At 56.4% G+C, this 58723-nt stretch overlaps 6 protein-coding genes across 10 annotated transcripts; 4 read left to right on the forward strand and 2 right to left on the reverse strand.

Annotated features, from left to right (window-relative positions):
• Positions 1–3786: 3786 nt before the first annotated feature.
• LOC308235367 (galactoside 2-alpha-L-fucosyltransferase SEC1-like) lies at positions 3787–4803 on the reverse strand (the record flags this gene model as incomplete). Its single annotated transcript, XM_080644132.1, has 1 exon — positions 3787–4803. One exon carries the CDS (start codon positions 4801–4803, stop codon positions 3787–3789), a length of 1017 nt encoding a protein of 338 aa, XP_080500258.1.
• A 9115-nt stretch (positions 4804–13918) lies between these two features.
• Positions 13919–19885, forward strand: NTN5 (netrin 5; the record flags this gene model as incomplete). The annotated part of the gene is made up of 6 exons (XM_080643852.1): positions 13919–14549; positions 17526–17714; positions 17828–17977; positions 18634–18687; positions 18903–18983; positions 19515–19885. The coding sequence occupies 6 exons, from the start codon at positions 13919–13921 to the stop codon at positions 19862–19864; spliced, it is 1455 nt and encodes a 484-aa protein (XP_080499978.1). The 3' UTR covers positions 19865–19885.
• Positions 19886–31515: 11630 nt separating this feature from the next.
• Positions 31516–37099, forward strand: CA11 (carbonic anhydrase 11). 2 transcript variants are annotated; one of them, XM_080645075.1, is made up of 9 exons: positions 31516–32125; positions 32213–32287; positions 33031–33173; positions 34849–35034; positions 35245–35340; positions 35506–35578; positions 35667–35821; positions 36030–36195; positions 36971–37099. In XM_080645075.1, exons 1-9 carry the CDS (start codon positions 32059–32061, stop codon positions 36994–36996), a joined length of 987 nt encoding a protein of 328 aa, XP_080501201.1. In that variant the 5' UTR covers positions 31516–32058; the 3' UTR covers positions 36997–37099. The 2 variants fall into 2 exon arrangements, with proteins under 2 accessions (XP_080501201.1, XP_080501202.1); XM_080645076.1 differs by having other exon boundaries at positions 31532–32125; positions 33061–33173.
• A 484-nt stretch (positions 37100–37583) lies between these two features.
• Positions 37584–43481, forward strand: DBP (D-box binding PAR bZIP transcription factor). The gene is made up of 4 exons (XM_080645077.1): positions 37584–38257; positions 39200–39610; positions 41186–41397; positions 42982–43481. The coding sequence occupies exons 1-4, from the start codon at positions 38119–38121 to the stop codon at positions 43195–43197; spliced, it is 978 nt and encodes a 325-aa protein (XP_080501203.1). The 5' UTR covers positions 37584–38118; the 3' UTR covers positions 43198–43481.
• Positions 43482–43658: 177 nt separating this feature from the next.
• Positions 43659–52973, reverse strand: SPHK2 (sphingosine kinase 2). Of its 4 annotated transcripts, none has more exons than XM_080645080.1 (7): positions 52852–52973; positions 51400–51545; positions 47243–47717; positions 46116–46265; positions 45925–46019; positions 45723–45838; positions 43659–45335 (listed from the first exon to the last, which is right to left on the reverse strand). In XM_080645080.1, exons 2-7 carry the CDS (start codon positions 51430–51432, stop codon positions 44240–44242), a joined length of 1965 nt encoding a protein of 654 aa, XP_080501206.1. In that variant the 5' UTR covers positions 51433–51545; positions 52852–52973; the 3' UTR covers positions 43659–44239. The 4 variants fall into 4 exon arrangements, with proteins under 4 accessions (XP_080501206.1, XP_080501204.1, XP_080501205.1 ...); XM_080645078.1 differs by lacking the exons at positions 51400–51545; positions 52852–52973 and adding exons at positions 48515–48535; positions 49021–49241; XM_080645079.1 differs by lacking the exons at positions 51400–51545; positions 52852–52973 and adding an exon at positions 49021–49243.
• Positions 52974–53185: 212 nt separating this feature from the next.
• On the forward strand, positions 53186–57258 carry RPL18 (ribosomal protein L18). Its single transcript, XM_080645083.1, has 7 exons — positions 53186–53583; positions 54692–54778; positions 55104–55211; positions 55645–55743; positions 56350–56473; positions 56640–56709; positions 57141–57258. Exons 1-7 carry the CDS (start codon positions 53581–53583, stop codon positions 57214–57216), a joined length of 567 nt encoding a protein of 188 aa, XP_080501209.1. The 5' UTR covers positions 53186–53580; the 3' UTR covers positions 57217–57258.
• Positions 57259–58723: the final 1465 nt, after the last annotated feature.

Genomic DNA, 58723 nt, shown 5'->3' on the forward strand with positions numbered 1-58723 from the left:
GCTTAAGTCTCTCTCCAAAAGGGATAATTCGGGGAAAGACTCTGGCTAAGGTCAACCACCCCGAGGAGGAGGGGCTGGAGCTGGGATTGGAGGGAAAAGGAAGGGGAGTGAAGCCAGTTGGATTGCTGGGGGAGGGCTGGGCGTGGAGGTGGGAGCCTGCAGTACCAGCTGTTACAGGCTGAATTGTGTCCTAACCCCCAGGACCTCAGCATGTATAGCACATTTGGGGACAGAGTTTTTATAGGTGTAATTAAATTAAAATGAGGTCAGGCCCTGGTCAGGTAGCTCAGTTGGTTAGAGCATCATCCTGATACGCCAAGGTTGCGGGTTAGATGCCCAGTCGGGTCACATACAAGAATCCACCAATGCCTGGCCAGCGTGACTCAGCGGTTGAGCATCGATCTATGAACCAGGAGGCCACGGTGTGATTCCCAGTCATGGTACATGTCCGGGTTGTGGGCTTGATACCCAGTGTGGGGTGTGCAGGAGGCAGCCGATCAATGATTCTCTCTCACCATTGAGGTTTCTCTCTCTCTCTCGCCCTTCCTCTCTGAAATCAATACAAAGGTATTTTGAAAAAAGAATCAACCAATGAATGCATAAATAAGTGGAACAACAAATTGATATTTTTCTCTCTCCTCTCTCTGAAATAAAAAAAGAAATTTTAAAAATTTCAAGTTTAAATTAAAATGAAGTCATTAGGTGGGTCCTAATCCATTGTGACTGGTGTTCTTATAAGAAGAGGAGATCAGGACACAGGCGTGTACAGGGGGAAGACGTGAAAACAGGGATGACTTGGCATCGATAAGCCAAGGAGAGAGGCCTGGGGCACACCCTCCCGCTTTGCCTCGGAGAAAACCAACCCCGCTGTCACCTTGACCTTGAACTTCCAGCCTCCAGAACTGTGAGAAAATAAATTTCTGTGGTTTAGGCCCTCCCACCTGTGGTACTTGGTTATGGCAGCCCTCAGGGAGTCCCCCAGTCTCCCACACGGCCCTCAGGGACCTTGCTTCTTGGAGTTCACACCCTTGTGCCGTCCCCTCCCTCAGAGGATCGGGCTGCTTGTGTGATCAACAGCAGAAGACGAAGTAACGGTGTGTGACTAGGTGAGGCTCGGTTGCAAAAGGCATCGCAGTTTCTACCTTGGTCTCTTGGGTTTCTGTCTCTGGAGGAACCCAGCGCCATGTTGTGAAGACACTCAAACAGCCCCACGGAGGCTCACACCAAGAGGATGTGACCAAGAGCCACGCGCCAGCACCGACTGCCAGCCCGCAGCAGAAAGGGATCCTGCAGCCCCAGTCAGGCCTTCAGATGCAGCAGCCCTGGCTGGCTGGCGCCTAACGGCAACCTAACTGGGCATCCCAAACAGAATCATCCATCTAAGCCCCTCCCACACTCATGACCCCCAGAAACAATCCTATATAATAAGAGCCTAAGATGCTAAGTGTCCAGCGGGTCGGTTGGCCGTTCAACCAATCAAAGTGTAATATGTTAATGATATGCTAAGCCCACTCAACCACTTGCTATGATGTGCACTGACCACCAGGGGGAAGATGCTCCGATCCTTAGGTAAGGTTGCTGCTGGGGTCTGGCCGATCAGGACTGAGCGAGACAGGCCGGACACGCCCTGGAGCCCTCCTGTGGTCCCTCCCCAGCTGGCCAACCTCCCGTGTCCCTCCCTGGCCACGATCATGCACCGGTGGGGTCCCTCGGCCTGGCCTGCGCCCCCTCGCAATCCAGGACCCCTCGGGGGATGTCATAGAGCTGGTTTTGGCCTGATTCCACAGGCCAGGCCGAGGGACCCCACTGGTGCACAAATTCGTGCACTGGGCCTCTAGTAAGAAATAATAAAGTATTATTGTCATTTTACACTACTGAGTTTGGGGTTCTTTGTTACGCAGTAATAGATAGCTAATACAGGACCCCCTTCTCCACTACCCCTCCCCCTCCTCCACAACCCTTCTCCTGCTTTCTTCATTGTCGGCCCCACACCATGACGACTCCATCAAAGACTCAAGCAAATAGACTGAGGCCCAACATGGCTCTGGGGAGATGCAATATTATTAATCCACAAAAGGATAGGTGCCCATCCTCAGACATAGGCACAAAATGGGGATTCCAATAAATAAGACACTTGAAAAGCACTCAAAACAGGGAAGAGATGTGATCTAAATGCTTTCTAAACCAGGGCACCTGTTTGGTGGAAATTTTAAATGAGTATAAATGATGGTTGTTGAGAGGTTTTTCTTTAATATCCAAAGAGGAGAATTACACCAATAAAAAGACTGGTATCTCCACACTTTAAAACACACTGAACACAGAGAACGAATAATCATTAGATTCCGCTTTGGTCCATATTGGAGTTTCTCCGAGTGGATTAAGCCCTGGGGCACAGCAGGCCCAGGGGGCAGGTCACCTGTACACACGGGCAACAGCTGGCCTGGCCATGGCCTCTTGGCCCAGTGGGTCTCTGTGGCCCTACCCTGAGGGAGGGGATGCCGTCTACCTGGACAACTTCACCTGCCCCATTCCCGCTCCCACATGACAGCCAGGTCCACGGTGTCCCCGCCTGCTGCTTCTGTGATCTGAGGATGCCGGGTGTCTGCTGCTGCAGCCCCAGGCCTGGTGTGGAGCCCTGCCTGGGTCCTGCCATCACTGTGAGGCCTCCCCCCGCTTCCGCCCCCGCCCCCATTTCAGGGGGCTCCCTCGCCACCAAGGGTATCTCCCTGAGTTTCATCCCCTCAAATCCTGTTTTCTCTCATGTCTTTTCATAATAAAAGGGTAATTTGCAAATTCACCAAACAGCAGAACTGGTCGCTATGATGTTCACTGACCACCAGGGGGCATACGCTCAACACAGGAGCTGCCCCTGGTGGTCAGTGCGCTCCCACAGGGGGCATGGGGCTCAGCCACAAGCCGGACTTACGGCTGGCGAGTGCAGCAGCCGCGGGAGCCTCTCCTGCCTCCACGGCAGCTCTAAGGATGTCCCATGGGGAGCGGGCCTAAGCTGTCAGTTGGACATCCCCTGTAGGCTCCCGGACTGCTAAAGGGCGGAGGCTGGGCTGAGGGACCCCCACCCCAAGTGTACGAATGTCGTGCACCAGGCCTCTAGTGTCTTTTCATAAGGCCCCGTTAAACCCGAAGCCTGAATTCTTTTTTTTAAATATATTTTATTGATTTTTTTATAGAGAGTAAGGGAGAGGGATAGAGAGTTAGAAAAATCGATGAGAGAGACACATCAATCAGCTGCCTCCTGCACATCTCATACTGGGGATGTGCCCGCAACCAAGGTACATGCCCCCGACCGGAATGGAACCCGGGGCCCTTCAGTCTGCAGCCTGACGCTCTATCCACTGAGCCAAACTGGCTAGGGCCGAAGCCTGAATTCTTAGCTGCCAAAAACACCCACTCCCCTTTGGTTGAGGGCAGGGATGGCTTCATGGCCAAACCCTCCCAGGAGGCAAGGGCCAAATATCTGGTCTCTGTGCTCCAGAGCTGCGGAGGAGAGAGCAAAACTCCATCCCACCTTCTGGGCCACGAGCACTCACCGTGTGTCCACGGCTCTAAATGAACCTGAGTTCTGGAGCGGCCGCCGAGGCGAGTTCTGTATTTTGTTCCTTTTCCCAGTGGCACACTAAAGCACAGAGCGGTTAAGTCACTTGTTCGATGTCACCCGGCCGAGAAGCAGAGCAGCCTGGATTCAAACTCGGGGGTCCAATCCTGAGCCCCTGTGCTGACCCCATACACTGCCTGTTCCCCGAGGATGAGGGAGGGACACGTGCGGGGCTAGGAGCTGTTTTCTCTGGCCGGCCCAAGGTTGGCAGCGATGCCCACCCACTCGGGCAGGAAGGCCGCCTGTGGCTTGAAGATCATGCGGAGGCGGGAATGGGGCAGGGTGAAGTTGGCCAGGTAGACGGCGTCCCCCCCTGCCAGGTAGGCGGCCCAGACCCCAAAGGTGCCCACGGTGAAGACGGTGTGGTTGCACTGCGTGAGCAGCGCGAAGTCCTTGGCGGGGGAGCCCTGGCGACCGTTGCCGGCGAACACCACGTCCCCGAGGGAGCTGTTGATGTTCCGCCGGCACCAGGACATGTCATCGCTGGTGACCACGAAGATGGGGGAGGGGTGGCGGGCCCGGAACCAGTCCAGGGCCCGCTGCAGGTACCCGCGGTCGGCCACCACGCCCTTCCACACCCGCGGCATGACGTGGACGTAGTCCCCGCGCCGCACGTGGACCCCCACGAAGGTCAGCTGCGGGGCTCGTGTGGCCTGCAGGGTCTGGAGGAACCGCTGCGCCCCCTCCCGCACGTGGTCGTGCAGAGTGAACTCCCGCAGGATCTCGGGGCGCAGGTGGTGGTAGAAGGTCCAGGAGCAGGGGTAGCCCGTGAGGCGCACGTACTCCCCGGGGATGTGGCGGTACCGCTCCTCCATCCAGTCGTTGAGGTGGTAGTTCCGCCACGGGACGCTGCGGGCCGCGGCGCCGTGCAGCACCGGGAGGGAGATCCTGAAGATGGGGGCCAGCGCGCTGTGCATCTCGGCGGGGATGAAGGCGGGCCGCCCGTTCAGCTTGGCCAGGGCGTACAGCGTGGCGTACTGGCCCATCTGGTTGCCCAGGCGGCCGATGGCGTTGATGGTGAACATGCCCCCCTGGGGGAGGTGCCTGGGGACCAGGACCACGAGGCCCCGGGAGGCCCAGGGGGCGGGCACCAGGGCCAGGCGCTGGTGGCAGTGGAAGATGACGGACACCACAAAGATGATGAGGAAGAAGATGGTGGAGAAGGAAGGGCAAGTGGTCCAGATTCCCATGATGGCTGCAGGGAGGAGAAAGGACTAAGTCAGGAGGGATGGCTGGACATTCCTCTGCTGTCTCACTGCCCCGCTCCCCACCCAGGTCAGACATGTATTCACTCACTCAACTCCTCCTCGGGGGAGCTTCAGGCCTGGGTCTGAGTCCCAGCTCCAGCCCTCACTGGCGCCGTGTGACTTAGTCAAGTCACTTCACCTGTCTGAGTTCCAGTCTCCTCACCCGTTGAACAAGGATGATGAGCCCGAACCATCTGAAAGTGCCCGTTTTTGACCTTACACCATTGCATATGGTCCGACCTAACCCCGCCTTACTAGGTTTGCGTGAGGATTGAACAAGTGGCATTGTCCTTTGTAGGAAGTGCCTAGCATGTAGGAAGTGCTAAGAGTTGTAGAACAAGTACTGCCAGGCTGCTTCCCAGTGAAGCGGTGTTCTGCGATGTTCACAGGCCAAGAAGGCAGCACCATAGGAGTTCAGGAGCACAGATGCTGAGGCCAGACGGCCCAGGTTCAGGTGTGGGCTCTGCCTCCCGCTGGCTGGGCAACCCTGAGCACGTTACTTAACTCCCCAGGCCTCAGTCTTCCCCTCCGTGCCATGGGGTCACGCACAGCACCTCCAGGAACAGCGCTCCAGAGCCACTGCCATGGTCAGGGCTTCCTGTTGCTGCTGGAGGGTGTGGTGGATTCATGCCCTTCCCTTGAATCCGGGCGGGCCTGCCACTGCCTCGGCCAATCAAACATGGCGAAAGTGAGGTTGTGCCTTTTCTGGGCCGGGACTCGAGGGACCAGCAGTTCCCACTTCCTGCTTCTGTAATGTTCTCTCTGCATTGCTTTAGTATTAAGGTCTGTGATGAGACCTTTTTATTTTTTGGGTAACGACTTTATTAAGACGATATTCAAACATCATGCAATTCACTCGTCAACAGTGTGCAGCCCTGGCCCGTGGCTCAGTGGTTAGAGCATCAGCCTGCGGACTGAAGGGCCGTGGGTTCAATTCCCAGTCAAGGGCACAGCCTCAGTTGTAGGTTCAATCCCTGCCCTGGTTAGGGTGCTTTCGAGAGGCAACCCATCGATTTGTCTCTCATGTCAATGTTTCTCTCTCTCTCTCTCTCTCCCTCCCTCCCCTCCATTCTCTCTAAAACTCAATGGAAAAAAATACCCTCAGGTGAGGATTTTTTTAAAAGCGTGCAATTTAATGGCCTTTTAGTATATTCAGAGTCGTGCAACCATTATAATTTTTAGAAAAATTTTACCACCCTAAAAAGAAACCCTGTGGTCCTTAGTCATCGCCCCAATCTTCCACCCTGTCCCTGCCTCCATGCTTTAGCTACTCTATATAATTCATATAAACGAAATAATTCAGTATGTGGTTCTTTGTGACTGGCTTCTTTCACTTAATATCATATTCTCTTTTTTAATTGATTTTTAAAGAGAGGAAGGGAGAGGGAGAGAGAGGAACACTGATGCGAGAGCAAGACATCAATCCGGCTGCCTCTTGCACACCCCGTATTGGGGATCGAGTCCACAGCCTGGGTATGTGCCCTGACTGGGAATTGAACCGGTGACCTTTAGGTGCCCAGGACAACGCCCTACCAACCGAGCTACACTGGCCAGGGCTAGTATCGTTCTCAAGGCTCATCCGTCCTGTAGCCTGAGCTGGCACTTCATTGATTTCTTTTTCTAGCTAATATTCCAGTGCATGGCTATATCTCATTTTGTTTATCAACTCATCAATCGATAGACATTTGGGTTGTTCCCACTTTTTGGCTCTTACGAATAGTGCTGCCGTAAACACGTGTGTACAAACCTCTGTGTGGACCGACGCTTTCACCTCCCCCGGGGACTTACCGAGGAGTGGAATTGCTGGGTCACGTGCTAACTGCTGAATAGTTTCAGGAGCTGCCGGCTGTTTTCCACAGCAGCTGCCATTCCACTCCCACCAGCCGCGTGTGAGGGGCTGATTTCTCCACACGCGCTCCGGCGCTCGCTAACGCCTGTCCATTTGCTCACGGGAAGTGTGCTGTGCTCTCTCCTGGGGGACCCTGCACGGTGGAGCCACACCCAGCTCCCCTCCGGCGCCCTCCGGACTCCCCTGGGCTCGGCTTGGGCTCCGGGGGCTGGGTTTCCTGTCCTCGTAATGGGATGACTTACCCCTTCTTCAGGAGTTGCTTCTTTTTCTGTTTTGTTAATCCTCACCTGAAGATCAGGTTTCCCCTTGTTTTTCAGAGAGAATGGAAGGGAGGGAGCGGGGGGGAGAGAGAGAGAAACACTGATGTGAGAGAGACACATTGCCTGGTTGCCTCCCACGCTCGCCCCCACCAGCGGCAGGGCTCGAACTGCAGCCGAGGTACATGTCCTTGACCAGGAACCGAACCCATGACCCTTTGGTGTGGGGGCCGACCCTCTAGCCACTGAGAACACTGGCCAAGGCAGGAGTTGCTTCTTTCTGAGTCGGGCTCTCCTGCAGCTCTCACATGGGCTCTCAAACAGGGTCCTTTCACCCCAGTGCGTCCTGATCCGCTTTCTCCACCCCCCCCGCCCCCCGCCTCTCCTCTGTGCGCCCCTCCTCCACAGTCATTCCAGTGGCTACAGCTCAGGAGTCCCCCAAACCCCTGCAGAAGCTCTGGACTACGCGGCCTCCACTCTCGGTCACCCGGCTCCACCTCATCATCGCTGCTTCCACTGGCTCCCTTGAATGCTGGGGCTCTGTGGGCTTGCCTCGGTTCTCCGCCCATAACCCAGGGCTCCTCCCTTCATTAATCTGACCACTTAGGGACATGGGACCATCCAGGGCCTCCCTGAATGAAGCCGACGTGGCATGGGTTCCCAGCGAGGTCAGCTGGCTCTCACCACATTTCCGAATTACAATTCTTCGGCTTCACCGGGTACAAAAGCAATACCCCCAGTGGAAACCATGCTTCCAATTGTGAATCTTCACCTTTCCCCTGCCTAGCGATACGCGGTAGGGTGCTCTCTCAGGATGCAGGGAGCAGCAGTGAGGTGATTTTGCCCAACTGCAGGCTAAGGTAAGGCTGGCTAGGCTGAGCTATGAAGTTTGATAGTTTAAGTTATTTTTTAATATTATTTTTATTGATTTTAGAGAGGGAGAGAGATAGAAACATCCATGATGAGAGGGAATCATTGATGGGCTGCCTCCTGCATGCTCCCTACTGGGGATGGAGTCTGCAACCCCGGCACTGAACCCTGACTGGGCATTGAACCCTGACCTCCTGGTTCATAGGGCAATGTTCAACCACTGAGCCACGCCTGGCAGCGCTGGTGGTTTAATTAAGTCTATTAAATGCACTTTCAACTTATGATATCTTGAATTTTATCGGACGTAACCCCATTGTAAGTCCAGTAGCATCGGAGCAAGGAACATCTTGCTGCTTTAGTTTCCAAAACAGCGAATGAAACCTGCCCCAATGAGAGCCCCTCTTCTCACTGGGACAACCCTGTCCCGACCTTTCTCACACCGCCCGCCTCAGCTCCTGCCGGGTCCCTGGGGGAAGGCTTCAGCCTCTAGCCAGCTCCCTGGCCCTGGGCTCTTGGGGCGGAGGAACCAGCTCAGGACAAAGGAACCACCGCCCGGGCCACCTCCACGGTGTGTGATCCGTGCAGTCACACAGGCCCTGATGGCAAACGGGCCCTGTGTTTGGTTTAATGCTCTGCTCTCAGCCTCTAGAAATTCTCGGTAAGTTTGAACAAGGCCCCCACGTTTTCATTTGGCACAGGGCTCTGCAGATGGGGCGGCCAGACCCGCTGCCGCGCTCAAGAGCTCCCTCTCCTGGCTGCGCATCGGCTGAACAACTGAAAGGCCGAGAAAGCGGGGAATGGAGGCTGAGGCGCCTGGGGTCCCGCCACGCGCCAGGCGCTGGTCTCAGCGCTTACCACCCTGGGCTACAGTTCCTTACAGCCATTTCCCTAAGATGGGTGGCAAACCCCCACCCGAAATGAACTCATTAGGGGACAAAATCTGGCCCGAACCCATGTGTGGCCATTTGTAGGCGTCTCTCAGTGTGAATGACCGTGTGTTTTGCTGCAGAAACAATAACGTTTGCTGAGGGATACTGTCCAGACCAGGGGTCCTCAAACTTTTTAAACAGGGGGCCAGTTCACTGTCCCTCAGACCGTTGGAGGGCCGGACTATAGTTTTAAAAAAAACTATGAACAAATTCCTATGCGCACTGCGGGCCCGGGACGAGTCGGCTGCTAAGCAGGACAGGCAGCGGCACCCGGCGGGCCGGATAAATGTCCTTGGCGGGCCGCATGTGGCCCGCGGGCCGTAGTTTGAGGACGCCTGGTCCAGACCCTGCCAGTGGCGCTATGTGGCACGCTGCCCGTGCACCCCACGGCGCCAAAACACAGCTTCTAAGGGGTCTGGCCCAAAGTTTCAGATACGAGACTGCAGGCCTTGGCCTGTCTTTGCTCATTCAGTCCTCACCACGGCCCAGGAGGAAGGTGCATTTTTATGCCCGTTTAACAGATGAGGAAACTGAGGCACAGAGAGGTTAAGAAACGTGCTTGAAGTCACACAGCTGGGAAAGAGGCGGAGCCTGGACTGGAACCCAGGCCATGTGTTTTAGGAGACTGTCCCGGATTTCTCGAGCATGTCCTGAGGGTGAACACACGCTCCCTTGGGTTACACGGAGGGTCTGACCTGCCCTGACTCACGGGGCCTCTGCTGGTTCTGGGTCGGGTCCCAGCCTGCTGGGCCACCTCGGAGCTGTGCCCTGGGGGGCCTCTCTCCGTTCTGGGGCGCTGTGAGAGTGAAGGTGCCCGATACTTGGGGAAACCTCCCACCCAAAGTCTCCTTTCCAACTTGGGGGGAATGGTTCCCTCCCCCTCTGGCTGCCTCTGCCCCTTCCTCCCCCCCCCCCCCAGGCACCTTTGTGGGTACTAATCCCCTCAGGCCTCTCAGGCTACTGAGAACAGGAGCCCTGGCCGGTGTGGCTCAGTAGTTAGAGCGGGGGCCGTGCACCCAAGGGTCATGGGTTCAATTCCCAGCCAAGCGCATGTACTGAGTTGTGGGTTCACTCCCAACCCTGGTCAGGGGTCAGGGGTCAGGGCACGTGCTGGAGGCAACCAGTGAGACATCAGTGTTTCTCTCTCTCTCTCCCCCCATTCCTCCCTCCTTCTGAAAAAGCAATGGGAAAAGTATCCTCAGGTGAGGATTAACAACAACAAAAAGGAACAAAAGGGAGGACAGGAATCGCTCCCTCCAGAGGACATTCGCCTAAGGAACCTCTATCCCTAGGGGAGGGGGAAACGAGAGTGAGACCTGATCCTTATCCTTGAATTTTCTCTGGCAGCAAAATCAGCCCCTGCACCACCCGCTGTTCCCCCGCCTGGGCTGCTCCTGCCCTGATGCCACGCTGATGCCCAATGCCCTCCAGGTCACAGTCCAAATGTCCCCTCCGGACCCCTGACCTCCGCAACCACTTCCTCCCTTGCTTTTGCTCCAAAGGACTTGCCACCTTCCACCGTGTTCTAGAACGAGTGGCTTACTCCTTTCCAGTCTCGACCTCTCCTCGCTTGAGACCGTGAGCCCAACACGGACAGGCTCTGGGTGTGGCCACGTGTGCTCACCTGTGCTCAGTGTCTGCACAGGGAGGGCCTGCTGAACGGGTGAGTGTGTGAATCCTGCACCTCCTTATCCTGTCACTCACACCCCCACTCTCAGGTCCCACGTCCCCTGATTTCAGGGTGCCTCAGCCCCCAATCCCTTTCTCTTGCAGCTAACTCCTCCTTACAGTTTACTTTCAAATCTGAAGTCCCACCCTCACTGGTTTAGCTCAGTGGATAGAGCGGCAGCCTGCGGACTGAAGGGTCCTGGGTTCAATTCCAGTCAAGGGCACATGCTCGGGTTGCGGGCTTGATTTCAGAGAGGAAGGGAGAGGGAGAGAGAGAGAGAAATATCAATGAGAGAGAATCACTGATGGGCTGCCTCCTGCACGCCCCACAACCCAGCCATGTGCCCTTGACCAGAATCGAACCTGGGACCATTCAGTCTGCAGGCCGACGCTCTATCCACTGAGCCAAACTGGCTAGGGCTGAAAAATATATATATTTTTTTAAAATCCGAAGTCCCTGTCCTGGCTCCCACGGGCCGGCCCCTCCCCGGAACCAGAAGAGCGGACTGCTCGGCTGTGGCCTCCCGCCCCCAAGGCAGGCTCTGGACAGAGGTCCGGCTCCCTGTCGGGTCGGGCCCATGCGGTGCCACAGTCAATGCCAAGGCCCTGGAGGCCGCAGCGGCACAAACCTGTGCCTCATCCTCCGAGGCCCTAGCTTTTCTCAGCGGAGGTGACGGAAACGGTATTTTTCTAGTCAAAACCACTCAGTAGGGAATGGAGTTGACAGCGGCATTTGCATGACAATTTCACGACTGGAGCGCCCAGGCCTCGCTGGAAACTGGCCCTGGGGGAGGCTGGCTTTGAGCTCTGTCCTCCTCGGGGTTCCCCACTTTCGGCTGCTAGAGCCACTGAGGCCCAAAGCAGTCCCGTCCCACCCCCATCCCCACCTCAGAAAGCCGCTCACGGCTTCGGGTTTCCCAGCGGCCGCTCTGAGCCTTCCAAGAGCACCGCGTTTTAGGGCTTGAAAGCCACTGACCTGGACGCGCAGTTAACCCACAGCTGACAGAAGGTTCCAGAGGGAGGAGGGGCTGGCTTGGGGGTACGGCCCACCTCGGTGTGAGGGGCCCTGACCCACAGCACCGCACGGGGGGGGGGGGGGCTGAGCCGCCGGCTGTTCCAGGGGGCGAGTGTGAGTGCAGCGGGGACCCCAGACCCGGGAAGCCATCTGGCCCCGGGCCCGGCCCATCCTACCTGCCTGGAGCCCCCTCCTCGGCCAGCCCGCTCACTCGGGGCGTCCAGCTTCGGTCCCCCTGGGGCACAGCTCTCAGGTCCCACGCGGCCAGGCGGGTGGCGCGGCTGGCAGGGGTCCCTGCGGGGAGAGGGAGGCTGCGGTTGGTGAGGGGATTGGGGCAGGGGGGGCGGCAGTGGTGTTGGATTCTGCAGCTCAGCTCTGCGCTCCCGCCCAGAACCCCCACTAGCCGGGGGCCTGAGAACAGCCACTCAGCACTCACTCCCGAGGGCCCACCCGGCGGCCACGCTGCTGCTGCGGGAAGACTGGTGAGGAGGACGCTCTCTTCCTGGGCGCAGGTTTGACCCGCGTCAGGGGTGAAGGGCGGGGTGCTTGCAAAACAGCAGGGGGGTTGGGGGTGGGGGGGAAGGAGCCTGAGGCCCAGATGGACCTCCACGCTGCCCCGGGCACGGGTCCCTGGGTCTGGGTCTGGGTCTGGGTCTGGTGGGAGCACAACCAGATTCTGTTCCTTAAAGGGGTTGGGGGTGCGCTCCAGCTCCCAGAAGGGGTAGGGGCTGGCCATCTGGGTCCCCAGTGGGCAGGGGTGGCTTCCGGGTTCCTCAGGATTATCGGGGGACTCCTGGTCTGGCTGCCCAAGGTGCTAAGGGCCAGAAAGTGGCCCGGCCTGAACCACCCAGGCAGGGGAGGAGAGCCGGGAGGGGTGTGGGGCCCTCATGCACCGGTGCCCAGGGACTCCGGGCAAATGCCAAATGCCGGCCGCCCGAGCGCAAAATGGCGCCAGGCTCCTCTGAAGGGGCGGAGGGTGGTGCCCGTCATGGGGGGGCGGGCAGGGGGCAGTCTCTGCACGCGGCAACAGCACTGGGGACACTGGAGACTGTGCGATCAGGCTGAGGGAGGCTGGAACCCCAGCTGCTCCCCCAGGTGCCCCATAGACTCCCAGCCTGGGTCCCGATTCAGAGCCAGGGCGCTGGGCAGTGGGGCCCAGAAAGGCTCCAAGACCCCCAGACCTGAGTGAGCCTCACTGGGGGCTGCGGCCCTGGAAGTGGGGGGGCGTTCCAGCCCAAGTCCTTCCTAGCTCTGCCATCCTGAGGTCTGGACTTCTGGCCCCTTGGACACCCCGGTCCTGCCCTGCCGCTCTCTCTCCTCCCTCAACACACACCACCCCAACATCTGTTCCCCCATCTGCTCTGGGGACCTTAGGATCAGTGTTGAACGTGGGGGCTCCGATGCCTGGACCCTGAGGCCTAAGACGGCAGACTGCAGGCTGAGCTGATCAGAAAGTCCTCAGACCCCAAGCCCAGGGCCCTCCCACCAGGAGTCCTGGGGGAAGCTACCATCTGCCTTCCCTGCCCCACAGGGCTTTGCACCCGCTTCCCAGCCCCCCCCGCCCCCCCCCCCGTCTGTCCTCCCCCTCAGCATGGTTCTCTGGGCTTTGCACCTAGGGGGGAAAGGGTTAAGGGCCGTGGAGGCTGGGGTGGGTGGCGGGGAGGCCCAGTGGTTTGGCGATAATCCCCTCCGTGCCCCGGGTGTGGAGAACAAGGTTAGGGCACCACGTGGGAAAGGGGCTCACTCTGATCCCTGTGGGCCGGGGCCTGGCCTCCAGCTTCTGATCGCCCGCCCGCCCGCACCTTCCCTCCTCCCCTTCCTACCGCCAGGCCTGCTGGGCTGTCTGTGCTCTTGATCCCAGATGCCTCAGCCGCAGCCTGCCTGCCCGTCTGCCCCAGCCCTTAGGCACCCTGGGCCCTGCCCGACTCCCTGTGGACGCTGGGTGCCCGGCCACCCCGCCCGGGCCTCCCCGCCTCCCCTTGGCCCTTCCCCTGGGCTTGCTCTCCCCTCCTGTCTGTCTCTGCGGCTGTGCCTCTGGCCCGTAGTCTAGCCCTTTGTCTTGGAGCTTCATCCATTTCTAAACGCCCATCCCCTGCCCAGCTCTGACCCACTACCCTGATCTGATGGCCTCCCTCAGGCTCACCACCTGCCCCCACCCCGTGCCCTATCCCCAGACCCCTACCCCCCGACACTGACAGATCTCTCTGGGGTGTTAAGCTACAGATTAGTTCAGGCAAAATTCTCGATTTTGCTTGCGTTCTTTCCCCTTTGGGTTGTGTAAACAGTAATTCTCCCCAGATGGAACTATTTTCCTCGCTTCGAGGCAGCCGGGAGGGGCTCGGGCAGGGCTGGCTGGAATGCTGGGGTCTCGGGGGCCTGAGGGAGCTGGTGGAGGCTGACACTTGAGGACAGCCCCAGGCTCTCAGCCTGGCCCCTCCTGTCCTTCCCAGGTACTTGCCCTGCTGAGACCATGTCCGTGACCTTCGCCCTCTTGCTCCTCCTGAGCCAGGCCACCTCAGACCCATGCTACCACCCGGGGGGCCGGCCCCGCTTCTGCCTCCCACCCGTGACCCAGCTGGCTGGCGTGGCGGCCTCCTGTCCCCAGGCCTGCACCCTCTCCACAGGGGCCGAGGCGGGCAGCAGGGCCACCTGCAATGGCAGTCTGACCCTGGCCCTGGGGGGCTCCTTCCTCCTGGCGTCCGTCAGCCTGCGCTTCTGCACCCCAGGACCCCCAGCCCTGGTCCTGTCGGCCGCCTGGGCCACGGGAGGCCCCTGGAGATCGCTGTGGCGCAGACCCGCCTGGCCTGGCGCCTTGGGGGGCCCCGAAAAAGTGACCTTCCGTGCCCCACCAGGCTCTAAGGCCAGCGTGGTGGCCAGTCACCTCCGAGTGGAGTTTGGGGGCCGGGCAGGGCTGGCAGCAGCTGGAGTGAAAGGACGCTGCCAGTGCCACGGCCACGCCGCCCGCTGCGCCGCCCGTGCCCGGCCCCCCCGCTGCCGCTGCCGCCACCACACCACCGGCCCGGGGTGCGAGAGCTGCCGCCCATCCCACCGAGACTGGCCCTGGCGGCCTGCCACACCCTGGCACCCCCACCCTTGCCTACGTGAGTCCTGGGCCCGCTCTCCCCAACCTCACCCACCACCAGGCCCTCGGTCCCTTGTCCCTAAGGGGCAGGATGCTCTCCCACCCCAGAGCTGCCTGCTCCTTGCTTCTCCCCTCACTGTTCTCCAGCTGGGGCTCCCCTCTTCACCTCCCCCCACAGCCTCCCACTGCCTGCCCTGCTTCTCTGCTGCCCAGACTTCCAGCTGCCTACCTGCCCATTAGGGGGTTCCTGCTCTCCCTCACACTCGTCACAATGATAACGAGAATGACACGAATAACATCTTTTGAGCACCCAGCCCAGGGCCTGGCTTGCTGCAGGGGCTCCGATTACACCGATTGCCAGGTTATAGGAACAGGGCACTGGCCCTTCCCTGACTCATTCATTATGCAGCCATCAATGTGCCAGGCAGGCCCATCTTACAGACGAGGAGACCGAGGCTAGAGTTGGGATGTCCTCTGCGCAAGGACACACAGCCAGTAAGTGGCTGGGCCAGAAGCTGGGCGGGGGCCTTGGCTTGTCCCTGCCAAGCTCCTGTCTGGCGCTGTCACACTCCGTGTCCCGGGCAGCAGACAGGGCTCCCTGCCCAGGCTCGCATTCCAGCTCCTCTGGTGTGATCCTCGCAAGTGACCTAACCTCTCTCTGCCTCCGTTTCCCCAAACCGAGGAAAGCGGGGGCAGTAACAGTATTTCCTTTATGGGCGGCAGTGAAACTTCGATGAGCTCATTAACATACAGGAAGTCCTTAGAGCAGGGGTGGGGAATGTCTGGCCCTCGGGCCATCTAAGGCCTGAGAAATCATTTGGCCTGGCCCTGCCAAGGTATTAGGGGTGAGTTAATTAAATGTTTGACCAACTATAGCAGGCTGATTTTTAAGTTGATAATTTTATATGGCTTGCGAATGATGTTATAAACATCCAAATGGCCCTTGGCAGAAAAAAGGGTCCCCACCCCTGCCTTAGAGTAAAGCCTCATGGGGTACCTGGCACAAAGGAAGAGCTTGTGGGGTCTCTGCCAATGTTGCCATCCCCCAGATACGGAGGCGAGGCCTGGCCCGCATCCATCACGTGCCCTAAGTCTCACTGCCAGCAAGGGCCGCCCCCAGCGCTCCCGTGGCAGGCCCAGGCCGGCCCAAGCTGGCCGCTCAGCGCCTTCTCCCGCCATGGTGCTCCCAGACGGCAGCTCTGAGTCTGGGCCCCTCCCTTCCCTGCAGAACCCCCTCCTCAGAGACAGCCCTCCTGCTCCTCCCACCTCCAGCTGGCAGCCCTTGCTAGCTGGTCTGGGTGTGCTTGTTACCAGGCCTGGGAGGTGACCCCGCTCCACTGAGAGATACACACACAGAGGCTCAGAGACACACACAAACACACACACTCCAGTTCTTTGCCCTTTTCACCCTCTATTTCTTCTCGCAATGACTGACTTACAGACCATCCATTGTTCTCAGCTCCCCACTCTATCCTCATCCTAACTGGGGTCCTGCTTGATCCTCTGCCCCCACCACCTCAGGGCCTCTGTTCAGTTGATCCATTCCCACCAGCCAGATCTGAGGGAGGGAGGGGCGACTAACATGGCCTGGGGGTGCAGCGGGGCTCGTCCTGGGCCTGGGAAGAACCTGGGAGCAGGGGGGAGGCTGTCCCTCTGCGAATCACCCCCCCCCCACACACACACACACACACCAGGCTGAGCTGGGCACCCCCCTCTGAACCTGAGTACGAGATCAACTGCTGTGATGGAGAAGGGTCCAGACAGGATGAGACTAACCCCTGTGGTGAAGCTGCAGGCTTTCAGGAAGTGGCGGCCTGAACCCCTTCCCCTGAGTTCTCCAGAGGGGAGAGAGGTGATGTGATCACTCTCCCGTGAGAAAGAATCCAAAGGTCGTCACTAATTACCTGATCACTGATTGAGATCCCCACGGAACAGGGCGGACACCAAGGCTCAGAGAGACAGAGTCATTTTCCCAAGAACACACCATACCCCAGCTCCCTGATGACCTTCCCACTCTTCCTCTGGCTCTCCGGACTTGCCAGCCCAGCCTCTCAAACCTCTTGGAGTCCACAACTCCTTCGATCTCTCCGAGGAGTGGTCCATGGACCCCCCCCACACACACACACACACATCAGCATCTCACTTTGGGATGCTTGCTAGAAGTACAGATCCCTGGGCCCAGCCGAAGCCCTGGGGGTGGAGTCTGTATTGTTCTTTTTCAACCCCCCCTCCCCCGCCCCGCCCCAGGAATTCTGATAAACAGTAAGATTTGAGAGCGACTGCCTTAGGACACCTGATCAGTGCTCCCGGGACAATGTCCACCGTCCTCACGGAATCCTGTGAAGACGTAAGAGCACAGACTCTGGAGCCCTGAGGCCTGGGTTCCAATCCTGCCTCTGACCGCCCCTTCGCTGAGGTACCTTGGGCAGGTGCCTTCACCTCTCCGTGCCTCAGTGTTCACATCTGTAAAATGGGGGTGATGATGGTGCCGGCCTCACAGAGCTGCCGTGAGAACGCCACACACCAGGCACTCAGCACCGGGCACCTGGCGCGCGGAAGCTCTAAACGGGCAGGTACATGCGGTGTGTCTGGCCCTGCGTTAAGCGCTTTATATCTATTAGGTTTCATTTAAACCGCATGAAGCAGATATTGTGTCATTTCACAGCAAAGGAAGCTGAGCTACAAAAAGGAGAAGTCATAGGCCCAAGGAACATGGACACAGGGGTCTGACTCCGTCGCCCACGCCCAGAGCCACCACTCTTTAAGCCCCCGGGTTTCACACCATTAGGGTTCATCGGTCCCCTTGGGCTTACCCGGCTCCCGTGCCCCCATTTTAAAGACGAGAATAAAGAGGTTCTGAGACCCAGGCTTAACCCGGTACCCCCAGGCCGTCTCTTTCATGTTGTAGCCTCAGTCGATTTCCTGAGGGCAGTGGGAGAAAACTGGGGACAGGGAACAGAAAGCCCGGGTCTGACAGGCCCCATCTCGCTCCCAGCCTGTTCCTGCAACCAGCACGCCCGCCGCTGCAGGTTCAACTCGGAGCTGTTCAGGCTGTCGGGAGGCCGCAGTGGCGGTGTCTGCGAGCGATGCCGCCACCACACAGCTGGGCGGCACTGCCACTACTGCCAGCCAGGGTTCTGGAGGGACCCCAGCCAGCCTATCACCAGCCGTAAGGCCTGTAGGGGTGAGTGCAGACCCAAGTCCCGCCTAGGTGGGTCTGAGGCAGGAGGGGCTGGGGAACGGAGAGGGAGCCTCTGGGGTCCAGACACCCACATCCTAGATCCTCTCTTCACACAGCCTGCCAGTGCCACCCTATTGGGGCGACAGGTGGCACCTGCAACCAGACCAGCGGGCAATGTTCCTGCAAGATAGGGGTCACTGGACTGACGTGCAGCCGCTGTGGCCCTGGCTACCAGCAGAGCCGCTCCCCCAGGATGCCCTGCCAGCGTGAGTCCGGAGGGGCCACCGTCCTGCGTGGGGTTGGAATGAGACATCACAGATCTCCAGTGGACGAGGATGACGAGGGCTGGGTCCTGGGATGGGAGCGAGAGGCAGGCGGCCGGACGCTGGCTTCCAGGGGAAGTGGGGACTGAAAGTCCAGTCTCCTCGGTCTCAGTCTCGGAGAGGAAAAGGCTGGGGGTCTGGACTCCTCCATTGGAGGGAGGCGGGGCTGGGGGTGCAGATTCCTGGGTCTGAAGGAAGAAGGGGCTGGGGCCCTAGCCGGTTTGGCTCAGTGGATAGAGCATCAACCTACAGACTAAATGGTCCCAGGTTCGATTCCGGTCAAGGGCACATGCCCAGGTTGTGGGCCCCGTCCCCAGTGGGAAGTGTGCAGGAGGCAACTAATCAATGATTCTCTCTCCTCATTGATGTTTCTGTCTCTCTCTCTCCCTCTTCCTTCCTCTCTGAAATCAATAAAAAATATATTAAAAAAAAAAAAAAAGAAGGGGCTGGGGACTGGACTCAGGTCTGGAGAGAAGGGCAAAGGGTGCTTGCCCTCTTATGCCTGAAGAGAACAGATGGACAGCTGGATTCCTATGGGGGGGGGCGGGGGAGAAGGGGGGCAGGAACCAAGGTTAAATTTCTCCTCCGGTCTCTCATAGGTATCCCGGAGGCAACAACCACCCTGGCGACAACCTCTAGTGCTTACAGCTCCGGTAAGACGCGCTGGTGTGGGGATCCCCACCAGCAAGAGGGACTGGGGATGGGCTGGTTGGGCTCCCGAATGGGGATACGGGGGTGGCCCACCGAGCTCAGTCCCAGGGTCTGAGCACCCCAGCTATCCATCAAGATGGAGTGAGGGGCTGGGCAGGGACAGAACGCTGTGGTCCCAGCCTCAGGAGCCCACTGCAGACAGCCTGACCCTCCCCAGACCCTCAGTGTCACAACTACTGCAATGTCTCGGACACCAGGGTACACATGAGCCTTCGGAGGTACTGCCAACAGGACTATGGTGAGTGATGGCGAGAAAAGGGCCTGCAGCCGCAGAGGTGCCCGGAGGACATGCCAGCCCCTTCCCTGGCCTTTTTCTCGTCCTCGGTGGGAAGGGTGTTAGACTCTGAAGCGCCCTTCCTGCTATAGGACCTAATGCGACAGAAGACAATTGGGGGGTAGGGGCAGTGGAAAGGAGTGTTCCCTCCCCCACTATGTCTCCTCTTTCCCTCTGTTCTTGGCCTTGTCAAGGTTCACTATCTCCTTCAGCCTGCCACATCTGAGAGAGGGTGGTGGCCTCCTCGGGGGCGAAAGGAGAACGGGGAACTGGTTGAATGGACCGGGCCCTTGCCTTGTCTTGCCTACCTCAGACCCTCTCCGCCTCCCTTCAGGGTCCCCTGTCTGAGCCTCAGCCCCACTCCCACAGAGACTCACCCTTCCAGATGTGATCCCGGAAGCCCACCCTCAGGTCCCAGGCCCTCCCCATCAGAACCGACCCACGGGACCCTGGAGGCTCCCCACCACCCAGGCCTGACATCTCTCCTCCCCTCAGTCCTCCACGCGCAGGTGCTGGCTGCGGAGGCGGCAGGCCAGGCCTGGCAGCGGCTGGCCCTGCACGTGCTGGCCGTGTACAGGCAGCGAGCGCGGGCCGTGCGCCGCGGCGGCCAGGAAGCCTGGGTGCCCGGCGCCGACCTCGCCTGCGGCTGCCTCCGCCTGCAGCCCGGCTCCCACTACCTGGTGCTGGGCAGCGCAGCGGGCGGCCCCGACCCCGCGCGCCTGGTCCTCGACCGTCACGGCCTCGCACTTCCCTGGAGGCCGCGCTGGGCCAGGCCGCTGCGGCGGCTGCAGCGGGAGGAGCGAGCAGGCGGCTGCCGCGCCCTGCCGCCTCCAACCCCGGCCTAGCGCCCGGACGAGGAGGCCTCGAAAGCCAACCAACGCGCTAGGAGGAGCCCACAAGCAGAGCCTTTTACCTCGACGGTGCGTCCCTGAGCCAATCAGACCTCGCGGTGCCCCTGACGTCACTGGCCTGCGCCAGCACCATGCAGGCGGGGAGGCCTGGTAACCAAAGGCAGCAAACTGCAAACGGGACCTTTGGTTCTCTGGCTGGACATTTGGCCCGAGTCCTTTGAAACTAGTCTCCTCAATAAAGTCTTAAGTCTTGAGGGATTTTGGCTACAGACCCCTGATCTGTGCCGGGAGGGTTTCTGAGCGGCAAATGAAGAAGACCTCGAGTAAATCGGCGGAGCCCATAGATGGCTACCGCTCCCTGAGAAAATGGCCAATCCAATGAAAGAGATGATGTGACGTCACTAAGTGCTAGGCAGATTGTGTTGCCCAATGATTGGGTAAAAGCGAGGGGGTGGGGACAGTGGCTGGAAAAGGCGGGAATATGTCTTTTCAGGATAGCAGTGCCAGATTTCCAGAAAGTTCCAGATTTAGGAACTTTCCATTCCAGAAGGATCTCAGGATGATTTCTGAGAAGGGAATAAAAAGACTTTTTGAATAAATATCCGACAGTGGTTCTGAGTGGGGTCCACCTAGTCTGGAAGCATGGCTTAAGGCCTTTCCCGAGAGAATAGCCAATTGCAAGCCACAGAGTAGTATGACATCATTTGGTGCTAAGCAGAATTCCATCCTACCCAACAACTGGGTACCTACAGGCCAGAGGGGTGGAGTTAAAAAGGCTGGACACAGTAGATACGATGGAATGGAAAGTTATCATGACCTAGGATCTTCTTTGCCACCCTGACCTCTGCCCCCTGCACTTAAAATCAACAACACAATTTCAGTTTGGGTGACCTTTGCAGGAAAGTCACTAAGAGAGTCCTTTGAGGACATCTCAGAGGAAGGGATATGACTTGAAGTCCATTTGGGCTTAGGGAACAACCCTGTTCCTTCTTTAGAGAAAGTGGCCTCTCAGCCAATGGGGAGCTAGGGTGAGCCATAGCGTTATAGAGAGATTGGGTCCTCCAGCAATAAATGTTCAGGGCATGCTCCTGATGAGACTGAAAAGGGCAGGACACAGCCTCCAGGAGGACGCTGACCCCCAAGCTACCAACAATATCCTATATCTGCGGGAGCTTGTGTCTGGCCTCCAGCTGGGTCGAGGTGGGGGCATCTCTGAAGCAGGAGTTAGGAGTCTTTGGCAGTTCCTAAGAACAGTTCTCTGTTCCAGAAAAATTCTATATTCCTTATCTTTGTCCTTTTCATCCTCTCTTGAAGCCAGTTCAATTGGACATTCACCCCACCACTCCACCCTCATGTGCAATCCATCAGCAAATCCTGTAATACTATCTACTAAATATGCTCAAATTCAATCGTTTTTACCATCTTCACTGCTACCACCTTGGTCCAAGTTACCAACTACCACTGCTCGCCTTCTTCACATGGAAGCCAGAGTGATGGCTTTAAAATCCAAGTCAGGCCCTAGCTGGTTTGGCTCAGTGGATAGAGCGTCAGCCTGCAAACTGAAAGGTCCCGGGTTCGATTCTGATCAAGGGCACATGCCTGGGTTGTGGGCTCGATCCCCAATGGGGGGAGTGCAGGAGGCAGCCCATCAATGATTCTCTCTCATCATTGATGTTTCTATCTCTCTATTCCTCTCCCTTCCTCTCTGAAATCAATAAAGAAATATATTAAAAAATAAATAAATAAATAAAATCCAAGTCAGGCCCTAGCTGGTTTGGCTCAGTGGATAGAGCGTCGGCCTACGAACTGAAAGGTCCTGGGTTCGATTCTGATCAAGGGCACATGCCTGGGTTGGGGGCTCAATCCCCAGTAGAGGGTGTGCAGGAGGCAGCCAATCAATAATTCTCTCTCATCGTTGATGTTTCTATCTCTCCCTCTCCCTTCCTCTCTGAAATCAATAAAAATATATATATTTTTAAATCCAAGTCAGATCATGCCACTATCATGCTCAAAACTCTTGAATGGCTTCCCATCTCTTTCAGAATAAAATCCAAAATCCTTGCCCTGCCCTACAAGGCCCTACATGGTCTATCCCAGGGGTCCTCAGACTTTTTAAACAGGAGACCAGTTCACTGTCCCTCAGACCATTGGAGGGCTGGACTATAGTTTAAAAAAAAAAAACTATGAACAAATTCCTATGCGCACTGTGGGCCCGGGACGAGTCGGCTGCTAAGCAGGACAGGCAGCGGCACCTAGCGGGCCAGATAAATGTCCTTGGCGGGCCGCATGTGGCCCGGGGGCCGTAGTTTGAGGACGCCTGGTCTATTCCCACTACATAACTGACCTTACCTCTTACATTTCCCTGCATTTACACCCCAGTAGCCACACTGGCCTACTTCCTGTTGTTTTAAAAAAATAAGCACATTCTGCCCCAGGACATTTGCACTTGTTCTCTCTTCCTGAGATGCACTTCCTCATATAACAATAAGCTAGTTCCCATACTTCATTGAAGCCCTCCATTAGTCAGATTAGGCTAACTCTGTTGGCTTGACACAATAAAAGTTGATTTCTTGCTCATGTACATGTCTCATGCAAGTTAGCTAGGGATAATTTTCCACAGTCATTCAAGGACCCAGACTGACAGGCATCTACTCTTGTCACTACAACCCATGGCATCCTTGATTACTGTGACAGGGAGAGAGAGAGAGCCCCGAATGGTCCCACACAAGAAATAAATGTTTTGCCCGGCCCCAATGGCTCAGTGGATTGAGTGTCGTCCTGTGCACCAAGGGGTCGCTGGTTTGATTCCAATCCAGGGCACGTGCCTGGGTTTCAGGCTTCATCCGCAGTAGGGAGTGTGCAGGAGGCAGCAGATTGATGTTTCTATCTCTCTCCCTCTCCCTTCCTCTCTCTCTAAAATCAATAAAAACATATTAAAATAAAATAAAATAGAAATAAATGTTTGGGCCCAGGAATGACTCTGGCCCTTCCACTCACAGCTCATTGGTCACAATTGATCACATGGTTCCATCCAATTGCATGAACATGAGGAAGTAGAATTCTCTTATGTGCCCAGGAAGAGAGAATTCTTCTTTGTCCTCACATCTTTCTTCCTTTCTTCCTTTCCTTTTTTTTTTAAGCCCAAGTTTATTTCTATTTAAAAATGCTCAAGAGCCCTGACTGGTTTGGCTCAGTGGATAGAGCGTTGGCCTGCGGACTGAAGGGTCCCGGGTTCGATTCCAGTCAAGGGCATGTACCTTGGTTGCGGGCACATCCCCAGTGGGAGGTGTGCAGGAGGCAGCTGATCGATGTTTCTCTCTCATCGATGTTTCTAACTCTCTGTCCCTCTCTCTTCCTCTCTGTAAAAAATCAATAAAATGTATTTTTTAAAAAATGCTCAAGAGACTTTAAAAAGGCCCAAAGGGCCCTAGCCGGTTTGGCTCAGTGGATAGATCGTCGGCCTGCGGACTGAAGGGTCCAGGTTCTATTCTGGCCAAGGGCATGTGCCTGGGTTGCGGGCTCAATCCCCAGTGGGGGGGCGTGCAGGAGGCAGCTGATCAATGATTCTATTTCTCTATCCCTCTCCCTTCCTCTCTAAAATCAATAAAAATATTTTTTTTTTAAAAAAAAGGCCCAAAGGCCCAGAAGCCCAAAGGCGTCCAGGTTTAATTTAAGATCATCCTGACTTGGTGTCCTTCCGTTTCTCCTTTTGTTAATGAGACACCTCGGTAATTCTAGTTGGATCATGGAGACATCTTGTGACTCCCAGTATCTGTCATAAATGGCCATCAGGTTATGAACGATGAGAAATGTAATACCAGAAACAATCACGGGACGTCTGCAGATTTTACTTGAATATCCTTTCTGAATTATTCTTTGCAAGCAGGCCCGTGATGATCAATTTGAGCAGGGGAGCTCATGACGAGTGTCACCCGCAAAGACTGGTATTAAATGCAGCTTCTTCAGAAGGAAACCAGCAAACGCCCTTCAGGATGACACAGCCTGTCCTCACATCTTTTTCTGACCACAGCTGGGAAAGGTTCTCTGCTTTCAAAGACCCATGTGATTAGATGGGACCCACCCTGATCATCCAGAACAATCTCCCCGTCTCAAGATCCTTCATCTTCATCACTTCTGCAAAGTCCCTTTTCCCATGTAAGGTAACACATTTACCAGTTCCAGTAATTAGAGTGTGGACATCTTTGGAGGCCATATTTTGTCACCACAACCGGGTATGGGTGAACACTAGAATTTTCCACTCCATGGCTCTGCTCAAATTTCACAGCATCAGAGACACCTACCCTGACCCCCATAACTAAATCATTCTCATTCCTTTGTCCTGCTTTATATCTTTTAGCACTTACCACCAGCTGATATATTAAACTAGAGGCCCAGTGCACAAAATCCGTGCACTTGGGGAGGGGGGAGCGTGGTCCCTCAGCCCAGCCTGGGCCCTCTTGCAATCCAGGAGCCCCCAGGGGATGTCCAACTGACAGCTTAGGCCCGCTCCCTGCAGGCCTAAGTTGGCAGCCGGACATCATTAGCACTGCAGGGGAGGCGGGAGAGGTTCCTGCCACTGCCGCTGGGCTCATCAGCCATGAGCCGGGCTTGTGGCTGAGCGGCACTGTGGGAGCACACTGACCAGCAGGGGGCAGCTCCTATGTTGAGCGTCTGCCCCCTGGTGGTCAGTGCGCATCATAGCGACCAACCATTCTGCCCGTCAGTTGATTTGCACATTAGCCTTTTGTTAATAGGGTAGTTGTCTTTTTTTTTTTTTTTTTTTAACCATTTCTCCATATCTTCCACTAGAATGTGAACTCCATGGGAGCAGGGGTTTTGTTTTGTTCATGGCTGTATCCCTGGTATCTGGAAAGGTGCATGACACACGGTATATGCATGACACACGGTATACGCATGACACATGGTATATGCATGACACATGGTATATGCATGACACATGGTATATGTTCAATAAATACTTATTGAAAAACATCCATGAATGGTCTAACTTGCAACCCAACTGAACTTGAAGTGATGCCTCAAACATCTGTAGTGTTAGGAGTCATAGTAAACCCCAAGCAACTGTGGCTTAAACAAGACAGAAATTTATTTCTCTCTTGCATGGTAGAGGTTTGAAGATAGTCAAGCCACCAAGCACTTACCAGCTTTCCTCTCCACCATCTTCAGAACGGTCCTTGTCCTCGTGGCCCACGATGGCAGATGGTGCTCCAGCCATCGTGTGTGTATCCATGCAGCAGAAGGAAGGAAGGAAAAGAAAAAGGCAAAAAGGCCCACACAGCTGATTTATAAGGATGTTTTCCAAAAGCAGCTACACAATCCCTCTGTGCTCATTGTCCAGAAGTTAGTCACATGACCAGACCTAGCTGCAAGAGAGGATGGAAACATGGCCTTCCATGTTGGGCTCTCGTAGACCCAGCTAATAGGGTGTTTTGATAACAAGGAAAGAGAAAAGAAAGGATATTTGGAAAAAATTGGGTACCGGGTTTATGTCAGACCCTCAACCAATCAGAACCCAGAATATACTACATCATGGGGTGCTAGGCAGAACAGTTTTGGCATTTGCAGGAAAAGAGAGGCTAAGATTGCAAGTAGTTGATGTTTGGCCGTGACATTCCATCGCATCTTCTGCTGCCCTAACCTTGGATTTGTGTCTGTTTTGTTCTGCGCTGTTACCATAGAGCCGAGAACATAATAGGTAATAAATGTTTGTTGAATAAATAGGCAGGTCTTACTATTATTCACATTATACAGATGAAGGAATTGAGGTCCCCAGGGGGACTCCACCTTGAGATGAGGGCAGGGATTCAAACCCTGGTGTGTTTGGCCAGAATTATTTTTTTTAAATATATTTTTTTATTGATTTCAGAGAGGAAGGGAGAGGGAGAGAGAGATAGAAACATCAATGATGAGAGAGAATCATCGATCGGCTGCCTCCTGCACGCCTCACACTGGGGATCCAGCCCGCAACCCCAGCATGTACCCTGACCAGAAATTGAACCTTAACCTTCTAATTCATAAGTCAATGCTCAATCACTGAGCCACGCCAGCCAAGCTTGGCCAGGATTCTTTTTTTTTTTTTTTAATATATTTTTTATTGTTGATAGTATTACAGATATCTCCCATTCTTCCCCCCCGCCACCTCCGTTGGCCAGAATTCGTAACCACTTCTTCAATGAATCAACTGGCTCAGAGAGGTGAGGAGTCAGCAACCATCACACAGCAAGAAGCTGGCTCTCAAACTTAGTTGTCTAGAGCTGAGTTGTCCAATACAGTAGCCCCATTTCAATTTAACTTAATTAAAATGAAATAAAATTTATTTTTTAAAAATATATTTTATTGATTTTTTACAGAGAGGAAGGGAGAGGGACAGAGAGTTAAAAACATCGATGAGAGAGAAACATCGATCAGCTGCCTCCTGCACACCTCCTACTGGGGATGTGACCGCAACCAAGGTGCATGCCCTTGACCGGAATCGAACCTGGGACCTTTCAGTCCGCAGGCTGACGCTCTATCCACTGAGCCAAACCGGTTAGGGCAAAATGAAATAAAATTTAAAATTTAGTTCCTCCGTCGCATTCGCCACATTCCAAGTGGCTGGCCATTAGCGGGCTGGTCAGAGTGATGCAGGACATTTCCACCACCGCAGGAGGCCTGTGTATGGCCCTGCTCTGGAGACCGTTTTCCCGAAGATCACAGACTCTGGAGCCAGACTGCCTGGGTTCAATCCCATCTCTCAGTTTGCTCATCTATAAAATGGGGATGATGATGATAATGACAGCGAGTAACCCACAGGCATATTGTGAGGGTTAAATGAGTTAATATGTGTATATCATGGGTTTAGAGCAGTGCCTGGTACAGAGTAAGAGCCATTTGAGTTTGTTGTTATTATTTAAACACACAGTGGCCACATCTCTGCCGGGAGAGCTCAGGGGGCTAGAACATAGGTGAAGAAAAGAAGGAAAGAGTGTAGCCGAAACCGGTTTGGCTCAGTGGATAGAGCGTCGGCCTGAGGACTGAAGGGTCCCGGGTTCGATTCCGGTCAAGGGCATGTACCTTGGTTGTGGGCACATCCCCAGTGGGGGGTGTGCAGGAGGCAACTGATCGATGTTTCTCTCTCATCGATGTTTCTAACTCTCTATCCCTCTCTCTTCCTCTCTGTAAAATATCAATAAAATATATTTAAAAAAAAAAAAAAAAAAAAAAAAAAAAAAAAAAAGAAGGAAAGAGTGTGGAAGAGGCCAAGAGGGGCTGTGGGAACCACCCAGGCCTGAACGGCCCTGGCCCTCCTGCCTCCCACCCAGGGGCTGGGAAGGTAGGAGATGAAAGTGAGGAGCAGGCAAGCCCCATATGTTCCTCATGACCCAAACTTTGTTCCCAGCACCCGAGACGAATAGGCGTGAAATCCACATCTGGGACCCACTTCCGGCCTGGCCATTCCCTCGGGCACCGAGCCCAGCCTGTCTGCACTATAACGGAGGTGGCACAGGTGGCTGCCTGGGCTCAGATGAGGCCCCTGCCCACCTCAGCCTCGCCGATGGCTTCCTGCAAGAGCCGACTCCCAGGTGCAGCCAAGCCTGAGAGTCATTTGTCCAGCAGAGAACTGGAAAGAGCCGTTAGAGGCAACCATTTCTGCAGAGGTCCCGAGGCCGAGGGGCCTGGTGTGGCAAAAGAGGAGAGACAGGGCTGGGAACCGGGGGTGTCCAGATCGGGGGGTGCCTCTAGGGCAGCTGTGGGCAAACTACGGCCCGCGGGCCGGATCCGGCTGTTCTATCCGGTTCTCTTGCTCTCCCCTCCGCTCCTTTACTTTGAATTTATATTAGTTCACACAAACACTCCATCCATGCTTTTGTTCCGGCCCTCCGGTCCAGTTTAAGAACCCATTGTGGCCCTCGAGTCAAAAAGTTTGCCCACCCCTGCCAGGGCCAGGCTGGGGGCCGGGGCTTTTCCTCAGGGGCACTGGGGAGCCATGGGAAGTCTCTGAGCAGGGGAGAGGCAGAGTCAGCTGTGTGAGAAAGTGATAGGGACAGCCATTGAGGTGGATCAGCTCACTGAAGAGCCCAGGGAAGGCCTTGAACCCAGCATGGAGGTCAGGTAACTCCCCTCAGAGCAAGTGACATCTGAGGCAGGCCTTGAAGGACAGGAGGAGAATTTGGTCATGCCTAGAAAGGCTTAGGAGGGGGAAACTTTGTCCAAGGGTGCTGGGAGCTATGGGGCAGCTATGACTAGGGAGAGGCAGGCTCAACTCTAGATGTATAAAGACCACTCTGGTCTGTGGAGGGAGCCTGGAGGGAGGGAGCCTGGAGGGGGAGTGAATTGTAGGTAGACCCTGTTTTTCCTGCCCTGTCAGTTCACCTGTCTCTCCCTTTCTTCTCTGGTTCCTTCATTGTCTCTGCCTTTGAGAAATTCCATGTTTTTCTTATTTTCTCCCATCCCTGTGGTTGGCTGCTGTAACAAATTACCACAAACGGTGTCGCTTAAAATAACAGACATTTATTCTCTCACGGTTCTGGAGGCCAGAAGTCCAAAGTCCAGGAGTTGGCAGGGCCACAGTCCGTCCGAAGGCCCCATGGGCCTCCGCACATCTTCCAGCTTCTGGTGACTCCTGGCATTCCTTGGCTTGTGGCCGCATCACCCAAACTGTCTTCACATCACTGTCTCTGTCTCGAATCCCCTTCTGCCTTTCTCTTCTGAGGACCCTTGTGACTGGATTTAGGGTCCACCTGGATAATGTAGGATGATCTCATGTCAAGATCATTAACTTAATTACATCTGCAAAGACCCTTTGCCAAATAAGGGCCATTTGCAGGTTATAGGTGGACATACCTTTTCGGGGAAGGTGGTATGCCCATTCAACCCACTACATCTCGGGCAAGGCACTTCCCGCTCTGAGCCCCAGTGTCCTGTCTGGATAACGGGGCTAATACTAGCCCCACCTCACAGGGCGGCTTTAAGGGTTGAAATGAAGCCTCTGAGTGTGTGGCACAGCCCTGGGATCTGGGAAACTCTGTCAGGGTGGCTGCCATTTTTTTTCTGGGTACTTAGAGCTGGGTACTTCTGTGGGTCTTTTTCTGCCACTTTCCCCACTTCTCTGCACATATGTCTCCATCATGTTCTCTCCGGATAGCCGTCTTTCCTGTTTTTCTTCCCTGCTCCGCCACTTCCTAAGTGTCGCCGGGTGGATCACCCATGACTTGGTTTCCTCATCTGTAAAATGGGATAACAGCCTCTGCGTCATGGGGCAGCTGTGGGGACTACCTGAGTGGCTCACAGCAATGCTCAGAGTTTGCCTGGGATGCAAAGGTGCTCACTGTTATTATTGGCATTGGCATTACCCTTGTTTCCTTTTCTTGCCTCTTTTCCCTGTCTCCACAGCGCCCTCTGTCGCTCGGACACATTTCTGCGTTTCTGAGTACCTGTCTCACCAACCTCAGGGGCCTTGAAAGGGCTGTCCCCGGCCCAGACTGGTGTGGCTCAGTGGATAGAGCGTTGGCCTGCGGACTGAAGGGTCCCAGGTTCGATTCCGGTCAAGGGCACGTGCCTGGGTTGCGGGCTCGATTCCCAGTGGATGGCGTGCAGGAGGCAGCCTATCAATGATTCTCTCTTCATTGATGTTTCTCTCTCTCCCTCTCCTTTCCTTTCTGAAATCAATTTAAAAAAAATACATAAAAAAAAGGTTTGTCCCTGCCCATTGCTCTGTCTCTCTTCCTCTCCCCACCTGTGATGGTCTCTAAAGAAGCCTCCTTCCAGAGGAAAAGCCTACTCTCTCCCCCCTGAGTGTGGGTGGGACTCAGTGACTCATTTCCCATGAAGGGATTGTGTGTGAGACTTTTTAAAAAAACATATTTTTATTGATTTCAGAGAGGAAGGGAGAGGGAGAGAGAGAGAGAGAAGCATCAATGATGAGAGAGGATCATTGATGGGCTGCCTCCTGCACGCCCTCTCCTGGCAATGGAGCCGGCAACCCGGCATGTGCCCTGACCGGGAATCGAACCCTCAAACCGTGACCTCCTGGTTCATAGGTCGATGCTCAACCACCGAGCCACGCTGGCTGGGCTGTGTGTGACTTTGGAGATTAGGTCATACAAAACATCTCTCTCCCCCACCCTCCATCCCCCCCACGGCTCACCCTGGGGGAGCTGGCAGCCATGTTGTGAGGACACTCAAGCAGCCCTATAGAAAGGCCTGTGTGAGGAGGAGCCGAGGCCCGGTGCCCAGGCCATGTGGTTGACCTTGGACGTGGACCTTCCAGCCTTCAGGCGCCTGCAGCCCCAGCCATAGCCTGCCTGCACTCTCCTGAGAGCCCCTGGCCAGGACCACCCCGCTAGGCGGCTCCGAAGTTCCCACCCTCAGGAACTGTCAGACAACGACTGTTTGTTGCTTTAAGCCAGTCAATTTGGGGCTGATTTGTTAGGTGACAATGGGTAATTAATAGACACCTCTCTTCCTTCTGTTTTCTCGGTCTCTCTCCATTTCTGCTCTTTCTGGGTGTCTCTGCCTCCTCCGTCTCTGGGTCCTTAAACGTCCATTTCCAGTTCTCCGTCTCTGAATGCCTCCTTCTGCTCCCTTAAGGTCAGTTTGTCTGTTTCCAGGTCTCTCTCAGTCTCTGCCGCCCATGCCTCCCTGTTGAGATCTCTCTCTGCAGGAGTGTCTCTCCTTACAGATGTGCATGCGTGTGTCCGCCTCCCTCCCCCGGGCCTCTGTCCCTGGCCCTGTGTGTTTCTACTTCTCTGTCTCTCCTTAGTGCTCGCTGTGCCCTGTCTCTCCCCACCCCCTCCTGCCTGGCGGCTGGTTTTCCCATCTCCGCCCCGCCGGGGTCTCTCTGCTTCTGTCTCTAACTGTATCTCATGTCTGTCTCTCTGAGTGTCTGTATCTTCTCTTTGCCTCCACCTGTCTCTCTCATTCTTTCCCCTCATTCTGTGTCTCTGTCTCTATCTCTATCTTTATTCCTCTCACTCAGCGTGTCTCTGTCTCTCGCCCTCCCCCCCTCTAGCCTGCCATCTCCCTCCGACCTGTCTCTCCCCATCTAGCTCAGGCTCCCCTTCCCCCCCAGAGCCTCCGCATCCCCCACCTCACCTCCGCTCCCGGGGCCTTGGCCTTCCCCGCTCCTCCTCCCCTCCCCTCCTCTCCCTCTCCAGGTCTCTGCCTCCCCCTCCTGGTCAGCGGCCCTCACCGCACCCCAGTCTCCCAGGGGATCCCCGGCCGGGTTAAGGCAGCCCCTGGCGGAGGCCGGTGGGGAGCACTGGGCGGGGGCTCAGACGTTGGGTGCAGGCTCCAGCCAGTGTCTCCAAGAGCTGGGGCACCCCGATCCTCCGGGGCCAGGGCGCTGAGCACGCCAACGGGAGGCCTCTCCAAGCTCCACCTTAAGCGCCCCCCTTCCCCCTTCTGCGGAGGACGGGAACTGCCAGCTCCGGCCCCAGGTGTCCGGGCCACCCCGCCCCATGGCTCCAGCGACCCCTCGAGGCACCCTGCCCCTTGGGCATATCACACACACACACACACACACACACACACACACCCCTACCTGCCCGAGGCGTGTTCGCTGCTGTGAGAGCACCCGCCCCCCAACAACCACCAAAAAAAAAAAAAAAAAATTAAATAAACGCCGAGAAAGGGAGGGGGAGGAGGGAGGAAGGGACAAGAGAGAAGAGAGAGACAGTGAAACAGAAGAGGCAGGAGAGGAGGAGGGAGAGAGAGAAGCTTAAAGGGGGGAGAGAGGAGGTGAGGAGGGAGAAGGGAAGAAGAGGCAGGAGCAGAGAAGGGAGAGAGGGAGGAGGAGGAGGAGGAGGAGGTGAGAGAAGGATGGGGACATGGAGTTAGGTGGCCTGGGGGAGCTTAATGAAAAGAGCCAAGAGGGGGTGTGGATTAGAAACCAAGAGGCAACCTCAGGGAGAAGCAGAAGGCAGAGAGCGGAGTAGAAAGATCAGGAGGCAGAGGGAGACTGGAGGGCTGGGGGAAGGAGAGGAAGGAGGAGAGACACAGAGGGGAGGAGAGGAGTGGGCTGGGGGATCTCTGCCCCTGGCTGGCTTGGTATTTGGGGGTCCAGGACTCCCTGTGGGGAGAAGAGGAAGGCTGGAAGTCCTGGAGGGACAGGGTCCCACAGAGAAGAGAGGGAAGAGCTGAGGGAGGGGCCCGGCACTGGGAAGGGGTCGCCCAGAGGCCTCCCGGGGATGGGCGGTGCAGCCAGTCTGAGCACCCCTCGAGCGCTGGTACTCTGGGCTGCACTGGGGGCGGCAGGTAAGGCCTGGGGTCGGGGCAGGAGCCCCTAAGGGAGGGGCGGGGTGGGGGTGCCAAGGAGAGGGGTTCAGGCTGCTCTCTCCCCAGCTCACATCGGACCGGCACCTGACCCCGAGGACTGGTGGAGCTACAAGGATAATCTCCAGGGAAACTTCGTGCCAGGTGCAGCCAGGGAGGGGACCCAGCAGTCCAGGCCCCGGGGCACCTCCTTCCTCGGACCGGGAACCCCCTCCTCCCTAGGAGTCCCAGCCCCTCCCTTCCTCCCCCAGGAGTCCAGCCCAGCCTCTGAACCCCAGTGGCTCACCATGGGACATTATACATGCGCATTTCAAGTAGTGAGTGGGAGTGAGTGGAAGGAGAGAGTATGGGGGTGGAAGAGTGTGTGTGTGTGTGTATGCGTGTGTGTGTTTGCAGGGAAAGAGGCAGGCAGGTCCTGGCTCCCGCTGGCAATCAGAGGTTCAGTGGCCCCCTGCCCTGCCTTGTCCAGCCCTCTCTTGCAAGTCCTCTCGCCAGTGCATTATTAACCAGCTGTGCTGCAGGGGAGACAGAAAGAACTACAACTCCCATAGGCACTGGGGCAGTCTGGCATTGGATGACTAGGCTGGCAGCCCTAGAGCCTGCTGGGAGTTGTAGTTCCTTCTCCCAATGACTTCATTTAAGATAGGTTTGATCAAGGAGAGGACTGGAGGTGTTAGAGGGTCTTAAGAAACTCCTCCAAGATTCTTCTAGGACCCAGGACTCTGGATCCCAGTTCCCTTCTCCCTCAGATCCAGGAGTCCAGATTCCTAGCCCTTCCTCTCCTGGGATCCAGGAGCCCAGACCACAGCCTTCTCAGCAGATGCCAACATTGGGATCCAGTTCCTATTTCTGACTCCCTTTCCTCCCTGTCCTTCCCCTGCCCCCAGGGCCTCCCTTCTGGGGCCTGGTGAACGCAGCCTGGAGTCTGTGTGCAGTGGGGAAGCGGCAGAGCCCCGTGGATGTGGAGCTGAAGAGGGTTCTTTATGACCCCTTCCTGCCCCCACTGAGGCTCAGCACTGGGGGAGAGAAGGTAAGGGGCCTGGTGGGTATGAGTGGAGGCTGGGGTGGGATACCGAGGTGGGAGGCCAGCCTTGGGGAAGAAGGGGTACACGCTGGGTGGAGAGGCCCCTTCCACCCTAAAATGGATCACCTGTTCTTTTCTCCCCACACATGGCTCACTAGTCTCCCTAGAAGCAATGGTAAAACAGATTTTCCGTGCCAGGCATTGTCTTAAAAGCTTGTTAAATCCTCTAATCCTCACAGCAACCCCATGATATAGGTGCCATTGTCCTTATTTTGTGGTTGCAGAGACTGAGGCACAGAGGCCCATTTGCCTGAGGTCACACAGCTAGAGTGCCAGCACTGGGATTCAGACCCAGGCAGCGTTGTTGTCCCAGCATCTGTGCATGCTTCTTGCCCACTTTGCAACACCATTTCTTACAAGGGCCAGCACCACCCTTCACTCCCCTGCCCCAGCTGAAAGCCTCGGAGCCACTTCCCATCCTGTTCTCGCCCTCATTCCCACTTCCAGTGTGTCCTTTCAGTCTCCCTGCTGAATATCATTCAAATCTTTTCACTTCTTGTCGCCTTCACTGCCCCCACCAATGTCTTACAGCTGGACTGGTGCCATGGCTTCCTTGCTGGCCTATCTCTCTGTCTCCTGCAAACCATTCTCCACCCCACAGCTAGAGAGATGTTTAAAAACACAAACCAGATCATACCTCCCCCTGTTCAAAATCCTTCTATCAGCATGAATAATAATAGCAAACACTTGCCTGGCACTGTACCAAGTGCATACACACACACACACACACACACATACACACACATACTAGTAGCCCTGCCCACGAATCCGTGCACCAGTAGCTTGCTGTCCACCTCCAGTAGTTCTCTGCTCACTGACCGCCCCCTCATAGCTTGCTGTCCTGCCCCCTCCTGTAGCTCTGCACCGCCTGCTTGTAGCTCGCTGTCCCACCCTCCTGCTGATCCCTGATCCGGTCATTACACCGTCGGTCGTTACGCTTCAAGGCGTAATGACCATTTGCATATTACATTAGGATATATTCAATAGTTTAAATAAAAATACAAAATGCCCCATGTAGCTCTCATCACCATTCTCTCCTTTGCTCATGGCTCTAGACTCACGGGCCTCTTCGCTGTCACTAAAATAGTCCACCTCAGGGCCCTTGCACTTGCTGTTCCCTCTTCCTGGAATGCCCTTCTCCCTGCTCTTTGCAATTAACCCCTACTTACTTTTCAGGTCTCCATTCAAATATCACCTCCTCATGGAAGCCTTACCAGACACCCGCCCTGCTCCACTCCAATCTAGGCCAGATTTCCCATAATACTTTCCCAGCACAAGAACAGGATGTAATTAATTAAGCAGTTACTCATGTGAAACCAGTATTTATTGTCTGTCTCTGCCCAATCAGAACATAAGCTCCATGAGGCCCAGGATTTTTGTCTACTTGTTCATTATTCTCTTCTTGGCATCCATGGCACATAGTAGTAACTCAGTAAACATTTAATTAAGTAAATTCGCCAACACTGAGCACCTACCATGGACCAGCACAGAGCCCGGAAAGTCGTAGATGCTCAAACTATGCTGAATGATTAAGTGATTGTTGGAAGCAGGAAATGTAGGAGTGGAAATGGGAGGAAAGAGATCTCTCTGTGTCCCATGTCGTCTTCCATCTCTCCCACAGCTCCGGGGAACCCTATACAACACCGGTCGCCACGTGTCTTTCTTGCCTGCACCCCGGCCTGTGGTCAATGTGTCTGGGGGTCCCCTCCTTTATAGCCACCGACTCAGTGAACTGCGGCTGCTATTTGGAGCACGTGATGGAGCAGGCTCTGAACACCAGATCAACCACCAGGGCTTCTCTGCTGAGGTGCTGGCCACTGACCTCTGACCCTTGATCCTTGCCCTGAATCACCCTCACCCTCTTCTTGCCTTACCACATCCTCCCTACAGAACTGCGGCCCCCCCCCCCCGCCCTGCACTAATCCTTAACCTGACTTGGGACCCCCAAAGGCCCAGAGCTGCCCCCATTCTCTCCTCCTTCTGCTGGGGAACCCCACTCCCCGTGTTGCCCTCCCAGGTGCAGCTCATCCACTTCAACCAAGAACTTTATGGGAACCTCAGTGCTGCCTCCCGGGGCCCCAATGGCTTGGCCATTCTCAGCCTCTTTGTCAATGTGAGTCCAGGCAAGATTCGGAGGAAGGGGCTGGGCACCTGGAATCTGGGGTCTGAGGAAGAGGGAGGCTGGGGGAGGCCCAGACTCCTGGGTATTTGCGGAGGAAGGGCTGGAGGGCTTGGACTTCTGGGTTCCTACCCCCGCACCTCACATACCCCCCCACAGGTAGCTGGCAGCTCAAACCCATTCCTCAGCCGCCTCCTTAACCGTGATACCATCACCCGAATCTCCTACAAGAGTAAGTCCGTGGTGCTTTAGTGGGGGTGTGCACATGAGGGGAGCTCAAGTGGGGAACCCTTCTTCACTCTGGCGTAATATGCCCGCAGATGATGCCTACTTTCTTCAAGACCTGAGCCTGGAGCTCCTATTCCCGGAATCCTTCGGCTTCATCACCTATCAGGGCTCTCTCAGCACCCCACCCTGCTCTGAGACTGTCACCTGGATCCTCATTGACCGGGTCCTGAATATCACGTCCCTCCAGGTGACCCTCTATCTACCCTCCTTCCCCAGGTTGACTGGAAACTCGAGGGGGTCAGAGGGTCAGATGACACTTGGGGCTGAGGTGGAGCTGAGCAAAGCCCCTCAGATCTGCTCTCAGGGGCGGGACTTCCTGTGTGACGTCACCAGGACCATTCCCCTGGTTGGTATATTCACTCCCCGTTTCCTATTCCTCTTCCCTCTCTTGGCAGATGCACTCCCTGAGACTCCTGAGCCAGAATCCTCCATCCCAGATCTTCCAGAGCCTCAGCGGGAACGGCCGGCCCCTGCAGCCCTTGGCCCATAGGGCCTTGAGGGGCAACAGGGACCCCCGGCACCCCGAGAGGCGCTGCCGAGGCCCCAACTACCGCTTGCATGGTATGGTCCAGTCTGCACCCCCACCACCACCACGTCTTGGTCTAACCCGCCTATGTGTCTCCCTACGGTGTGTCAATATGATAAAGTCCTACCCGCCTTTGCTTCTGTATGGTCCGGCCTCCTGAGTTCTCACTCGCTCTGTCTCCCTCCTCCCTATGTGTCAACGTGCTACAGTCCACCTCCCTACCACAGGCCATTGCTGGTTCATGATTTGTCTTTCCTCCTCACTGCTTGTAACTTGCAACTTGGTATATAACCCGACACACTGACTTCTTTGTGGTACGATTACCTATTCGTCTGTGGTTCCTCTTCCAAAGTGGTGGAATCCGGATCCATTTCCTGTTTCCATGTGGTATAAACCCTGTGCTGTTCCATAATCTGATAGCCCCCCCTTTACTGAGAATCAACATGGTTCAATCCCCTTCCCTTCCTACTTCCTCCTCTCCCTTCAGCCCTGAGATCTAAACGGCCACCTCTCGGGCTTCTCAAGATGGTACAGTCCATGGCCCCCCTCCCTTCAGGAATGCCTTCTGGAAGTTCAGCCTGATGCTGAAACTGAATGTCCCCATTCCACCCTCCTTCTGCCTCTCTACGGCTCAGCCTACTGCCCGGCCCTTTATACCAGCTCCTCAACCTGGTACATTCCGGTTCCCCCTTCTCAGCCGCCCAGTGGTAGAGCCCTACCGGCCCCGCCCCCGCCCCCTGCACGCCCCCTGCACAGTCCAGGTTACTGTGCCTCAACTAACGTCCTCAATCGGTGTCGTCTGTCTTACAGTGGATGGTGCCCCCCACGGTCGCTGAGACTCCCCACCGAGGATTGCGCCTGCCCTTCCCAACCCTACCCAAGAGGGGAGGGGAGTCACCCCCAAAACAAAGCTATTAAAGGGACAGAATACTTCCTGTTTCTCAGTGGTCTGATTCGAGGCGCGGCCGGGTATTGGAGAATAGCACCCTTCTTCTAGAAACCAATCTCCGTCTTCCTAAACCCCACTGTTCGGGTTTTGACTTCCTAATTCCCAAAACAATCGTTTGGATATGTGGCTCCATTAAGCGGCGCCTCTCCCACCCACCCCCACCCTTACCCACTCTCCGGGTCAGGCAGCACGCGCAGAGCCATGTGCTTCCTCCTCCCGCCTGTCTCATTGGCTCGAACTGGGTCACGGTCCCGCCCCCAGCGCCGTCTTCCATTGGCCAAATGTAGGTCAGGGTCCCGCCTCCCACGAAAAGGCTGGGCAACTTCACTCACTGGGCCCCTCCTGTACCCCGGGCCTTGGCCGATCCACGGGTCCCATTGGCTGAGCGTGTGGAGGGGTAGGGACGCGATTGGCCCGCACTTTCAGCCCGAGGGAGGCACGCGGCTGGGGTGCATGGCCCAAGAGACGGGCGGGGCTGGGCGTGCGCGGGCGGGGGCCGAGAGGAGGGGTGCTCGCTGTGGCGTCGGGTGTTTTGGTTTGGCTTTTTTTTTTCCGCGAAAGAAGTTTGCTTTGGCCACGCCTCAAGGCTGCCGCCTCCTCCTGCCCCCTCACCCGCCCCTCTGCGCTCACCTCTTGGTGCAGATTGCAAAGCGCCTTCCGTTGAGAGAGCTGCAGATTTTGCAAGAGCCAGGCTCGCCCACCTTGTAGAAGGAGCGCCTTGAGTCCCCTTAAGCCCTCTGTTGCAAAGAGCTGGCCGTCTGATTTGATCATTCCCTCACCCAGACTGCATGGTCTCCTGGGACCCTCTAGAGTTGCACGTTTCTGCAGCGAGGACTGCAAATCCCCGTCGCTCCTAGGATTTGCACTGTTTTGGATACTGGAATCTTGCAAGCTACGCTCGCCCGCCCCTGGGCAGACACTCGCCCGAACCACAGGAGTGTACCGCTGACCGGCAGGCCAGCTCTTCGCCTCTCCATGAGCCCGTAAGCCTGCGGGCAGGTGCCCGGCGATGGCGCGGCCCGTGAGCGACAGGACCCCGGCCCCCCTGCTGCTGGGCGGCCCGGCCGGGGCCCCCCCTGGCGGGGGAGCGCTGCTTGGCCTGCGGAGCCTTCTGCAAGGGACCAGCAAGCCCAAAGAACCAGCCAGCTGTGAGTTCTAGCCCCCCACCTCGCCCAACTCAGACACCCTACTCCCTGGGGGAGGGGGGTCCACAGCTACCTTCTACGTGCGGGGAATCCATCTTCCCAACCTTTACCCATTTAACTTAAGGTGTTTAGGTCCTCAGATCTTTCAGGACCCACAACCCAAAAGTACCGGCTGTCAAGCCCGTCTACCACGAGGACCCAGGAGTCTAGGCCTGCCCCCCTCCCGCAGCGTCCTTCTCCCGGAGGGCCCGAGAATCTAGGCCCTAACCCCCTCTTCCTTTTGGTTCCGAGAGCCTGGACCCCTGAGGTCCAGGGAGGAGAGAGGGGGTGTGTCTGATGCTCACACGGTAGTGACACGGGCTTGGGCGGGGCCTCCTGGGGTCACATGGAGTCTAGGGATGAGGAATGTGCCCCAGGAATAGAGCCTCTTCCTGTCCCTTACAGAGTGTGGGGGTAGGGAGAGGGGGTACAGTAAGGGGTGGGGGTAGGTTACAGAGGAATCACAGAGCCGTCTTTTTTCTCTCACCTGCCCAACCCTCCCCTACCTGTCTGAACTTCCGTCCCTCTTCTATGTCTGTCCCTTACTGGGTCTCTGTCCCCATCTTTCTCTGCATCTCTGGCCTCCCCTCTCTCTGGGTCCCTGTCCTCCCCCTCTGAGTTTCTGTCCCTCTCTCGATCTCTGTCCCCCTCTCTGTGTATCTGCCGCCCCCGTCTCTGACCTTTCTCTCTGGGTCTCTTTGCCTCTCTGAGTCTCTGTCCCCTCCTCTTTCTGGGTCCTTGCCCTCCCTCTCCGGTCTCTCTCCAACCCCTTCTGTCTCCTCTTTCTCTGGATCTCCGTTGTGTGGTCTCTGTCCTCCCTTTGCTGGTGTCTCCCTGTCGCGGGGTCTCTTCTCCGTCTCTATCTTCCTCTTCCTCCCGACCCTGCCCTGTCTTCCTGGCCCCCAGGTCTCCTGAAGGAAAAGGAGCGCAAGGCGGCTCTGCCGGCAGCCACGGTTCCCGGGCCGGGCCTGGAGACGGCGGGCCCGGCGGATGCCCCCGCTGCGGCGGCGGTGGGCGGCGGGTCCCCCCGGGGGCGACCAGCGACCGCTCCGGGCCCGAGTCTGTTAGCGCCGCTGCTGTGGGAGCGGACGCTGCCGTTCGGCGACGTGGAGTACGTGGACCTGGACGCCTTTCTGTTGGAGCACGGGCTCCCTCCCAGTCCACCGCCCCACGGTGGCCCGTCCCCGGCACTCTCGCCCGTGCGCACGCCCGCACCCTCCCCCGGACCCGGCTCCTGCGGCTCGGCTTCCCCTCGCTCCTCGCCGGGGCACGCCCCCGCCCGGGCCGCCCTCGGGGCCGCCGGCGGCCACCGCGCAGGTGCAGCGGCGGGGGCAGGGCCTCGGTGGGCGGGACTTAGTCGACAGTGGGCGGGGCTGTGCGACACTGGGCGCGGGTCGGTGGGACCCGGGCCGCGCTCCTGGATTCTGGGCCCCCTAGTTAAGAGAAGCTGGGAGAAGAGTCGGATTTCGTGTCCCCTAATCACAGGATCAAAGGCTGGGTCTCCAGGACTCATAAGAGAGGAGGGACTTGGGGCCCCAAATTCCAGGAAGTCTGCCTAGTGGGGCGGTAGTGTGGATTTTTTCTGTGGGACGAGGGGAGTGGTGGAGCCAGGACTGGGAGCCCACAACACCGGAGTTATTTAGTGAGAAGTGGACTGTACCCCCATATTCTGGGCCCGGAATGGGTGGAACTGGGATAGGACCTAACTCCTAGACCCTCTACTGGGGAGAAGGCGAGGGCTGGGCACAGACTGGTTCCCTACACATAAGGGACTGTCAGCCCTGGTTTCTGGGTCCCCCATTGGAAAGGGTCTAGGGCTCCGGGTCCTGCACTCCAGAGGGGAGAAGGCCGAGGAACTTCATTCTAGCTCTTCCATTGAGGTGAGGGCCGATCTTCCTATATTCCTGGAAAAGGAGGGGCCTGGGATTCCAGAATCGTGTGCACCCCAGAGGCGAGGGGATCAGGACCCTAGGGAGAAGATCGAGGGGGTCGATTTTCCTGTGTTCCCCAGAGAGAATGGGGGGACTGGATCCTTGGAGGTTAAGAAGTTCGAGCTGAGACCCGAAGGAGGGAGAGGAAAGGTGTGCTCCCTCTGGCATCTTGGGGTCTCCAGGGTCTGGCAGCAGGTCGGGGATCCTGGACACACCTGCCATTGGTCCACCCTCCGGGCAGAACCAGGGCCCTCCCCCTCCCAGCCGCACACTCCCGCGCCACGTGAGTCCTCTCCTAACCTCCTCCGTGCTTCGCGCACGCGCGGTCACGCGCGAGGGGACGGAGCTTGGGAAACGTGAGGGAGCCCCGGCGGCTGGCGGGGTGCGGAGGAAGCAGGCGCCCGCACGTGACTCGGCCCTGAACCGGTGTCCTCAGCTGACCCTGCTTGTTCGTTCTTAAAGGCACAGGCCACCTGCCCCCCTTGAACCAACCTCCTGGGATCTCAGAGCCCTTTCTGCTTCTCTTCCCTAACTCCTGAGAGCTAATAGTTCTTAAGAGGCTCTTGAAGTCTTTTCAGAGCATTGGATTCCATTTTCCTGAACAGGTCTAGGCATTGGCCAGGGATTCGGTAAGGATTCAGGCTAGCCTATGGGGAAGAAACTAACACTGACTCTGAAGGCCTGAGGTTTTAGAAGCAATAGCCCAGACTCAAGTATAACTTAGGGCACGTTAAGTAATGATTGGGCCTCAGTTTCCCTGTTTGTAAAAGTGGAGTTGGTTTCATTATTTCTAAGCATATTTATGGCTTAGGGAACCTTCATATTTTATATGAGGGTTGTTCCCTGGCAAACTGTGTTAGCCTTCATTGTGGTGGATATGATACCTGCGTAGAGGGTAGCATCTGGGAACTTCCTTCCCAAAATAACTACCCACTCAGGTGATCCATTTTATTTCCCAAAGGCCTGACCTCTCGGGACACACCCAGCCCTGTGGACCCAGATACCGTGGAGGTGCTGATGACCTTTGAACCTGACCCTGCTGATTTAGCCTTGTCAAGCATTCCAGGCCATGAGACCTTTGACCCTCGGAGACATCGATTCTCAGAGGAGGAACTTAAGCCCCAGCCCATCATGAAGAAGGCGAGGAAGATCCAGGTGCCAGAGGAGCAGAAGGTGAGCACCACCAGTTGTAGGACACAGGCTTGGCCAGCGCAGCCCCCACAGCCAGGGCTCCTCACGCTCGGGTCTGGGTTCTTACTAGGATTAACTCTCCGGTTCTTCTACAGCCAAGGGCCAGTCCTCCTTGGCCATGGGATGCAAGGGGGCAAAGTTTTGGGCTTGAGATTTATGAAGATGGCATAATTATGGGACACAGACAGAGCCAGCCCTGCTGGACCCATTTGTACAGATTTGGAGCTTCTCCTGTCAGCTGGACCCAACCTTTCAGTGGGGCAGGCTTCAGGCTCTGCTGAGCTCAGTTGCTAAGGACAGCATTTTTCAGCAATGGGTTATCAGTCTGTCTCTTATCAGCCAGTCAGGCTAGGGCTTGTCTTTTGATCTCTGATTTGAGGCATCCTTTGGTGTGATTGCATCTGCCTAGGACGCAGACTTTGTCAGCCCTCTAGGCCCTTATTTCCTGGGTCTGAACTGCCTCATTGGCAAGAAGCCTCTAGTTCTGATTGTCAGTCGGGACCACATTCCGATTTGGGTGCTTTGGGCAGTGACTCATCTTTCTAGCATTCTCTCTTCCAATTCTGGGGTCTCCCCCAACAAGAGGTGCCTGGGCTTCTCTCACAAGGCTTTGCCATGCCTCCATGTAAGACACAACTGCTCAAAGCAGCTAAGACAGGCCTACAGGCCCAATCTAGATCAGTGTTCCTCCTGCCACAGGACCCTGTTGCCAGGGGCTGGATTTGCCCTAGCAAGCAGGAACTAGGCTTTAATTAAATGGGGGTCAGGGAGCATGTTTCAGAACTCTGGGCGCTCCTTGGCAGTAAGGAGTGGCCTGCCTTTGCAACCAAATTCTAGGACTAAAGACCCCTGGGCATAGTCTTGTGGGGAGGGCTCAGGATAGCTCCTTCACTAAAGCACAACTGGGACCTGTTGGGTGGGGGAGGGGGGCGCAAGCCCATGGCTTATTTCTATTCAAGGCCAGTTCAGAGACCAGCTGCAGTCTTTGGGACCACTTAGACTTTAGTTTTGTTTGATGAGGAGGGATGAAGTTGCCTTGGCAACAAGGGCCAAAGGGACCAGCTATGGGAGGACTTTATGGGACATCAAATCCCTGCACTGGGGAGGCTGGACTTTCCTTAGCAACCAGGATCTGGGAAGGTGATGTATAGGGCAGTGCTTTTCACTGGGATCTCACACCCTGAAAGCCCTGTTGCTATGGAACAAGCATCCTTAGCAACCAGAAGCTAACTGTAGCCCTTTGTCAAGTGAGGAGGGGGGCCTCTGCTTTGCACACTGGAGACTTGAGGCCCATTTGTTGGGGGTGGGAGGCCCTCTCATGCCCTAGCCTTTGCTAGGGTCCTGTTCTCCTTAGCAACCAGGACCCTAGATGGGCAGACCCTTGGATACCCATCTCAGGGGAGACCCCGTATCCTTTAGACCCCACTGCTGAGCAAGCAGCAGCCGTGAAGTTCCTTTAGATTCCCTCAGGTCCTTGAAGGAACAAGCAAAGCTGCTCCTCCCTCTTCTTTCGCTGTGGCTGGGGGCCCTCTGGACCTCAGTGCTTTTCCACCTCTGCACCCCCAGGACGAGAAGTACTGGAGTCGGCGGTACAAGAATAACGAGGCAGCCAAGCGGTCCCGCGACGCCCGGCGGCTTAAGGAGAACCAGATATCGGTGCGGGCGGCCTTCCTGGAGAAGGAGAACGCCCTGCTGAGGCAGGAGGTGGTGGCCGTGCGCCAGGAGCTGTCCCACTACCGCGCTGTGCTGTCCCGCTACCAGGCCCAGCACGGAGCCCTTTGAGGCTGCGCCCCACCCCCACCCGGCGGAGCTCTCCTCCACCTCACTCAGACTTGCGCCCTGACACCCCCTTTCCTCCCCATCCTGTGGTCCACGGGCCGGCCAGCTGGGTGCCCCAGGGACGTGACGATGCAGATAAATACATTTATATTTTTAAGAAAAAGCGAGCCTCCCCCCTCCCTAGCGGGGGCGGGGAGGGTCCTCTGTGTGTGCCTCCGGCACGTCGGGGACCCCACCCTCCCATCGCCTCCGTTAACACTATCCTGAATAAATCTTGATAACCCCAGAGCCAGCTGTCGTGGGGAGGAGGCAGCTCCCTGGCCCCAGGTCAAGGCCAGGGGGTCACTGGCCGCAGTCTGTGGGTACGTCTGGGCTCCGGGCCATGAAAGGCAGGAGCTGCTGGAAGTGCCGATTCTGATCCCTCCCACGGGCTGCCGGACAGAGGCAGGGGCGAGGGTCTAAGAGGAATGTAGCGACTGCCTTTATTGCATAGACCTTTTCAATTGCTTTGAAGATTGGGGTCTGGAGACGCACAGGAGACAGAAAACGGGAATGAACTGCCCGCCCACACGGACGGGGCGGAACCTTAGTGCAAATGTGAGCGTTGGCCCAGGGGAACCTGCCCCTCCTGGCCAATTAAATGGAGGCACCGGAGTGGACAGGGCGAGACCCGGCCCTGACTGGCCAGCCCGTACATCCCAAGCCCCATCATTAGGTGACGCGGTATGAGAGGCTCCGCCCTCAGCTGACCTGGTCTTTCAGGAGCTGGAAGCAAGGGTCTGGTCTGAGCTGCGCCCTCATTGGCCAGGCACTACCCTCCCGGGCGAGCCCACTTTCCTGTGACCCTAATGGCCCTCATCCCTTGGCATTCGGGCCACCCTCTAGCATCACCACTGGTCCCCAGGAGGCGGGCACAGTCCTGAGACAGGGGCTCCCTTGCACGCGGGGGCCTCAGACCTAACTAGCAGCCAGGCCCCGCCCCTAGCGAAGGCCCCACCCCCTTGGTATGTAGGCCCCGCCCCTAGCAGGCTCCAAGTTTTGAGGTTCAGGGCTCTCGCCCAGGGCGGCCTGGAGGCCCAGTGAGTAGCGTACCTAGGCCCGGATGCACCTGAGCCTGCAGGGGCCCGTACTCCACCTGCTCCCCGTCCACCGTAAGCACTCCGCGAGGAGTGAGCGGCTCGAGGCGAAAGGCACGAGCTGCGGCATAGCCCAGCTGCGGGCAGCCCAGGCTGAAGTGGCTACCACGTTCCATGGCCAGGAAAAGGCGCAGCAGCGCAGCTCGCGAGATGCCACCGCGCACCCAGCACAGGTGCACCAGGCCGTCATCAAAGCGCGCGTGGGGAACTGCCACGAGGTCAGCCCCCAGGTGGCTGGGGGAGATGGCCAACATGAGCACAAAGTCCCCCTCCAGCGTTACCCAACCTGGGGGTAGTGGGGTACCCAGAGGAGGAAGCAGGTGGTCTGGTGGGCCTCCAGTAGAGATGACTACTGGGTCACCATCAGGGGTGGGAGGCAGTAGCCCAGAGGATGCTGGCATTTCTGGTCCCCCCTCAGTGATGGGTGAGAGTAGAGCTGATCTGGGGGAGCCAGGGGGCGAGGGCAGCAGTGGGTCTGGGGACAGTGGAGGATCCCCAGCCCCGCCCCAGTCCCTGGCCAGCTCTGGGCCTCCACCATTGAGTGACAGGACGGGTATTGGTTCAGGTGAGTCAGGGGAGGTCAGGGCAGGCTGAGGCAGTGACAGGGGCAGGTCAGATACAGAGCGATGAAGGGGTGAGTGGGCCACGGTTCGAGCTGGGACGGGGGCCAGGGTCAACTCTGATTTGGCACGGGGCAGGCCATGGGCAGGGGTGGGTGAGGCAGGCTCCACGGTGGCAGGTAAGTAGGAGATGCGTCCACGGTAGGTGTGCAGTGTGGCAAGGCCCAGCACCGTGCCTAGTGTGAAGCGGGCACTGCCCAAGGCCCTGAAGCGCTCACTCTGGATGTCCACGTCTGACACGAAGCCCCAGGCCACAGACAGGAAGGAGAAACAGCGGGAGCCCGAGGCCAGGGTCACAGAGAGGAGGTCCAGCGGGCGGCAGCCACCCCGGCAGAGCAGCAGTGAGCAATTGAGCAGCAGATCAATGCCCAGGGCCTGCTCAAACCTTCAGAGCCAGAGATGGGTTGACAGTGAGAAAGAGTGAACAGGGCTGGGTGACAGACAGAGTGCAAAGCGGGGAGGAGACAGGCAGACAGCAGGGGACCAGGCCGGCCATGTCCCCAGGCCCACCCACGGCCATCTGGCCACCTCCAGATGGACTCTTCTTACTGGGCCAGGTTCCCTCTCCATCCATCCCACAAGCATTCACTACGTGTCACCTGTGTGCCAGGCACAGTTCTAGGCTCTAGGGATACTGGGAACAAGACCCGCCAAAATACCGGGCTGATGAACCTGACAGTGGACTGGCAGCGGGAGGGGAAGATGTGCCCGCTCCGTTATCCCTCCTTCAGGGTACCCTCAGGCTCACCGGAGGCAGGAAAAGCCCACCTACCCCCCATGCTGGTTCACGGCTCCAGCCAGTGCGTTGCCAGAGCCACAGGGGAGGATGCCCACAGGCGTCTTCATAGCCTCTTCCCAGTCAGGGCGATCTAGGAGTCCATTCAGCACCTGGAGGGCCGGAAACCAGACACCTGGGTACTGTTCCTGGCCTCCACAGCCCCCCCAGGGCTCGGGGCCCAGGCCTCCTGTCCTACCTCATACAGCAGCCCATCTCCTGAGACTGTGACGATGCCATCCCACTCGCTCAGGCTCAGTCCCTGGACCAGCTCCCGAGCATGGTTCTGTCGTTCTAATGTGGGAAACCAGGAGGTGAGGCAGGCTCTTCCACCCCCCAGGACGCAGTTCAGCCCCAAGCCCTCGCCTTCCATCCTGACACCGCCCTTACCTGTCTGGATGAGGTTGAAGGACAGCCCAGCTTCAGAGATCATGGGCAGCACGTGGTTCTTACACAACTGCCAGGCCAGGCCCCTCCCACCAAAGGGATTGACCAATAGAAGCAATCGGGGTGGTCTTGGCAGAAGATGGGAGGTGATTTCTGCAGAGAGAGGGGAAGGAGTCCATAGAAGCCAGAGACCCAGGCCCCTGACCTCAGAAACAGCAACTGCAAACAGCCCCCAATAGACGGCTGGAGGGCTGGCACCAGAGCCTCATTTTTTTGCCTCCCAGGCTTCACGTGCCCAGGCCACCCCCTTCTGAGACAAAGACAGGGCTTGGGTGTCTAATCCCAGTGCCCTTTGGACCCACGTGTGGGAGGAAGGAGAGCTCCGTTCCTCACAAACACCCAGATCCCAGATCAGGTTGCTTCACTCTGCGAGGCTCCATTACTGTCACCATCCCTTAGGACCATCCCCCAGGCAGCCAGCAGGAGCCTGGAGGACCAAGTCCCACCAGATGGGGACCCTTGAATCTTGACCGTCCTGTGCCAACCGAGGCCCCCGGGTGGGGGTCCTCTGCCTGAAAGCCTTCTGTGGGCCCCCCTAGGCCAGTGGTCGGCAAACTGCGGCTCGCGAGCCACATGCGGCTCTTAGGCCCCTTGAGTGTGGCTCTTCCACAAAATACCACAGCCTGGGCGAGTCTATTTTGAAGAAGTGGCGTTAGAAGTTTAAGTTTAAAAAATTTGGCTCTCAAAAGAAATTTCAAACGTTGTACTGTTGATATTTGGCTCTGCTGACTAATGAGTTTGCCGACCACTGCCCTAGGCTAATGTTCTAGATGCCACCTCTGGGTGCCCTGGGTGGTGACTGATCACGTCTCAGTCTGCTGCTCTCATCGGCCCGGGGGCCTCTGACTCACCCGTGGTCAGGACCCATGGAAGGGGAAGGAAGAGACAAAACCTAGTGAGGGAGCAGCAGACATAAATAAGTTTCCTCGGCCTGTGCTTTTGTTCCTTCTGTAGCTATGCCTGTCTGGTAGCACTTTCATTACAGAGACATTACACAGCACACAGAAAAGTAGACAGAGATGCCCACAGAGGGAGATCCGCAGAGACTCCGAGCTTGCCCAGGACCTCACCCCCATTCCCAGGCAGCTGCAGTCCACGGAGCAGACACGTGAGGACAGTGGCCCAGCGCTGGACCTCAGCCCGGTTCTCCTCATAGGTGGCTGCTCCATCAGCCCCAAAGGTACGTGTGGCTCTGCGCCGGCCCCCACGCCGGCCCCGAGGGTAAGTGTAGATGCAGAGGTAGGCCGCTGGGTCAGAGGGGCTGCGGCTGCGCAGGGTGCAACAGCCTGAGACCTCGGCCAGCAGGACCAAGCCGCCCCGGGGCCTGGCTTCAGGCTTTGGGCGTAGCCGCTGGATGTGCAGAGCCTGTGGTGTGAGAGTGAGGGCAAAGCGTGGGCCTCGGGCTGGGTAGGAGCCAAACTCGCCATGCAGGAGTGGAGTGCTGGTGGCCAGGGGTGACAGCGGTGGTGGGGCCATGGCTCCGGGCCTGTCCTGGGCAGTCCTAAGCCTGTGGCCCCAGCTCCAGCTCAGCTCCTGGTCTGGCCTCTGTGGGAAAGAAGGACAAGAGTCAGAATCCAGGACCCCCATGTCAGGTGGAGGGAAATGGGCAGGGCCTGTGGACTGGGAGAGACAATGAGGAACAGTCATGGGTGCACCGGAGACAGACAGGCCCAGACAAGTGTGGGGAGACCCCGAGGAAGCAGGGAAGGGATCAGTTGGACAGGAAAGCCAGCATTCTGCAGGGTCCACACCCAGGCATGCAAACATTCACTCATTCATCCCCTAAATAATTATTCGGTACCCTCCATGTGCCAATCACAATGCCAGGCCTAGCCAACATAGCAGGGAACAAAATGGACAAAACCCCCTGCCTTCATAGAGTTTATATTTTAATCATCAAACAGAAAAACAAGATAAAGAAACATAGTGTGTTGGGTAATAAGGGCTTTGGGGGGAAATTAGGCAAAAAGGGACATGCAAAGACAGAGAAAAACAAAACACACACATCAGTCATCTCCAGATGGAGAAAGTAACAAGGGAGAGACACCTGGACACAAAGAAAAAGAGGGATGAGATTTGAGAGCCAGAGAAACACTGAGAGGAGACAACAGCTTAATGAGATGAAACTAGGATGATGGAAGATACTAAGGAGAGTAAAAGTGTAGGGCCGAAAAGACAAGGGAGAAAAAGAGAAGACAGAGGCAGGAGGTAGAAGATGCGGACACCAGTAAAGACTAAGAAAGGGATGTGACATGGAGGGACTGAGGAGTCAGAGAGCTAGAGGAGCCACATGCAGGCACCTGCAAGGGACAGGGTTTCAGAGCTGGACCCTGAGCACTGACCTGGGCATCTGGCTGCCTGCTCTGCAGGGAGGGAATGGGAGCCAGGCGTGAGGTCCCCTCCCCAGAGGCTCTCCCCCTGCCCTCTGCCTTGCTTCTGCGGCCTCCTCCTCCTTACTCACCTTTGTTCCCCTCTGCTCCACCCACCCAGCCACCTGCCAGTCCTGCCCCTCAGCTGCCCCAGACACACCCCCATCTGTGGCCTCACCCTGAGTCACCTCTGCCCCCTGCCCTGGCAGTTCCCTCAGGCTCCCCCACCCCATCTCAATTCAGGTTTAGGCAGAGCCCTAGATCTCCCCCAGTCCTGGGTCCGAGTCCTCTGTCTCTAGTCCGCAAGTCTCTGGCCTGGTTTCCATTCTCTCCTCCCCTCCAAGTACCCCAGACCCGGGCCTGGGTCTCTATCCGTAGGTCTCCCAATCCATAAGCCTGAGTCTTTGTCTCCAGTTCCCCCTGTCCAGGGCCTCTACTTCCCCACGCCCCACCCCGATTTCCACAACCCAGTCCCAGACCTGGGTTTCCATTCCTGGATCCTTCAGCCCCGGTTCTGGTTCTCCATCTCCATCCCACAGCCCTGGTACCCCAGTCCCGGGCCTGCGTCTCTCCGTTCCTCTTGGTCCCGCGGTCCCCCAGACTCGGGTCCCTGCCCGGACCCCCGCACCCTCCTCACAAGCCTGGTCCTCCTCCAAGCTGCCCCTCAAGTCAGCACCAACCACCCCCATCTGACCCAGGGGTGTGTGTGTGGGGGGAGTGTGGCTCCACTCAGCCAATGGCCGTGCGGCTGGCCTGAGACGCACCAATGAGGGGGCGTGGGGGGTGGGTCCAGCGACCCGCGAGCTTGGCGCAGGGGCTGCCACGGGAGAGGCGGAAGCTCGCGAGATCCGCTGCCATTGTAGTTGAGGGCAGGCGCGCATCACGCCGCTGTCACGACTCTACAGCCAGGGACCAGATCGCCATGTTTGTTGAGGGTAAATGGGCCAGTCCATTCATTGGATTTATAAAAGAGAAGGGGCATGGAAGGAGGTCTCTAGAGGCAGATAGAGACAGACCCTAACACAGGTAACAAAGACCCAGAGATATGCAAAGGGCGTTAGTAAGAGACCCAGAGAAGCAGTCAGAGGCAATGAGAGACTTGCAGAGAGAATGTTGTCTCTTAAGATAGAGAGCGTCAGCCCTAGGCGGTTTGGCTCAGTGGATGGAGCACCGGCCTGCCGACTGAAGGGTCCCGGGTTCGATTCCGACCAGGTCACATGCCCGGGTTGCGGGCTCGGTCCCCAGTGGGGGGCCTGCAGGAAGCGGCCAATCAATGATTCTCTCTCATCATTGATGTTTTTCTCTCTCTCTTCCTCTCTGAAATCAATAAACATATATATTTTTTTAAAAAAGATCGTCAGGCCCTAACCGGTTTGGCTCAATGGATAGAGCATCGGCCTGCGGACTCAAGGGTCCCAGGTTCGATTCCGGTCAAGGGCATGTGACTTGGTTGCGGGCATATCCCCAGTGGGGAGTGTGCAGGAGGCAGCTGGTCGATGTTTCTCTCTCATCGATGTTTCTCTCTATCCCTTTCCCTTCCTCTCTGTAAAAAATCAATAAAATATATTTAAAAAAAAAAAAAAGATCGTCAGATCCAAAAAAAAACAACCAACAACAAAAAGATAGACAGACGCAGAGAGATAAACAAAGAGACAAAGACAGTAGAATTAAGAATGTGCAAGGTTAGGACTCAAGAAAACCCAGAAAATGACAGAGAGAGAGATAAAGAGAGATAAGGACTGACACTTCCGGAATGAAAGCCAGGGAGGAAAGGCTCATTAATTCACAAATTATTAATAAGCCATAGGGATGTATTGTATAGCATGGGGACTATGGTCAATATATATTGTATTAACTCTGTAGGGTGACAGGTGGTAACTGGACTTGTGATCATTTTGTAATATGTACACCTGAGATTAATGTAATACTGTATGTCAGCTTTTTAAAATGTCACAAACTATTTACCTTGGGCCCAAACCAGAGTGGTGCATGACATAAGCTTCCACCTAGTGAGTGACCCAGTTACATGACAAGAGACACAGAAGAAAGATGGGAGATACAGTATCTGTGAGACCACTAGATCAGGGGTGAACAGGAGAGAGACTATTTTTTTAAAAAAAAAAATATTTTTATTGATTTCAGAGAGGAAGGGAGAGGGAGAGAGAGATAGAAACAACAATGATAAGAGAGAATCATTGATCGGCTGCCTCCTGCAGGCCCCCCCACTGGGGATCAAGCCCGAAACCTGGGCATGTGCCCTGACCGGGAATCAAACCCAGGACCCTTCCGTCGCAGGCTGACACTCTATCCACTAAGCCAAACTCGCTAGGGCCAGGGGAGAGAATATTGAAGGCTCAGAGACTGAGAGGAACTGAGACCAAGAGACAGAAAGCAAAGATGTTGACAGAAACATAGAGAGGCAACGATCTGGAGAAGGTGAAAGAAATCAAGGCAAGAATAGTATCAGGAGATGTAGAAACAGACAGAATTGTAGAGAGAAAGGCACATGCTAAAGGAGATAGGGACAGAGCTTGCTTTCTAGAAAGAGATGAATGGAGGAAGGAGTTCATTTATTGCCAACAATGTACCTTGTGTTCAACCCACAGTAGCAACAGCACCAGGTAATACACGCCTGCCAAAGGATGACCCAGAGAGAGAGGAACAGAAACCCAGTAAGATGGAGAGACAGGGAAACACAGCACTTGAGCTTGGGGCCCAGAGAGAAAGGCAGACACACTGACCAAAGAGGCTGGGACTCACAGACAGAGACCAAGTTACAGAGATGAGGGAACAGGGAGGGACAAGGAGGAAGAGGAAACTGTCCCATGGTATGATCTTGACTTCAGATAGACCCTTACCTGGTCCACTCTCCTCTGCTTCGAGATGTCCATTCATCTGCCAGCCCTCTGCTGTGTTATCAACAAGACCCTGGTCCTGGGTCGGAGGCCATGGGAGGGTGGTATGGTAAGGAGTCAGGCCTCACGGTTCAGCCTCGCCTTTGGCGCTGTGGAGAAGAAGTGAGTAAGTACGAGTATCGAGGGCAGACTACAGGAGGCCAGGCTGGATGTGTTTGAAGCCCACGAGGAAGGGCCTTTCTGAGAAAGGAGGAAAGAGGTCAACTTTTTCACTGCCCCAACCAGTTCCTTGTCTCATCTACTAAGGGCCAATTAATAAATAGGGGTGGAGCCTAATTTTTTTTTAATCCTCACCTGAGGCTATTTTTTCCACAAAAAAAAATTTAATATATTTTTAATTGATTCCAGAGAGGAAGGGAGAGAGGGAGAGAAACATCAATGATGAGAATCATTGATTGGTTGCCTCCTGCATGCCCCCTACTGGGGATCGAGCCCACAACCCAGGCATGTGCCCTTGACCAGAATCAAACCCTGGACCCTTCAGTCTGCAGGCCAATGCTCTACGCACTGAACCAAACCAGCTAGGGCTGCACTGATTTTTTAGAGAGGGAGAGGGAGGAGGAAGGGAGAGAGAAAAACACGGATACTAGAGAGACACATCAATTGGTTGCCTCCCACTTGCGCCCCAACCAGGGCCAGGGGATTGAACCTGCAACTGAGGTATGTGCCCTTGACTGAGAATCGAATCTGCCACCCTTTGGTCCTTGTGCTGACGCTCTAACCACTGAAGAAACTGGCCAGGACCTAATTTCTATTGAGCACTTATAATGTGGGAAGCATTGTCCTATGCATTTTTTTAAAATATATTTTATTGATTTTTTACAGAGAGGAAGGGAGAGGGAGAGAGAGTTAGAAACATCGATGAGAGAGAAACATGGATCAGCTCCCTCCTGCACACCTCCTACTGGGGATGTGCCCACAACCAAAGTACATGCCCTTGACCGGAATCGAACCTGGGACCCTTCAGTCCGCAGGCTGCTGCTCTATCCACTGAGCCAAACCGGTTTTGGCTGTCCTATGCATTTTTACTGACTTATATAACGCTGGACAACATCCTATGTGCCAGGCCTACTGTCACCCCCTTTTTGTAGATAAGGGAAGTGAGGCACAGAGAAATTAAATGATTTGCCCAAAATCACACTGTTATTGGAATTTTAATATTTCTATGTCTCTGCTCCTCCCCGGATCTCCATTTTCCGCCTCTTTCTAGGTCCCCTCCCCCCAAAGTCAGTGTTTGTCCACACTACCCTTCTGGGTCTCTCTTCCTTCTCCCCTCTAAATCTCTGTCTCCCTCTAAGTCTCTCCGCCCCTCTCCGAAATTTTTTTTACCCATCCCCTCTCTCTACTCCACCCCCAAGCCCGAGACCTCAGTGTGCCTCCTCTGCGCTCCAGTACCGTGCACATCCCTCACAACGAACCCGCTGGGCCATTTGAATCTCTCTGGCTGAGAAAATCAGTGGCAGAGGCTGAAGAGGGATCAGGGGAGGGCCCTCTGGGGGCAGAGGGAGAAGCGAAACCTAAAAGGTAAAAATGCAGGCTGATATAGACTGGGCTGCAGCAGGAAGATCTCGGATTAGACCTCAAGTAGGACTTCCTAAGCTGCGGCCGCGCCGGGAAGTACAACACGAGATAAGGCAGTCTGATAAGGAAATGACCCGAGCATGGAGTCAGAGGTTTCCCAGAGGTCTAGACTAGCCCCTCCTGCCCCGCCTCCTCATCTCCAACTTTCGGCCCGCCCAGTCCTCCTGAAGTCACAGAGAGGTTGTCGGCTTCGGGCCAGAGAGTCACTGCGCGACCAGTCCTCCCAGGTCGGCGCGACATCTGTCTTACTCCCAGATCCCTTTCTTCCGCAAGAGCATCGAGACCAGGGTCTGGGTAGGGCCAGAGAGGCCCCCGACGTGCTGGCCCTTTTTTTCTCTTTGGTTGTCCACTCCCCCCCCGCCCGCCCTTATTCCGGAAACGCCCATCTAGCCGTCAGTCCGATTCACCATAGAGAAGCCCTAATCGCCGTAGAGTGCCGGGTCGCGCTAATGTGACGTCACGTAAGCGCCGCTAGCTGCGACTTTCCCCGCCCACCCGGCTCCGCTCTCTCTTTCCGGACCTGGAGGAGCAGAAGGCGCCATCATGGTGAGTGCGATTTGAAGCGCTTGGGGCTCCGCCATCCGCCTCCATCCATCGCGGTTTCGGGCTGGGGGCGCGCCAGAAGAAGGCATGGGCCCTGGGGGTGTCCGAAGGAGGTGATTCCTGTGGTGGCGGGGCTGTTTAGGGCCCCCCGAAGAGCAGGGATGCGTCAGTCATATCAGCCTCCACCCCTCCCGTATTTTTCCATTATAGCTCCCATTGAATAGGTGCCCGAATTGTACGAGGTGGCTAAGTGATACCGGGGTCAAAATGCCAGGAAGTGGAGCCAGGATTCTAGGCGCTGGTCCCACAGCCATTCATTTCCCGGCCTTTAGCTGCCCCTGCCAGGATCTGTTACTCCCCATCCTGAAAACTTAGGTTCTGGGGGTTGTCGAGCGTCCCGTACCCGGGTTTTGGGACAGGCAGGCCTCTGTGCGAGTCTAGGGTCCCTGCCCGCCCTGAGATCTGGCTTTCCCAGCCTGTGCCCGACTTGCTCCATCTTGTTAATGGGAGCACAGTAATCCCGCCTCTCAGGTTCTAGTTTGGGAAGAAGTTGTGTGAAGTGCTCACACATAGACTCATGCATAAGTGTCGGTTAAACGGGAGCTGTCAAGTCGTTCTTCACAATTCATAACAGTCTAGAAAGGAAACCACAAAAACAGGCGGGGGAATGGTGGGCCTTCCTGAGTTTTTTTAATGCTAAAGTGGGAACCTTCTCAGTAAAGGTTCGTTGTTAGCGCCTGCCGTTGGTGTAAATGTTTTCGGCCATTCTCCAAGTGTGGGAGCAGCAATCAGAACTTAAGCTCATTGTTGAAAAAGTCAGTTTACAAAGAAATAAAAATGTTGACTAAGTTAATGTGGCTACTGTGTTGAAACTTCCCAAGGTGCTGGGTGTCACGCTAAAGGCTTTGCATGTAGGGTTAGCCCCTTTTTACAGGGGAGTCATTTGAAGTCCAGAGTTGAAGCGACTTTCCCAGGGGTGGACCTGGGATTTGTTGTCTCTGCAGAGACCAGGGCTCTGGCTCTCTCTGGGGGATAAGTAGTCACAGAATGTTCATGGGGTGAGTAATCTGCAGATCACAGTGGGGTCTCTGGTCTCCCCTTCACCCTGCAGGGAGTCGACATCCGCCACAACAAAGACCGAAAGGTTCGGCGCAAGGAGCCCAAGAGCCAGGACATCTACCTAAGGCTGTTGGTCAAGGTGAGGTCGGGGCCTGTGACCCTTGGGCAGGGCCACCCCAAACCTGCAATGTCCAGGGCTTCCATTCTCATGTCGCCCAGGCTCCTCCCAGGGGCTTGCCAGCCAGGCTCACATCTCAAAGCGTCGGGAAGTTCAATGTTTCCAGCTTCTGTGCTGTATACAGCTGGGGGGTGGGGCCCTGACCAGGATGGACCTGGGCTAGCTCTCCCTGGAGCTCACTGAGATAGGGGAAAGCCAGAAGCCATTTGTTTGCCCTTAGGAAGTTTTGAGAGGGAGGGGAGCGTGGCCTGGAAATTCTCATTCCTCATTTTCCCTTTCCCTCCAGCTATACAGGTTTCTGGCCAGAAGAACCAACTCCACTTTCAACCAGGTGGTGCTGAAGAGGTTGTTTATGAGTCGCACCAACCGGCCGCCTCTGTCCCTTTCCCGGATGGTGAGGGGCTGCTGAGGGGGGCGGGCGGCATAGCCAGCCTGGGAGCAACTGGATTGTGTCAGGAGCTGGGCTCTGGGAAGGAGGGTGGGCTTGGCGCTCTGACCCTCAAGTTAGAGTTCATTTCAACTGGCTTGACCCCTTGGCCTTGTTTTCCTTCTCCTTGTGAGGAGGGGTGGCTACAGTGGCTTCATGAGATCATCCTGAGGCTTCAAGTCACGTAACACAAGTCTTATATGTCAAGTACCCTCCTGGGGGGGGCGGGGGGGGCGGGTCTGTTGAGAAATCTGCTTGAACCTGAGATTAGGCCTATGCTAGTTTGAGAGAAGGTTGAGGGTGGGTTTAGGGCCAGCTGTCCTGGTCCTTGGGTGCCTGAAGCTGCAGGATTGAATTCAGACCCCAGTCAGGACTTAAAAGTGTATCTCCTCCCCCAAAGATCCGCAAGATGAAGCTTCCTGGCCGGGAGGGCAAAACCGCCGTAGTTGTAGGGACTATAACTGATGATGTGAGAATCCAGGAGGTGCCCAAACTGAAGGTGAGTGGGGAGGGGCTCTGAGTGGGGGTGAAGTCCTGCGTCCCTGGGCAAGCCCCTCTGGGGCGCTGCTGACAGTGCTGGCTCTTGAGCCAGACAACCTGGGTTCGAGTCTAGATTTCTCTGTCACTTTGTCACCTCTGGACAAAGTCCTAAGACTTTTTTCTTCGTTTGATATATTTTTTGTTGATTTCAGAGAGAGAGAGAAATATCAATGATGAGAGAGAATCATGGATTGGCTGCCTCCTGCATTCCCCACACTGGGGATTGAGCCTGCAACCCAGCCATGTGCCCTTGACCGGAATCAAACCTGGGACCCTTCAGTCCACGGGCCAGTGCTCTATCCACTGAGGCCCTAAATCTTTTTATGCCTCAGGTTCCTTAAGGTGTAATGGCTTGAATTGCTGCATTCTCAAAGGAGTTTCTGGAAGCAAAGTGATAGAAACAGCTGTTGTGCACTTGGGTTGCTCCCTCTAATAGGAGTTAGTTATAGGGCTGAGCAAGCCGCAGGCCTTCTCTGTGAGGCCAGGGCAGCGAACTGTAAGTCCCAGCAACCCCTGGGTGGCCGTGCAGGAGGCTCTGGCTGCACCTGTCCCCTGTGTCCCCTAGGTGTGTGCCCTTCGTGTGAGCAGCCGTGCCCGGAGCCGCATCCTCAAGGCTGGGGGCAAGATTCTCACCTTCGACCAGCTGGCCCTGGACTCCCCCAAGGGCTGTGGCACTGTCTTGCTTTCTGGTGAGCGATGCTTAGTCTCCATGGTGGGGCTTAGTCCCCGTGTGAGGGGTGAGCAGTGTGACTGCTGACAGACTGGGACTTCCCCACCCACCTCCCCATCATCCTGAGCCCAGGAGCTCTGGGTGCTGGGTTTCTGCCTGATCTGCCCCTTCCTTTCTTCCCCCAGGTCCTCGCAAGGGCCGCGAGGTGTACAGGCATTTCGGCAAGGCCCCAGGAACCCCCCACAGCCACACCAAGTGAGTATACCAGTCCTGTGCTTCAGACCTGACTCCCACAGTGCAGTCCAGGCCTGGCCGTGCTTGTTTCTCACACTAGCCAGCCTCAGGCCTCCCTACAGCTCCCCGCCTCACCCTACCCACTTGCCTTCAAGACTCAAAACTGTGCTCCCCTGCGTATTGCGCTCCCTGTGCAGCTGGTGTTACGGGTGCAGCTGTTTTAGGCTGAGTTGGCATCTCCCAGGTTGGGTCTCAGGTTGACCCCCCCACGGCCTGGTGCTGGCTTCACCACCCACTTTGCCATCTTGGCTTCCTGCACGGCCAGGCTCTCCCAGCAGCCCAGTTGGTATCACTGAGGCCCTCCTGGTGTCCTGTGCTGCTCTGTTGGAGGCAGCATCTCTGGCGGAGTTCCCAGCTACAATCGGCCCTGACCTCCTTTCTCTTCCCCACAGACCCTACGTGCGATCCAAGGGCCGGAAGTTCGAGCGTGCAAGAGGCCGCCGGGCCAGCCGCGGCTACAAAAACTAATGCTAAATCCTATCATATTATTAAAAAGGTTTTGGATGCTGATGGCCCTGTGTGTGTTATTGGGGTATGGAGTTGGGAGGTGAACCTGTGGGCCAGGAGGCATTTGTTTTGGGGAATTGGACACCCGAGCAGGTTTCCATGGAGATTAGCCCTTCCTCCATCCAGGTGATCCTCCATCAGCCTTCCTTCCGCCTCAGCCTGCAGGCGCCCTCTGGCGGTCTAGGTCTGTGCTCAGCTCTGCTTCTGGGCCTCCACCTGTTGGGCCCTTGCAGCCCACTATTGCGGAAGCCCCGCCTTCTTCCCAAGAGCCAGGTGTCGGGTGTTCCAGCACCTGCTTCCTGGGATTAGCCACACCCTCTTAAAGGACCCGTGTTCCCCTCCCCTGCACTAAAGATACTGGGCAGGCTTGGATAGGGAAGTGTGGAGGTGGGGCTGCTGTGGGGACAGGTGAGGCACCCCCTTTCCTGAAACCTGAGTCTGGCGGGCCACTGGCCTCTGGGGAAGCAGCCTGGTGAGTGCTCCCGGTTTGGGGCCTCATACCCTGGGCCCCACACCCCAGGCCTCCCCTGGGGACCTGCATGGGCCCTCCCTGTGTTTACACAAGGGGCTGGGTTCCCAGGATCCAGGGTGAAGCCTGATGAATGAGGCCAGTCTGCCGGAGGAAGAAGCAGAAATAAGCTCAGGTTTGAAGACCCGGATTATATTGTCCTCCCAAAAAGGCAAGAGGCGGGGAAGGGGGTGGCGAGCTGGCTGGGACAGGAGGGAGAGGGGACCTAGATTGATTCCTCTTCTTTCTCTTGCAGGGCTAAGTCGCTGTGCCCTGGAGGAAGGGGGCATCTGGGTGCTGGGATTGGAAGGCGGGGTTGCCCGAATTGGGGTCCACAGGTTGGGTCAGGAGCCTCAAATGATGTAGAGTGGTCCTTGTTCAACTTTCATGAGGCATAAGTGTGCAGTCAGCTAGCAGGAGATAGTGGGATTCAGGCCCCAAAGGCCAGGGATCAGCATAGATCAGAGGACAGGCAGGGGCACCCAGTCCCAGGAGCGGTGGCCCCGTCCTCAGGCTAGAGGGGTTGAGGAGGTCATGGGCGGGTTCCATGGCAACGAGACCCCCTGTGGCGCGCTTCCTCCACTGTAGCAGCCTGAGCAGGAGTGAAGGCCCATCCACCGAGGAGACCTAGTTCCCTGGCTGAGAAGGGCGATGCCCAGGCTGAGGGCTGGAGTACATTTCTCTGGGCTCAGGAGGAAACAGAACGAGAGCTGTGAGCTAGCCGGCCAGCTGTCGGGAGAAGCATCCCCTGGACACAGCTGGGAGTTACAGCGGGTGGTCAGATACTGAGCCTGTTGGTCTTCCGGCCAATCGAAGAGAGGCCAGAGGATCAGTTAAGACGTGCTGCCGGCCCGGGGCACACAGGCAGCCCGCTCTCCCTTTGGTGAGAGACGTTCAGGTGGTTGCAGCCAGGCAGGTAGCCTGTTGCCTGGAGATGGTCAGGCATTAGTGGGCCTTGGG

The sequence above is a fragment of the Plecotus auritus genome (assembly GCF_963455305.1).
Source record: "Plecotus auritus genome assembly, chromosome: 10".
NCBI classification, from domain to species: Eukaryota; Metazoa; Chordata; class Mammalia; order Chiroptera; family Vespertilionidae; genus Plecotus; species Plecotus auritus.

Bases quoted from the DNA above. Each gene is read 5' to 3' on its own strand.
- RPL18 (XM_080645083.1), top strand. The intron at 55,744-56,349 runs GTGAGTGGGGAG...TGTGTCCCCTAG, and splicing joins AGGAGGTGCCCAAACTGAAG to GTGTGTGCCCTTCGTGTGAG. The intron at 56,710-57,140 runs GTGAGTATACCA...TCTTCCCCACAG, and splicing joins ACCCCCCACAGCCACACCAA to ACCCTACGTGCGATCCAAGG.
- DBP (XM_080645077.1), top strand. From the start codon at position 38,119: ATGGCGCGGCCCGTGAGCGACAGGACCCCGGCCCCCCTGCTGCTGGGC. The intron at 38,258-39,199 runs GTGAGTTCTAGC...CCTGGCCCCCAG, and splicing joins GCCCAAAGAACCAGCCAGCT to GTCTCCTGAAGGAAAAGGAG. The intron at 41,398-42,981 runs GTGAGCACCACC...CTGCACCCCCAG, and splicing joins AGGTGCCAGAGGAGCAGAAG to GACGAGAAGTACTGGAGTCG.
- CA11 (XM_080645075.1), top strand. From the start codon at position 32,059: ATGGGCGGTGCAGCCAGTCTGAGCACCCCTCGAGCGCTGGTACTCTGG. The intron at 32,126-32,212 runs GTAAGGCCTGGG...CTCTCTCCCCAG, and splicing joins GGCTGCACTGGGGGCGGCAG to CTCACATCGGACCGGCACCT. The intron at 32,288-33,030 runs GTGCAGCCAGGG...CCCTGCCCCCAG, and splicing joins CCAGGGAAACTTCGTGCCAG to GGCCTCCCTTCTGGGGCCTG.
- SPHK2 (XM_080645078.1), bottom strand. From the start codon at position 49,230: ATGGGGGTGGTTGGTGCTGACTTGAGGGGCAGCTTGGAGGAGGACCAG. The intron at 46,266-47,242 runs GTGAGGTCCTGG...CTCTCTCTGCAG, and splicing joins GCAGCTGCCTGGGAATGGGG to AAATCACCTCCCATCTTCTG. The intron at 45,839-45,924 runs GTAGGACAGGAG...CCGGCCCTCCAG, and splicing joins GAGATGGGCTGCTGTATGAG to GTGCTGAATGGACTCCTAGA.